Below are 71,559 nucleotides of genomic sequence, written 5' to 3'. Positions count from 1 at the left end.
TTCAAGAAGAACAGCAAGCAAGTTGCTGCTCAAGAGAAGAAACCCAAGTCTGGACCTAAGCCTGAAACAGAGTGCTTCTACTGCAAGCAGACTGGTCACTGGAAGCGGAATTGCCCCAAGTATTTGGCGGATAAGAAGGATGGCAAGGTGAACAAAGGTATATGTGATATACATGTTATTGATGTGTACCTTACTAGAGCTCGCAGTAGCACCTGGGTATTTGATACTGGTTCTGTTGCTAATATTTGCAACTCAAAACAGGGACTACGGATTAAGCGAACACTGGCAAAGGACGAGGTGACGATGCGCGTGGGAAATGGTTCCAAAGTCGATGTGATCGCAATCGGCACGCTACCTCTAAATCTACCTTCGGGATTAGTATTAGACCTAAATAATTGTTATTTGGTGCCAGTGTTGAGCATGAACATTATATCTGGATCTTGTTTGATGCGAGACGGTTATTCATTTAAATCAGAGAATAATGGTTGTTCTATTTATATGAGTAATATCTTTTTTGGTCATGCACCTTTGAAGAGTGGTCTATTTTTGATGAATCTCGATAGTAGTGATACACATATTCATAATGTTGAAGCCAAAAGATGCAGAGTTGATAATGATAGTGCAACTTATTTGTGGCACTGCCGTTTAGGTCATATCGGTGTAAAGCGCATGAAGAAACTCCATACTGATGGGCTTTTGGAACCACTTGATTATGAATCACTTGGTACTTGCGAACCGTGCCTCATGGGCAAGATGACTAAAACACCGTTCTCCGGTACTATGGAGAGAGCAACAGATTTGTTGGAAATCATACATACAGATGTATGTGGTCCGATGAATATTGAGGCTCGTGGCAGATATCGTTATTTTCTCACCTTCACAGATGATTTAAGCAGATACGGGTATATCTACTTAATGAAACATAAGTCTGAAACATTTGAAAAATTCAAAGAATTTCAGAGTGAAGTGGAAAATCATCGTAACAAGAAAATAAAGTTTCTATGATCTGATCGTGGAGGAGAATATTTGAGTTACGAGTTTGGTGTACATTTGAAAAATTGTGGAATAGTTTCGCAACTCACGCCACCCGGAACACCACCAGCGTAATGGTGTGTCCGAACGTCGTAATTGTACTTTATTAGATATGGTGCGATCTATGATGTCTCTTACAGATTTACCGCTATCGTTTTGGGGTTATGCTCTAGAGACGGCCACATTCACGTTAAATAGGGCACCATCAAAATCCGTTGAGACGACGCCTTATGAACTGTGGTTTGGCAAGAAACCAAAGTTGTCGTTTCTTAAAGTTTGGGGCTGCGATGCTTATGTGAAAAGGCTTCAACCTGATAAGCTCGAACCCAAATCGGAGAAATGTGTCTTCATAGGATACCCAAAGGAGACTGTTGGGTACACCTTCTATCACAGATCCGAAGGCAAGACATTCGTTGCTAAGAATGGATCCTTTCTAGAGAAGGAGTTTCTCTCGAAAGAAGTGAGTGGGAGGAAAGTAGAACTTGACGAGGTAACTGTACCTGCTCCCTTATTGGAAAGTACTACATCACAGAAAACTGTTTCAGTGACACCTACACCAGTTAGTGAGGAAGCTAATGATGATGATCATGAAACTTTAGATCAAGATACTACTGAGCCTCGTAGATCAACCAGAGTGAGATCCGCACCAGAGTGGTACGGTAATCCTGTTCTGGAAGTCATGCTACTAGATCATGATGAACCTACGAACTATGAAGAAGTGATGGTGAGCCCAGATTCCGCAAAATGGCTTGAGGCCATGAAATCTGAGATGGGATCCATGTATGAGAACAAATTATGGACTTTGGTTGACTTGCCCGCTGATCGGCAAGCAATTGAGAATAAATGGATCTTCAAGAAGAAGACTGACGCTGATGGTAATATTACTGTCTACAAAGCTCGACTTGTCGTAAAAGGTTTTCGACAAGTTCAAGGGGTTGACTACGATGAGACCTTCTCACCCGTAGCGATGCTTAAGTCTGTCCGAATCATGTTAGCAATTGCCGCATTTTATGATTATGAAATTTGGCAGATGGATGTCAAAACTGCATTCCTGAATGGATTTCTGGAAGAAGAGTTGTATATGATGCAACCAGAAGGTTTTGTCGATCCAAAGGGAGCTAGCAAAGTGTGCAAGCTCCAGCGATCCATTTATGGACTGGTGCAAGCCTCTCGGAGTTGGAATAAACGCTTTGATAGTGTGATCAAAGCATTTGGTTTTATACAGACTTTTGGAGAAGCCTGTATTTACAAGAAAGTGAGTGGGAGCTCTGTAGCATTTCTGATATTATATGTGGATGACATATTACTGATTGGAAATGATATAGAATTTCTGGATAGCATAAAGGGATACTTGAATAAGAGTTTTTCAATGAAAGACCTCGGTGAAGCTGCTTAGATATTAGGCATTAAGATCTATAGAGATAGATCAAGACGCCTAATTGGACTTTCACAAAGCACATACCTTGAGAAAGTTTTGAAAAAGTTCAAAATGGATCAAGCAAAGAAAGGGTTCTTGCTTGTGTTACAAGGTGTGAAATTGAGTAAGACTCAAAGCCCGACCACTGCGGAAGATAGAGAGAAAATGAAAGATGTTCCCTATGCTTCAGCCATAGGCTCTATCATGTATGCAATGCTGTGTACCAGACCTGATGTGTGCCTTGCTATAAGTTTAGCAGGGAGGTACCAAAGTAATCCAGGAGTGGATCACTGGACAGCGGTCAAGAACATCCTGAAATACCTGAAAAGGACTAAGGATATGTTTCTCGTATATGGAGGTGACAAAGAGCTCATCGTAAACGGTTACGTTGATGCAAGCTTTGACACTGATCCGGACGATTCTAAATCGCAAACCGGATACGTGTTTACATTAAACGGTGGAGCTGTCAGTTGGTGCAGTTCTAAACAAAGCGTCGTAGCAGGATCTAGATGTGAAGCGGAGTACATAGCTGCTTCGGAAGCAGCAAATGAAGGAGTCTAGATGAAGGAGTTCATATCCGATCTAGGTGTCATACCTAGTGCATCGGGTCCAATGAAAATCTTTTGTGACAATACTGGTGCAATTGCCTTGGCAAAGGAATCCAGATTTCACAAGAGAACCAAGCACATCAAGAGACGCTTCAATTCCATCCGGGATCTAGTCCAGGTGGGAGACATAGAGATTTGCAAGATACATACGGATCTGAATGTTGCAGACCCGTTGACTAAGCCTCTTCCACGAGCAAAACATGATCAGCACCAAGACTCCATGGGTGTAAGAATCATTACTGTGTAATCTAGATTATTGACTCTAGTGCAAGTGGGAGATTGAAGGAAATATGCCCTAGAGGCAATAATAAAGTTATTATTTATTTCCTTATTTCATGATAAATGTTTATTATTCATGCTAGAATTGTATTAACCGGAAACATAATACATGTGTGAATACATGGACAAACAGAGTGTCACTAGTATGCCTCTACTTGACTAGCTCGTTAATCAAAGATGGTTATGTTTCCTAACCATAGACAAAGGAGTTGTTATTTGATTAACGGGATCACATCATTAGTTGAATGATCTGATTGACATGACCCATTCCATTAGCTTAGCACCCGATAGTTTAGTATGTTGCTATTGCTTTCTTCATGACTTATACATGTTCCTATGACTATGAGATTATGCAACTCCCGTTTGCCGGAGGAACACTTTGGGTGCTACCAAACGTCACAACATAACTGGGTGATTATAAAGGAGCATTATAGGTGTCTCCAAAGGTAGATGTTGGGTTGGCGTATTTCGAGATTAGGATTTTTCACTCCGATTGTTGGAGAGGTATCTCTGGGCCCTTTCGGTAATGCACATCACATAAGACTTGCAAGCATTGTAACTAATATGTTAGTTGCGAGATGATGTATTATGGAACGAGTAAAGAGACTTGCCGGTAACGAGATTGAACTAGGTATTGGATACCGACGATCGAATCTCGGGCAAGTAACATACCGATGATAAAGGGAACAACGTATGTTGTTATGCGGTCTGACCGATAAAGATCTTCATAGAATATGTAGGAGCCAATATGGGCATCCAGGTCCCGCTATTGGTTATTGACTGGAGACGTGTCTCGGTCATGTCTACATAGTTCTCGAACCCGTAGGGTCCGCACGCTTAACGGTCGTTGACGATATAGTACTATGTGAGTTATGTATGTTGGTGACTGAATGTTGTTTGGAGTCCGGGATGAGATCACGGACATGACGAGGAACTCCGGAATGGTCCGGAGATAAAGTTTGATATATGTGATAATAGTGTTTGGTCACCGGAAGGGTTCCGGAAATCACCGGAAGGGGTTCCGGATGTTTCCCGAAATGTTTGGGTACGAGAACACGTTATTTGGGCCAAAGGGGAAAGCCCACGTGCGGACCCTACGGGTTCGAGAACAATGTAGACATGACCGAGACATGTCTCCGGTCAATAACCAATAGCGGAACCTGGATGCTCATATTGGCTCCCACATATTCTACGAAGATCTTTATCGGTCAGACCGCATAACAACATACGTTGTTCCCTTTGTCATCGGTATGTTACTTGCCCGAGATTCGATCGTCGGTATCTCAATACCTAGTTCAATCTCGTTACCGGCAAGTCTCTTTACTCGTGACGTAATACATCATCTCGCAACTAACTCATTAGTTGCAATGCTTGCAAGGCTTGTGTGATGTGCATTACCGAGAGGGCCCAGAGATACCTCTCCGACAATCAGAGTGACAAATCCTAATCTCGAAATACGCCAACCCAACATTTACCTTTGGAGACACCTGTAGAGCTCCTTTATAATCACCCAGTTACGTTGTGACGTTTGGTAGCACACAAAGTGTTCCTCCGGCAAACGGGAGTTGCATAATCTCATAGTCATAGGAACATGTATAAGTCATGAAGAAAGCAATAGCAACATACTAAATGATTGGGTGCTAAGCTAATGGAATACGTCATGTCAATCACATCATTCTCCTAATAATGTGATCCCGTTAATCAAATGACAACACATGTCTATGGTTAGGAAACATAACCATCTTTGATTAACGAGCTAGTCAAGTAGAGGCATACTAGCGACGTTTAGTTTGTCTATGTATTCACACAAGTATTATGTTTCCGGATAATACAATTCTAGCATGAATAATAAACATTTATCATGATATAAGGAAATAAAATAATAACATTATTATTGCCTCTAGGGAGGCGTAGTGTGGTATTGCGTTGAAGTGAGCGAAAGCTTCGCGTTCGAGCAGTGCTTGATAGCCACTTTGGAACGGAGCGATGTGGAAGGTTAAATGCTCGCGACGAAAGTTATCGGGGGAGCCGAATATAACTTGTAGTAGGAGGGAGCTCGTACAACGAGCCCCTGGGCCTGGCGTTACTCCTTTAAAGGTAGTATTGCTATGGCGAATTTTTGTTGGGTCTAACCCCATCCCGCGGATTGTATCCTGATATATTAGGTTTAGATTGCTGCCACTGCCCATCAAGACTCGTGTGAAGTGATATCCGCCAATTACTGGGTCTAATACCAGGGCAGCCCATCCTGCTTGTTGGATACTTGCTGAGTAATCGCGATGGTTGAAAGTGATCGGTTGAGATGACCAGTGGCAGGACTTTGCGGTGACAGGCACTTGGGTATATTTTCCTGGGAGTGTCGCGTTGTTTTTTCCCTTGATCACGTGTAACACGTTTACTGTTTTGACTTCTGGTGGAAATTTCTTTTGTTCCCCAGTGTCTTGTTTGGGAGGCTCATCCTCGTCTTCACTTGGTGTATCATCCCCCTTGTGTACGGCGTTGAGCTTGCCGGACTGCTTGAAGACCCAACATTCTCTGTGGGTATGATTAGCAGGTTTACCAGGGGTACTATGGATCTGACATACTTGGTCCAGAATTTAGTTGAGGCTGGATAGTTCATCCCTGGTGCCTTTAGAGGGCGGCTTTTGCTGACCTGGCCGAGAGCTTTTGAATCCGGCGTTTACTGCCGTGCCCTTCGTGCTGTCTTCTTTATTCCGGTGTTTGTTATTGCTGTTGCGCCGTAATATACCATTTCCATCTCTAACTTCAGATGTACTGGGGTCGCTAGTGCTGCATCTGGCTAGCCAGCTGTCCTCACCCGCGCAAAAGCGGGTCATGAGGTTTGTTAATGCGGCCATCGTTCTCGGCTTATTTTGGCTGAGGTGTCTGGCGAGCCATTCGTCACGGACGCTATGCTTAAAAGCTGCCAAGGCTTCGCTGTCCGGACAGTCGACAATCTGGTTCTTTTTAGTAAGAAACCTGTTCCAAAGCTTTCGGGCTGACTCTCCAGGCTGTTGAGTTATATGACTCAAACCGTCCGCATCTGGAGGTCGGACATAAGTCCCTTGAAAATTTGTCCGAAAGGCGTCTTCGAGCTCTTCCCAACTTCCAATGGAGCTTTCGGGGAGGCCTTTAAGCCAGTGACGAGCTGGCCCTTTGAGCTTGAGGGGTAAGTACTTGATGGCGTGGAGATCATCTCCTCGAGCCATATGGATATGAAGGATGTAGTCCTCAATCCAGACCCCAGGGTCTGTTGTTCCGTCGTATGCCTCTATGTTTACGGGTTTGAATCCCTCTGGAAATTCATGGTCCAGCACCTCATCGGTGAAACATAGGGGGTGTGCGGCACCCCTGTAGCTGGGTGTACCGCGTTGCTCGGATGTTTGTTGTGTTGCATTTTATGCTGGGGCGCGCTTGCGTGGTCCATAAATGGATCTTGTTGCACCGTCCTTTGGGTGCGAGCCCTCGCATGGGTAGCGTGTTGTTTTGTGAGTGGCGTTGTATGCCGCTCTGTGTTGGTAGAGGGGTCGTCTATCCGGCCAGGTGGATGATTTGATATTTGGTTGTGGGGGGTCTGAAGCCTCCTCATCGAACTCAGGTAGCAGCTTCCGCTTTGGGTAGCTCTTAGAGGGGCGATTGTCGCCGTACCTTGCTGCTGTGTTGAGTATTTTACTCCATCTGACTTGGAGTGTGTCTTGCGCAGCCTTGAGCCTTTGCTTCTGCTTTTTAAGACCCCCCGCGGTGGCAACAAGCCTTTTACGGGCATTCTGCTGCTCCGGGTGCCTGTCCGGCGTTATGTCGTCCGGACTATTATCCTTGATAGAATTTGTTTGTTCGGTTTGATTATCCGGATTGCCGTTGTCCGGCAGCGGTTCGCCCTGCTCCAGCGCTGGATCTGTGTGATCGTTATTTCTGTCAACGCGGGATTTGGGGCGGTGCTTACGTCGCCGCTTTGACTGCTTCTCGAGGGAACAAGCCTTCGGTGCGTCCTTCCGCTCCTCGTCATCATCTTTTGGTGCGTCCACCATGTATACGTCATATGATGAGGTGGGCGATGGTTCTTCTTCGCCTCCCGCATCGTCGTCCATACCGTCGATGTTTTCAGAGTCGAAGTCAAGCATGTCGGTTAAATCGTCGACAGTGGCTACAAAGTGGGTGGTGGGTGGGCTTTGAATTTCTTCATCGTCCGTATCCCGACCTTGCTGACCGTAGTCCGGCCAGGCTCTCCTGATAAAGAGAGAGACTTTAGTGTCTTCAGAATATCGCCGAAAGGCGAGCGCTGAAAGATGTCCGCGGCAGTAAACTCCATGATCCCAGTCGGATTCGATCGGCAGGGGCGCGGAGGGTTCGGAGTCCGGAGAGGAGTCCGGCTCCTTGGGGTCACGAGTCTCGCGGAGTGCGGGGCTGGTGTTCGGCTCGATCGCCATTGGGATCGCAGCCCTCAAGGCGGCGTCCAACCACCCATCCTCAATCGGCGCAGTTGGCTCCGAATTAAGGGTCGAAACCGATGCGGGTGCGGCCTCCAGGGCACTGTTCGGCGGCAGAGCTAGATCATGCTCGTCGTGACAGTGCGACACGCTTGGCAGTGGCTCGAATCCGTCAAAGATCAAGTCCCCGCGGTTGTCAGCCGTGTAGTTTAAACTTCCAAATCTGACCTGACGGCCAGGGGCATAGCTTTCGATCTACTCCAGATGGCCAAGTGAATTGGCCCGCAGTGCGAAGCCGCCGAAGACGAAGATCTGTCCGGGGAGGAAGGTCTCACCCTGGACTGCATCGCTATTGATGATTGTAGGAGCCATCAAGCCTCACGGCGATGACACATAGGAACTCTCAATGAAAGCACCAAAGTCGGTGTCAAAACCGGCGGATCTCGGGTAGGGGGTCCCGAACTGTGCGTCTAGGCCGGATGGTAACAGGAGGCAAGGGACACGAAGTTTTACCCAGGTTCAGGCCCTCTTGATGGAGGTAAAACCCTGCGTCCTGCTTGATTAATATTGATGATATGGGTAGTACAAGAGTAGATCTACCACGAGATCGGAGAGGCTAAACCCTAGAAGCTAGCCTATGGTATGATTATTGTTCTGTATGTTGTCCTATGGACTAAAACCCTCCGGTTTATATAGACACCGGAGAGGGTTAGGGCTACACAAAGTCGGTTACAATGGTAGGAGATCTACATATCCGTATCGCCAAGCTTGCCTTCCACGTCAAGGAAAGTCCCTTCCAGACACGGGACGAAGTCTTCAATCTTGTATCTTCATAGTCCAGGAGTCCGGCTGAAGGTATAGTCCGGCCATCCGGACACCCCCTAATCCAGGACCCCCTCAACCACTATCAGATTTCATCCTTCCAATTGACGAGAACAGGGGGATTGACAACCCTCCTACTGTTGTTGGGTGCAAGCATTTGCTTTGTGTGTGTGTGTTTAGGTACCTCTTATCTTGTATGTGCGGTGCCTCATATTGGTTCGATAAACCCTGGTTCTTAACTGAGGAAAATAATTTTTGCTACTACACTATTTCGCCCTTCTTCTTTGGGGAATCCCAACGCCTATCACGTGTAGTAGGCTTCAAGCACCTCCATTGATGTTTTGTACACATATATGGTCTTTCTACTTTAATTCCCGCTTCTTCTTCTCTTTCAACAAATACTCAACTCAACTTGAGATAGTAGACCCCAGATGCTCTTTCTGACCACTAATTTAATTTGTACTATAATATGTATAAAGTCCTAATAAAATAAGTAATGTGAAGAACTGAGAATACTTTTTGAAACAAACATGTAAATGATTTTTTCTTATACAATATGAATATATAAAACAATACCAAAAGATCAAGTTCAGAAAAGAACATAAAACAGTCAAAGTTTGTTTTCAATGCTAAAAAAGTTCTAAGGTTAATTAGGGGTTTGTTGTATCCCATATTTACTCCGCATGTTAATAAATCTACCATATGATATCGCTATGTCTAAAACAGGGTCAATCAACTATCAATCTATCATTTGATCACCAATTTATTAGATTTGGCAGGAAAGTACAAAATGGTGCATGGTGTTGAAAAAGTATTATGCAGATCTCAAAAAAGGCCCCACATTACGTAAATAATAAAAGATGTATATCCCATCAGCAAATGTAACCATATAGATCCCAGGATTGCTAGGGTGAGTCCATGACAAAGCAACAACCGAAGGAGGCAAGGACATATGTACTATGACCTCTATTGTTAGAGGTGTTCAGATACCACAACGTTAGCCTCAAAACGCAAAAACTAGCTTACGAGCAACTTGTTTACTTATGTTCTTCGGTGTTATGTGAGCTATCATGCTAGTTCATGAGATAGGAAAAGATCAATAGACTCAATTTAACTTGGGGTACAAGCAGAGCTATGGATTTAATATTTTCAGAAAGCTAGTAAACCAATTAATTGAAGATCCTTGGCCAATTTAAAATTTGATACATGTCCAAAGCCTATGCACTTTCTAATGTGTGGGAGCATTTGCATTTGAGTACATGTTGATGCTCCATCGTAGATCGTACCTCATGTGTTTCAGTTATATTAGCTTTGTTTGAGTATATGTTAGGTTGGTTACGTTGTAAACAAAATTAGAATATTTTCTGTTAGTACTATTGGTAGTGCAACCTCAGTGAAATTTCCTTCCACTGTTTGTATGTGAAATTAATGTTGACCCACTACAGATCATGAGCTTCCAATGGAAACAAATTGAGCTTTGAGCTTCAATGTATTTTTTGATAACTTGCTCACTCTAATCTATGTCTAGTATTTGCAGGGATTGGTAGAAACCTCAGTAACACTGGGTTGCACCACTAGAATTGGAAGGTCAATTTTTAGGTTCTTGACCTGCTGTGTTTATCAACTTCAATGGAAGGTTGTAGTTGAGGCTAGTAGTTGTGACACGAAGGTCAATGTTTGAGTTAGTTGTTTGCTACCGGTATGACATTGATGCATTAATCTCTAGTTACTATTGGTTTTGCTTTGGAACTGGCCCTAATTATGTTTGCATAATGATTTGGAATTAGTTCATGAGATACTCAGAATGATTCACTATATATATTCATAACGAAAGGATCCGTTCTTCCCTTTATATATGAGAAGAATTCAACTTCTTTGGATTAAAACTTAACTGGTTAAGGAGAAGCTCAAGTTCACCCCTGAAAACAAACATGTACGAGTGTGCAGTTAATACTCCAGGTTGCACCCAAGCACTTTGTGCTGCTTGCAAAGGGTAGCGCCCGCGGCGTCAGTCACTGAATTATACTCATGGCAATAAGAGAGTAGAGTCAAATCAAATTGTAAAAAGTGCAATAATTCCATAAAATAAATTATCCATAGTTTGCAACATAGTGCATGAATGGTACAATGAATCTTGAGGCAAAACATCCAATTAACATAAAAAAACTCGGACCAACTAAGAATGACAAATATCACTAGCTCCTCTGGTTCAAAAGCACTTATACTCTGAGGCTCATCAAACTAGAACCTCGTGATAATGCAAAGAAGAAATGCAATTTATGACCATATGTAATAACACTTCTCATCATCTCCTTCTTCTAGCAGCCACCAGGCACCATAATCTTCTTTCATTCCAAAGAAAGGAAGTTGACAAATGTTTTCCTGGAAGCGAAACGGAGTAATACACATGCGGTTATCTTCATCCTCATTGCACTCCATCTTTCCAAGAAACTTACCGCCAATGTCACAATGTAGAACACACCCTGGAAACTCAATCAACATCTCATGCTCATTGAGTGTAGCAATCCTACGTAGAGTTCTCGCCCTTAAACTGAGCGACGGCGACGCCTCCAATGTCATTAGGTCAATACAGTACATTAAAGTCCACACCTCGGTTTTGTAGTCATGCATGCCATAAATATCTAAAACGATACCATCATAACTATTGCAGATAGAAAACACTCCATCCAATTCCAACAACGATATCCAAGGGTACTGCCTAGGAGGATGACACATCCATCGAAATGTCTCAACCGTGGTGTCGAACACCATTATGTTGCTGGAGCTATAGCTAATATAATGACGTCTTAATACCCAATGAAGGTTTCCATGGAAGGGGACTGGTGCATTGGAAGAAACTATCAGTTTATCCATCATCCCTTTGTTGGGAATTCACCACAGGATCGATCACATCAAATAACACGAGCGCACGTGCACAAAAAAACTGATAGCAAAGAGTGTGTCTCGCACCCTCTAATTCCTCTCTTTATTGCTTTTCTCCTTTTCTCTTTGGTACAAAACTCAAGCGCTGCTGCTTCTTATATAAGTGCACGACACGTGCCTCGGCCAACTAGAGGAATTAGAGGGTGCGAGACGCACTCTTGGCTATCAGTTTTTTGTGCACGTGCGTTCGTGTTATTTGATGTGATCGATCCTGTGGTGAATTTCCAACAATTGGTATCTAGAGCAAGGTTCGAGTGAAGCTACGCTTGCCCCGGGGTGGCGACCCTGCTAGCGCCTCGAGACGGGGAATACAGTCGCCGGTGTAGCGACGAGGAGGAGCGGGCAATATAGTTGCTAGGTGGTGAAGTGACGTGGATGATCGAGCAATTGTCGTTCGAGCGGTGACAAGGAGGATCAGGCAGTTGTCGTTCGATGGAGCGGTGACAAGAAGGTGGCGAGGACGCGGTCGCAAGCGAGGCGACGAGTGATTCTCGTTCGACAAAACGACCTGGAAGAGGTTGACGGGAGTGGTAGTGCCGAGGTGCGGTGCTAGGAGATCTCGTCAAGATCGTCGCTCGAGGGGAGCGAGGAAGAGGCTACAAAGTTGCGAGCTGTCGTCAAGGTGTGCACATGAGTTCTTGTAAGGTGCGTCCAAGAGCTTAGGTGTGTGAAGCTTCTGCTGCAGTTGAGATGCATCACTGACAGAGGAGAATTGTGAACAAGAGCAGGCGGAAAAAGGAATTTGTGCCTTGCGTTTCCGTTCGTGGTGGTAGAGTTCCGGTGAGTTCATATACGGTGAAGATGAGTTGCGCGTATATGGTGAGTTGTGTTGCCGCTGGACATGAGGTGTCGTTTGATAAGATGTGGCATCGGCGACACTGAGAATATGTGAAAATGTGACGGGTGAAGAGATGCATCTCCCCGTGTGCAAGCAACCCACAAGAAGATGAAGATCATCGTGAAGATGGACGCGGACCAGTTAAGTTGAGTTCCTGCATGAGACTATGCGTTTAGTCTACATGTAGCACGCTAAGATGTGGCAGCGTGGCTGGTAGTCTGGGTAATCGTTGTTCCTTGGTGTCCGGGTGATATCCTTGATGTCCATTGGAAGTTGGTAGACCAATTTTTTTTATTGGGCAAAGATTACTCCATATGGAGGAATATCGACAACGGGAACACATGCTTGGAATCTTATCATCTACACCATCAATGACTTGGTCATATATCTTGGAACTGGATCAAGAGGCTTATTGATTCTGGAATTTTAAACTTTAGTGGGAGGACTAATGATACATGTGAAGCATATATGTGTTTTTTTAATACACCTTGTTTATTAAGGTGGAAGGAGATGAAAGGGCTTCACATCGTTTCCTTTTTATATACTTACGGTATTTCCACTAGAGGTCACATTGTTTATTTCATCTCACTCTTCCATGATTACACTTTTACATGGTTATGCTTATATTTTATTATACAAGTCGGAAGGTTTTATTGTGCTGGTCACATGTTATACTGAAGTGGAAAATCAGTTGATTAAATAATATCATAGTTTTAACAACCGATTGGTGGGGGAAGTACACTTCAGGAATATATCGTTTGTATGTAAAGAGCATGGAATTATTCACCATTGTCATATACCGTACACTCCACAATTGAACAGAGGAATTGACTGTCTTGTATACCCCCTTGTTTGTTTGGAAAGAAGCATTGTGTACTGTCATTTGTTGTATCTTTCTCCATCTAGTACAGTCACTTGGCTGGAAGGAAATATTCTATTTTGGCATGAAATTCACAGTTATTACAAAGCGCACACCAGGAATTTTTTCATGGTTCTTCTAGTGGATCAAAGGGTGTTTCCTTAGTTATCTGGAAAATGAATACTGGTGGAAAGTAGGAACACAATAATTTTTATCATCAAGGGTGGAATTATTGACAATCATACTAGAATATAATCGTGACCCCAAGGAAACTACAAGTGACACTCCCAACATGACATGCTTAGGATAAGTGGGAGGAATTAACTTGGAATGTAATCTCTGGATAATTGTTATGTGATTTTGGGGGGGAAGTCACTCTAAATACTAGAGGAAAACTCCTAAGAAGGATTAAATTTTTCATCAATGTCAACTATGAGTGGAAGAAATGCGGGAAGGAATAAACTCAATAAGGAAATATATAGTTTGGGAAGTTATTATCATACCAAACAACCGCAAGCCCATTGTTTGTAAGCTTTTTTTTGTAAGGAAATTTGGCTCATTGGAATATTATAATATCACTCTTGCTATTCAGTTCTTTACACAAAAGGAACATATACTTTATGGAAACTCTCTCTCCTGGAATATAGGGAAGAGGAACTAAAGACATGGTTTGCTAATTGAGTATATTAATGTATGGTCTTATAACAAGCTTCACATCAATGGAATAGCAGGTCATATGGTTTTTTAAATGAAGCAAGGCGGCCATCTACAAATGTAAGTGTAAAATAGTTTACATTATATTGTATACATTAACATTCTTTGGCTGTTTGTGCATTGATAACTCACATAGATGGAAGTGTAAGCTTGGTCATTTTCTAACTTTCATATGAAAGGAATTTCTGGAGCTTCCAATGTTTCGGGAGTGGAAATACATAGAAAATATTTTGAAGTGTTTCTCTATGGAAAATTGCAAATATGTTAAAAATACCTTTGATAAAGGAAATCATACTTAGTGAGGAATTATATTTGAACTCCTGAGGAAAAATGGAACAATAAATGGTACTGGAATTGATATGTATCTTCATTATATTATCATACCTTAGCTACCGGAATTTATGTTGCATTCAAGCAATGGAAGGAAAGACGAGCAGCTAAGGGAATCTCACACATCATATAAGATTGTGGAAAGTGCATCACAACCTGTCACTTGTTCTGAAATTTATATTAAAGGTAAACACATTGAGGAAGTTATCCTTCTATCTACGAGATGAGAAATAAGTCCAGGTACGCATATTCAATTATTGTTTTAAGTACTAATATGGTGCAGGTTCACTGACCGAAGTCAGGAATTTCTTACAAAGCATGGTTACTGATGGAACTTCATTTAGTGATTGGATTTGATATGTATGTGGTTTTAAAATTTTATTCAACATGGTTATCTTATACTTGACTCGATGTGGAATTATTCATATTATTGATATATGTGGTTGGAAATAATTGATGTGGAAATTCACTTGAGGAAACAAAATACTCAAGGTGCCTATAAAGGTGGAATTACACTCGAGGAAATAATACTCGAGACGCCGAGGACAACTATGCTGGAATAATTAGGCGGAAATTTAAAGTCTCTCGTGTCACAGCAAGGAAACATATTGAAGGGAAGTATCACTATATTTATATATTTGTGGGTTTTCAACATTGTGTTAATATGATTGTTGATCACTTGACTAAGCCTTTTAGTCAGGAGGTATTTGGCAAGCATGTTAAGGCTATGGTTTTACGAATATTTGAATGGTCGTTTGGGACAAGTGGGAGATGTTGGAATTATGTGTCCTGCAACTATATTCAAATTACTAGGAATTACTAATATTCGGAATACCTCATTATGGAATTGTACATGTATTTATACATGGAATTGATTTACATGTTTAGCATGGAATTGTTACTTGGTGGAATGTACTTAAGTGATATATGCTTAAGGAAGCTGGTCGATTATCAGTGGAATACAATATACTATTTATATTGGAAAGACTACCCGGGTACACTGATGATTAGAAGGAGCTAGATCGTATAGTTAGATTACAGCCCTAACGTTGATCTACGTAATTAGAGAAATTTACACTCTATTATGGCGCGTTGCTCACAAGCGCGTGCTCCGGGGACATAACGGGTAGAATCCGTTAACAGACAAATATGATCGTGGTTGGTAATTTGATCTGGACTCTATCCCGGAAACTAGTGGAAGAAAAACTAGGAATCTTATATCTGTATAAGAGGTGGACTCTTTGGAAAGACAGTATAAGAAGGTCCCTACCCCCTAGACTCAGAGATGCGAATTGTGAGCGGCACCACAGATCAGCACAGAGGAATTAGGGGTAGACCGCAAACCCTACAATTCCCAACATTGGCATCTGAGCTAGGTTCACCGCCGCCGATGCTGATCGGCCATGCTCTCATGGTCTCTGTGCGGTGCGTGATTAAATCCGCTGCGTACTCTGCGCCGATCGTCTTCCGCGGTTGTCCGTTTCAATCTCCTCCCCGTCACATCGATCTAACACAGGTCGAGAAAGAATATAATATCCGCTCCTAGTAGCTCGGTGATACGTGTTTATCAAACTCCCGTCGTCGTGCACACGATCGTGCAAGTACTGGCAGCGCCCTGACTACGCACTGAATTTTCTTCACGTGATGCTCTTTATGGTCACGGTCCATCAATCCAATAGCACAGGTCTCGTGGAAGATTGCTTTATTGCTTTCTGAAGTCGCACACTGATCGAGGTCATCTAGTCCTAATGCTTCTGCCTTTGCACTTGGAACGAGGAAATCAAGGGGCAAGCCTAGCTCACGTGGAAGATCAAGAAAGATTGGAAAGAAAAGGACATGCAATTTTTAATTCACATGGATCAAGGAAAGAATTAAGTCAAGCCTAGCTTTGCTACGTACGGGCTGTCTAGGAATCAATCAGGTTAGCTTTGTATGTGCATTGCTGCCGATGCCTTGCTTTGGAATCTAGCTGACGACGGAACCCGTCGAGGAATCCTAATCGGCGTGTCTTCTACCCTGATGAGGCTGCCGCTGCTACAAATTTTTCACTCGACGATTGGCAATCCGCACGAGCAACTGCTCAGAAAGTGCATTAGTTGAAGGAAGGAGAAGGATTTTGTTGTTGTTGTTTATTGGGCCTACCATCTGGCCAACTGCACGGCCAACCGGACGGCTGGAAGATCCACTTGCACCTGTACAGGCGTGCTACAAGGGAAGGGACGCTAATTACAAATCCAACTAGTATCTATTAATTAATTTATTATATTATATTATATGTTGATTAACGGACTAACTTGTTTGATTCCTAATCTACTGCATGTACGTCATACAAGGAAAATAAGTCCACTCCTTGGAAGAACTTAAGGAGGACTCTGGGTTAAATGTGTGGATGCACTGCATGGAGCAAATGATTACATTGAAAATTTCTATGGTGGAAATATTGTCCGGAAAATTACACATAACCTGGAAAGGGATTTCGGAGAAGTGTCATTATTGAGCATCACTTATTCAAAGAGGAAGCTGGGGGTCACTCCAGGAAATTTGCTCTTCATTTATCGGTATGTCTGATGTTAATGTTTGCACTATATTTTTATTTGTGGCTATTTCTTTTAAAAATAGATGGAGTATGGTGTTTGTTTATATACATCATGTATATTGGAGTACAATAGCAATTTTATTGGCATGCAACAATTCCGAAGGGAAAACTAATGTACTTAGGAATTAATTGTGAATTTGATATACTTTGGATTGGAAATTATGCCATCAAACTCCTTTTGTGGAGGAAAACTATTATTGTTATAGGACAGGCTATTCAACTTCAGTGAGAAGGGATTTAATCTATTGCTCCATCTTGGAACCTATTGATTATGACATACTATTTGGAAAAGGGAGAGTGGAAATATTGCTCAATGGTTAAATTAGTGCATTATGATTTTCACACAATGGTCCATCTTTCTTGATGTCCATTGGAAGTTGGTAGACCAATTTTTTTTATTGGGCAAAGATTACTCCATATGGAGGAATATCGACAACGGGAACACATGCTTGGAATCTTATCATCTACACCATCAATGACTTGGTCACATATCTTGGAACTGGATCAAGAGGCTTATTGATTCTGGAATTTTAAACTTTAGTGGGAGGACTAATGATACATGTGAAGCATATATGTGTTTTTTTAATACACCTTGTTTATTAAGGTGGAAGGAGATGAAAGGGCTTCACATCATTTCCTTTTTATATACTTACGGTATTTCTTTGGACATCCCCACTAGAGGTCACATTGTTTATTTCATCTCACTCTTCCATGATTACACTTTTACATGGTTATGCTTATATTTTATTATACAAGTCGGAAGGTTTTATTGTGCTGGTCACATGTTATACTGAAGTGGAAAATCAGTTGATTAAATAATATCATAGTTTTAACAACCGATTGGTGGGGGAAGTACACTTCAGGAATATATCGTTTGTATGTAAAGAGCATGGAATTATTCACCATTGTTATATACCGTACACTCCACAATTGAACAGAGGAATTGACTGTCTTGTATACCCCCTTGTTTGTTTGGAAAGAAGCATTGTGTACTGTCATTTGTTGTATCTTTCTCCATCTAGTACAGTCACTTGGCTGGAAGGAAATATTCTATTTTGGCATGAAATTCACAGTTATTACAAAGCGCACACCAGGAATTTTTTCATGGTTCTTCTAGTGGATCAAAGGGTGTTTCCTTAGTTATCTGGAAAATGAATACTGGTGGAAAGTAGGAACACAATCATTTTTATCATCAAGGGTGGAATTATTGACAATCATACTGGAATATAATCTTGACCCCAAGGAAACTACAAGTGACACTCCCAACATGACATGCTTAGGATAAGTGGGAGGAATTAACTTGGAATGTAATCTTTGGATAATTGTTATGTGATTTTGGGGGGGAAGTCACTCTAAATACTAGAGGAAAACTCCTAAGAAGGATTAAATTTTTCATCAATGTCAACTATGAGTGGAAGAAATGCGGGAAGGAATAAACTCAATAAGGAAATATATAGTTTGGGAAGTTATTATCATACCAAACAACCGCAAGCCCATTGTTTGTAAGCTTTTTTTTGTAAGGAAATTTGGCTCATTGGAATATTATAATATCACTCTTGCTATTCAGTTCTTTACACAAAAGGAACATATACTTTATGGAAACTCTCTCTCCTGGAATATAGGGAAGAGGAACTAAAGACATGGTTTGCTAATTGAGTATATTAATGTATGGTCTTATAACAAGCTTCACATCAATGGAATAGCAGGTCATATGGTTTTTTAAATGAAGCAAGGCGGCCATCTACAAATGTAAGTGTAAAATAGTTTACATTATATTGTATACATTAACATTCTTTGGCTGTTTGTGCATTGATAACTCACATTGATGGAAGTGTAAGCTTGGTCATTTTCTAACTTTCATATGAAAGGAATTTCTGGAGCTTCCAATGTTTCGGGAGTGGAAATACATAGAAAATATTTTGAAGTGTTTCTCTATGGAAAATTGCAAATATGTTAAAAATACCTTTGATAAAGGAAATCATACTTAGTGAGGAATTATATTTGAACTCCTGAGGAAAAATGGAACAATAAATGGTACTGGAATTGATATGTATCTTCATTATATTATCATACCTTAGCTACCGGAATTTATGTTGCATTCAAGCAATGGAAGGAAAGACGAACAGCTAAGGGAATCTCACACATCATATAAGATTGTGGAAAGTGCATCACAACCTGTCACTTGTTCTGAAATTTATATTAAAGGTAAACACATTGAGGAAGTTATCATTCTATCTACGAGATGAGAAATAAGTCCAGGTACGCATATTCAATTATTGTTTTAAGTACTAATATGGTGCAGGTTCACTGACCGAAGTCAGGAATTTCTTACAAAGCATGGTTACTGATGGAACTTCATTTAGTGATTGGATTTGATATGTATGTGGTTTTAAAATTTTATTCAACATGGTTATCTTATACTTGACTCGATGTGGAATTATTCATATTATTGATATATGTGGTTGGAAATAATTGATGTGGAAATTCACTTGAGGAAACAAAATACTCAAGGTGCCTATAAAGGTGGAATTACACTCGAGGAAACAATACTCGAGACGCCGAGGACAACTATGCTGGAATAATTAGGCGGAAATTTAAAGTCTCTCGTGTGACAGCAAGGAAACATATTGAAGGGAAGTATCACTATATTTATATATTTGTGGGTTTTCAACATTGTGTTAATATGATTGTTGATCCCTTGACTAAGCCTCTTAGTCAGGAGGTATTTGGCAAGCATATTAAGGCTATGGTTTTACGAATATTTGAATGGTCGTTTGGGACAAGTGGGAGATGTTGGAATTATGTGTCCTGCAACTATATTCAAATTACTAGGAATTACTAATATTCGGAATACCTCATTATGGAATTGTACATGTATTTATACATGGAATTGATTTACATGTTTAGCATGGAATTGTTACTTGGTGGAATGTACTTAAGTGATATATGCTTAAGGAAGCTGGTCGATTATCAGTGGAATACAATATACTATTTATATTGGAAAGACTACCCGGGTACACTGATGATTAGAAGGAGCTAGATCGTATAGTTAGATTACAGCCCTAACGTTGATCTACGTAATTAGAGAAATTTACACTCTATTATGGCGCGTTGCTCACAAGCGCGTGCTCCGGGGACATAACGGGTAGAATCCGTTAACAGACAAATATGATCGTGGTTGGTAATTTGATCTGGACTCTATCCCGAAAACTAGTGGAAGAAAAACTAGGAATCTTATATCTGTATAAGAGGTGGACTCTTTGGAAAGACAGTATAAGAAGGTCCCTACCCCCTAGCCTCAGAGATGCGAATTGTGAGCGGCACCACGGATAAGCGCAGAGGAATTAGGGGGTAGACCGCAAACCCTACAGTTCCCAACAATCAGTACGACAAGATGAACGTGTGGTCATCTGCGTGTCTCGTCGAGTAAAGAATTGGATGTTTGGATTAGGGGGTGATTGTTGGAATAATCCAAACAATGCCTAAGTTAGTTTAAGACTGATCAACGTTGCCGGTTAATTAGTTTGGAAAGTGCACGTGTTAGTAGTAGAATAGGAAAGCTATCATGAGTTGTGGTTTGTAGTTTCCTAGCACTAGTACGTGTATGTGTGTCAGATCTCTAGTTGAATTAGGAATCTGTAGCAGAGTCCGTGTCCGTGTTGGTTTAATAGTAAACGTACGAGTAGGTCCTGTGCTGGGGTGGTGGCTGCACTTATATAAGCAGCAGCAGCGCTTGAGTTTTGTAGAGAAAAGGAGAAAAGCAATAAAGAGAGAAATTAGAGGGTGCGAGACGCACTTTTGGCTATCAGTTTTTTGTGTACGTGCGTTCGTGTTATTTGATATGATCGATCCTGTGGTGAATTTCCAACACTCTTGTCGCAATGGTGGTTGTTCAATTGGCCTCGATTCATTGGCTCCCACTGCAATGATGTAGAAATCAACTGCGAATGTGAAAAGATCTTCATTCAATTTCCATATCGAGTAAAGCACATGATATCCTCCGGATGGCTAATGTTGGTAGAAGCTGGTAATGTTAGTCCTTCTAATCCGCCAATCATGTTCACGAAGCAGCGGGAGAGGTGCCCGTTGTCGGGTAATTGGATTGCAGACTTCGAAAAGTCCCAGGTCATAGTATGAGATGAGGAGGAGGCCACCACAGGATGCACGGATCACCAGGTTGTCTTTATAGGGGTCGGGGCGGGAGTACCAGAGAATGGTCTTGCGGTACAACTCGCAGTTGGCACCACTAGGACTAGCATCACAAAATACAAAGAGATGGCTGTCATACCATTCCCCTTCACGCTTGATAAGCTCCATGACTGGGAGCGATGGCCACTGTTGGTGGTGAGTTAGAAGGAAGTCGTTGGTCGACATGTCATGACACCATTACTTGCGGACAACGCGGCATCGGAGGACGTCCTTTGTCGGTAGCCGCACGAGTATCTCTTTAGTGATGACTGACTCGGGCAAGTCATCGAGGACGGTTTTGACGCTGTTGTTTTGCATGATGGCTGATTACTAGTGTTCTGTCTGAAAAGAGTTGAAGGTTAGTACTAATGTGGTAGCCAAGCACATGTTCACCTTTTGAATAGAATGTTGTAATTTAAGTATAATACATATCAAAATATTTATATTTTATTCGGTTAATGTTTTTAAAATTGGTGAAAATATTGCAGGGCACATTAGTTCAATCCAAATTTAGACACAATTGAAACAACTTGCATATTTCAACCTTTGGTTGGATTGTGCCAACGATAATGCATAAATCTATGCCAAGCTAAACTGAAAACAAAAACATTGAAAGCTAGGTAATGTACCCCGGAGCGGCAGATTCAAACAACCTATGGTGGACTACCATGGTAAACGAACTTTTTAGGCAAAGAAACATGGTGGGAAAAGGACAGATAGAGACGAGATAATTTACCATGGGACATATGGAGGAGGAAGATGTTGTAGATAGACGATTATGTCGTCATCCCGATGGGGACATGCCTGTTATCTGGAAATGAACGGGGGTAAGGGAAGAGGATGGGTGGGGGATATTAGGCAAAGAAAAGCTATATGGAGGAGAAAACTTCAAAGAAAACATACCGACAACATGGTCATAAAGCTGCTCACCTCTGTGAAGAAGGCAGTCCAGCGAGCAATTTGGTTTGGCTTGGTTTGGTTCCCCGATTGATAGAGAAGGAAAGGAGCAACACGACGTTATAAGAACGAGATCCATTGCATGGAGGCTGGTGCTAGCTATAGTAGTGAAATTTATATAGGAAACTATTAACACTACAGGTCAACTTATGACCTTCTGTCAGTGACCCTCGAAGAATTGGTCGTAAATTTATGACCATTTTAGACCAATTGGTCAAAAGCTGTTCAGGGGGCTCCAAACCCTAAACCATTGCGACCATTTTGGTCAGAAAGGTCGTAATTTCCTTACACGAAATGGTCACAAAGCAAACAGTGCTAGTCCGCTGCCTTATTTCTTGTTGTTAATGACCAATATAGATGGTCATAGCCTTGTAGATTGTGGTGGGTTGTGATGACTAGGCGCCATCTCATCAGTTTTGCCTATGTGTCATGTCAATGTGGCAGTTTTTGCCCTAGGTTGTGAAGCAACCTATATTTCTATCATTCCCAAAATTCCCAAAAAAATCTCATAAATTCTTTGGGGCATATCTTCATCAAATATGTAAAAATCCTTCCTTGCCTAGTTCAAAACTAATTCAACAATATTCATTTTCCTATTCTGTTCACAACAACACTTTATGAAGGATGTGCTATTTATATATTCTTGATTGCCCTTGGAATTTTTGGGCACTTTTTCCTATCCAAATCATTACCGCACGACAAAATTCAGCTCCATTTGCCTAGCAAATCTTCCTCGGCAAATTTCCAAAGTTTTTGTCCACCTAGAAGCATTGTGAAGGAAGTACCTTTTTTATATCTCTAAATGACATGAAATTTATACGGTTCCTTCATATGCCCAAATTATCACCCTCCTGCAGCAGCTCAGTCAAATCATCTATGTGAGCCCAGATTCAATTTATATTTTATGGCCAAATTGGCACGTTGCAAAGCAAGTGTCATATAGACCCCTCCTATTATCCTCAAACTTTTCGGGCACTCTTCCATACCCAAATCATTGCCACATGATAATATTCAGCTCAATTTTCCTAGTAAATCTTTCTCGGGAAATTTCCAAAGTTTCTACCTCGAGAGAAGCTTTGTGAAGTAAGTACTAGCTAGGCTTACCCAAATGATCTGAAAATTTACCAGCGCATGACCATACCTAAATAACTTACCTACACCAATTTTGAGCTCATTTCATTTATCCAATCTCTCTCACTAGTTTTCCCAAGTTTTTGTCCATAGAAAAGCATTGTGAAGGAAGTACCACTTTGGCATGTCCAAATAGTATCCATTTTCTACAGTGCTTTCCTATGCCCAAATAACCATCCTCCACCAAATGCCAGCTCAATCCATTTATTATTTTGAGCCGAGCTTCAACATTCGTAGTCATGTCCAGTGTGGTAGTTCGCAAAGCAAGTACCACCTAGGCTCCTCCTTTTGAGCTGAAAATTTGTGAAGACGGTCTCCTTAGTAACTGATCATCCTCAGCCAAAACTCACGCCCATTAGCCATGTACATTTCTCGTACCGCTAATCAAACACTTGGCTGCTAATTCATGTTTGAACATCGATCGGTCTCCTCGTGAGAATCTTATGTTGTAATTTTCTTCCTAGCACCTACCTGGGGAGTTCCCAACCCATTAGACATGCCTAGGCCGCCCAGAACACATGGCAACACCACGGTCACGCGGTGACCACGCGGCGGGCATGCGAGTTTACGCGCTCTAGAGTTGGGGCCCTCGGCCACCACCCAAACCTCGACGTATCGCCACCAAACCATGTATTTATGATTAAATAGGTACTTATGTAACTAGAAATGATTTTTGAAAAAAATAAATAGCAAACTATGAGGCAGCTGCAGTTCAAATTTGACCCGCTTCCAACTAAATCGGCGAAAATTTGTCTTTTTCACGAGAGGTGGGTAAAAATATTTTACACCCAATCAACTTGTCAATTGTACATTAAATATGTCGTAGTATTTTAGAAAAATGATTTGGTCAAATTTTGCAATAATTATTTGGTAGGTCCTTCACACAAAAAAACCTCCTTTTGGGCACTCAAAAATGGAAAATGGTTTTTTCGTCCAAAGAAAATGAAAACTTACTTAGGCAACATTGTTTGCCATTCCAATATGCACCCTTGTGCACAATATGAGATCATTTGAACAAACTATGCCATGGATGTGGCCATAAGATTGATCATTTGGCTTGAAACCATTGATCTCCACACGTGATAGCTCGTTTCTGAGAACACTTTTTTAAAATAATTGCCGTATTACAAGTTTGTTATTTTTCTAGGAACTTGGCCACATATAATGACACAATGCGAAGGTTTCCCAATTTTTTGATTTTTTTTTAATTTTTTATGCCCGTTTCAAAATGCGGTCAAAACGGCGGGAATGACCGTTCCTAGCTAGTGGTTGAATCTTGGAACTTTTTTGGTGTTTCTATGATTAAATAGATACTTATGTACCTAGAAATGATTTTTGAAAAAAATAAAGAGCAAACTACAACATAGCTACAGTTCAAATTTGACCCGCTTCCAGCTGAATCGGTGGAAATTTGTCTTTTTCATGAGAGGTGGATCAAAACTTTTTACACCCAACCATTTGGTCAATTGTGCATTAAATATGGACTAGTATTTTAGAAAAATGATTTGGTCCAATTTTGCAACAATTATTTGGTAGGTCCTTCACAAAAAAACCTCCTTTTGGGCACTCAAAAAAGGAAAAATGGTTTTTTCGTCCAAAGAAAGTGACAACTTCCTTAGGCAACATTGTTTGCCATTCCAATATGCACCCTTGTGCACAATATGAGATCATTTAAACAAACTATGCCATGGATGTGGCCATAAGATTGATCATTTGGCTTGAAAGCCATTGATCTCCACACATGATAGCTCGTTTCTAAGAACACTTTTTTATAATAATTACCGTCTTACAAGTTTGTTATTTTTCCTAGGAACTTGGCCACATATGATGACACAATGCGAAGGTTTCCCAATTTTTTGATTTTTTTTGAATTTTTTATGCCCATTTCAAAATACGGTCAAAACGGCGGGAATGACCGTTCCTAGCTAGTGGTTGAATCTTGAATTTTTTTTGGTGTCTCTCTAATTAAATAGATACTTATGTACCTAGAAATGATTTTTGGAAAAAATAAATAGCAAACTATGAGGCACCTGCAGTTCAAATTTGACCCGCTTCCAACTGAATCGAGGGAAATTTGTCTTTTTCACGAGAGGTGGATCAAAACTTTTTACACCCAACCATTTTGTCAATTGTGCATTAAATATGTCCTAGTATTTTAGAAAAATGATTTGGTCCAATTTTGCAACAATTATTTTGGAGGTCCTTCACAAAAAACCTCCTTTTGGGCACTTGGAAAATGGAAAATTAATTTTCCGTGCAAAGAAAGTGAAAACTCCCTTAGGTAACATTGTTTGGAATTCCAATATGCACCCTTGTGCATAATATGAGATTATTTGAACAAACTATGCCATGAATGTGGCCATAAGATTGATCATTTGGCTTGAAAGCCATTAATCTTCACTCATGACAGCTCATTTCTGAGAACACTTTTCTAAAATAATTTCCGTATTACAAGTTTATTATTTTTCCTGAAAACTTGGTCACATATAATGACACAATGCGAAGGTTTTCCAATTTTTTGATTTTTTTTTGAATTTTTTATGCCTGTTTCAAAATGCGGTCAAAACGGCGGGCTTGACCGTTCCTAGCTAGTGGTTGAATCTTGGAATTTTTTTGGTGTTTCTCTTATTAAATAGATACTTATGTACCTAGAAATGATTTTTGGAAAAAATAAAGAGCAAACTATGAGGCAACTGCAGTTCAAATTTGACCCGCTTCCAGCTGAACCGGCGGGAATTTGTCTTTTTCAAGAGAGGTGGATCAAAACTTTTTACACCCAACCATTTGGTCAATTGTGCATTTAATATGGACTAATATTTTATAAAATTGATTAGGTCCAATTTTGCAACAATTATTTGGTTGGTTCTTCACAAAAAAAACATTTTTGCCACTCAAAAAATGATTAAAAATAGCTAGAAATATGAAAAATGCATACAAATTGGTCCTAATCCATAAAATGTGGTCTAACTCTAGTGAAAGTTTGTGTGGTACCCTTTTGCAAAATATTTTTGATAGCTACTTCATAAAATCCCTCTATTTTTAGTATTTTAAAACTATTTTACATCACTGATTTTCTGAACCAATCGTAACTCTGTCCACGGATTGATGACATGGCGTCCATCCATCCATATCTCCATCCCACATCCATCCATCAATCTATCTACAGAAAAAAGAAAAAAGAGAAGAAAAGAAAAGGAGATACCCCCACCCGCAGGCCAAACCCTAGCTCAGATCCCCACGTCGCCCCCTTCCTCCCTCGTCCCCATCTCCTCGCCGCCGCCCCCTCCCCGATCTCGATCTGCCGCCGCCCCCACCGCCACCATCGATGACCCGCCGCCCCCACCGCCCCCCCTGCCCTCTACTCCACAGCCGGCGCCCCTACCCTCTCCTTCTCCCCTCTCCCTACATCCCAGATCCATTCGACCGTGGTGACCACCTCCTCCACGGCCACCTCCTCCCGCTGGCGACCGCATCCACTCCGCCGCTGGGGCCACCTCCCCTCCCCTCCCCTCCCCTGCCTGGCTAGAGGTCCCCTCCCCTCCAAGGGCCCGCCGTCGATGAAGGCCGGCAAGGCCGGCTTCAAGGGCCCGCAGGAGGCGCAGCACCGCATCCGCGTCACCCGCAGGAGGCGCAGCACCGCATCCGCATCACCCAAGCGTCAAGAACCTCGAGAAGGGTGATGATGATGGGTGGATCTCGTCGATCCGCACCTCCTCACCCACCACATCGCCGGATCCGCGACATGGGAAGGTGTCCACGAGCTCCGCAGCTCCCCTCTGCATCGACTACGGCCACCAGTTCAAGCTGGGCGCCCCCACATCGCTGGATCCGAGCTTCTTCCCCGTCGTCCGCCGCGGGCCTTCCCCCGTCGATCCACGTCGCCCTCACTGCTCCGACGTCTCCGGCCTCCCTGAGCTCGTCATCCGCACCGCGGTGAGCCCCTCGGCCGATCCCCCTGTTTGGCATATCAATCGATCAACATGTGGAATTTTGGGCTCTGATTATTCCGAGAGAGGGATGGTACCATATCCAAAATACATTTGCTTTCCATTGATTTGAACACCTGTTATGTGTCGTGATCTCAGTGCGTATCCACCATTTTTCTCTTCAAATTTCTATTCTTCTACTTACAAACTACTAAATCTGTGAAGTGACCTAAAATGTCTTGCATTTGATGACATAGGGAGTAGCAGACAAGTGGATATGCCAGTTTGATAATTAGTACTTGACCATAATATTTAGGTGGTTATATGCAGCTTTGTTTTCTGACTTGTTTCTCTTAGCAAGTAATCATTTGTAATGATGTACCAAGTTGGCTCATTCAATTTTTTTACATTTCATATTAACCCAGATGGACATGGATCAACAGAGATAATATTATTACAGCATGTTGAGGCAGAGAACTACATCTGTTATAGTTCTTCTCTTGGATCTCTGGTTTAGAAACAGAGATGTAGTGTTTTATTTTGATGAATTTATGTAACTTATTTTATCCTTGTAAGATTCTTCGACTTATCTCAGGTTCATAATTGTTTTAGTAGTTACGCTTCAAGTGTTGCCGAAGATGGATGTTTGTATGCTGATCTAGATTGCTTCCAGTGCACTTGTTTAATCATTTCAAATGGTTTATGTTGGTGACCTATCTGCAGGTCATGGGGAAGCAAAAGCTCAGTGTCAAGACTGAGGAGGACTCCAATCCTCGTGACTAGATGGTGGCAATGGTGGATCTGCAACTGCTCACTGACTTTCCACATGATTAGATGGATCTGCAACTGCTCAACTGTTCAGTACTATGATATATCTTTTATTTCTAGTTCTTATAATCATTATAGGGCAGTAAATTGGCTGTATGGGCACTTCTTTGTTGTTAGCTATTAGCCAAGAGATCAACTGTCCTGGTTGAAGTCATAGCCCAGAGGATTTTAGCTGTTAGCTGTTAGCCAAGAGATCAACTGTCCCTCTTCCATGCTTCTGCTCTGCTATTCCAATTTTTGCCTTTTGTGTTCCCTCTTTTACTAGTACAGTAGTTTATTAGTACATGTATATATGGTAGCCGAAGTCCACTCTTTGATACTGATGTACTGAGCAGTAGCAGTAGTAGTTCAATTTACATGTATATATGTTGGTCTGCTAGTCTGAAACAAACAGAAATTGAGTTGCATGTCCAACACAACCAACAGAAAGAAACACTAGCAGTACTACTGCCTATGCTTGATTTCTGCAGTAAACAGAGCTTAAAATTTGCGTGCTCTCTATTTTTTGTTCATTTTCTCATATGATCTGATGCGTGCTCTCTTGCTTGGTGTGTGTGCAGTTTGGTACCATCCTGTGGGGAGGGCCAGGGACAAGCTGCTCCGGTCCGGCAAGGATGCGCACCATCTGTTGTTGCCAAGGCAATCTCTCTCTCTCTACATATCCTGTTATGCATTCAGAAGATACATTCTATAGTAAAGTATGGTTTTGTTGATTAAACTACTGCTGTGTTCACTTGAGAAAAAGTGTAGTTAATTCAGGTTGTGAACATTTCTTGGGAGTTATGTTAAGACACATACATCACAGCACTTTGTTGAAACCAATTGGAAAACAATGGAATAGCCTAACAGGTCATGTTGGCAGTTTTTTAACATATAACAATACTTAGGGATATATGTAACTGTTTTGATTCTGCTTGCAGCACCCACCCAAGTCCTTTATTTTTGGGGTACGGTCCATCACATATGGTTCTGGACTATCCTGTTTTGTGTACTATTCGTTGTCTTGATCATTGTTTCAGTTAAATTCAGTCCAAATTCAGTCCAGGAGTACTCCAAATTTAGTCCAAACACAGTCCAGATATTGTTTTGGTTTCCTTGTACTCCAAATTTGTTCCAAACACAGTCCAGGAGTATAAACAAGTTTACAGATTCAGTCCAATTTCACTTGTGCAGGAAATTCACCTGTGCGGCGGCGGCGGGGAAGGAGCAGCACCGGCGGCCCTGACAGAGGAAGCCATGTTGCCGTTTTGTTTGTTCCCAGCCTTCACTATGGTTGTCCAGCGAGTCCGGCATGTCGTCATTTTCTTGTAAAGCAGTATTGTATCACACTTGTAGAGCTCGTTACACATGTAGATCTTGTAAAGTACTGTATTACACATGGTCATATGTATTGGCAACGTGATCTGGTTGCTCTTATTTGAAGTATAATGTGTGCTTTTTTCTGCCAAGTTAAATACTAGTTGAAATATGAAGAATATGAGCCTGATAGATGGGACTCACTTACCAGACCCAAACCTGACAACTGGGACCCATCTGACTGATGGACCCATTTAATAAAAAAAGGAAATTAAAATTATTTAGATGAAAAGGCCAAGGCCCAATAATAAAAAAGGCTGCAATGTTGGGCCAGGCCCATGAAGTCGACCAAAAATTGACAGAAAAAATATAGAAATGCTGAATTAATGGGCTAGGCCCATGTAGAAAACTGAATTGGACCGGGCTGAATCTTGTGCCACATCAGCTTGCCACGCTGGATGCCTACGTGGACTGGGGAGGTTGCTAGTGACCAAAACAGAACAATAGGCTTATTTTTGTCATAAACGTTTGCGACCATTCCAGAAGAAAGGTCGCTATAGTCAGTTTACGACGGCCAGATTTTGACCTTATGTTTTTGGTCACAAAAAGGTCATAAATGGAAATTTGTGACCATTCAGTGACCAATAGTGGTGGTCACAAGTTGACATATTTCTTGTAGTGTAATTAGGTCCTTAACTTAGATAGTCATTACATACATATCCTATGCTGGCACTATTTCATATTATTATTTGTTTCTAGAAAGTGGCTAATCTTGTTACGAGATATGTTTCCTTTTTGATGGGTGGCAGATAAGCAAGCGCAAACAACATTTTTCTTAATGCCAACTATACCTGACCATGGGATACCCGGCCCGACCAGCCCGACCAGGTCTTGCCCACGGCCAGGCCGGGGCCTAGATTTTGAGCCCGAAGATCAGGCCGGGTCGAGCCCGGTCCTGCCATAGTTACAATTTAGTGAAGAGGCCCGGCCTAAGGTCCGACGGGCTTTTTTGCTGATGGGTCGGGCTTGGGCATGGATTCTAGGCCCGATGGCCTGCCCAGGCCAGGCCTGGGCCTAGATTTTTTGCTTTGGGCTTGGTTAGGCCCACCCGAAGCCCGGCCCGGCCCGACGGATGGCTAGGTATAATGCAAACAGCAGACACTAGGTTTTTTTAGTAGGAACAGAAGACGCTATTACACTGGGTCAAATAAGACCCTTCAAAGTACACGACTGACCGAAAAATGATTCCCACTAAAAGTGGCATGTTTGGGTCTTATTTGAGTTATGCAGGTATCACTTGGAATCAAACACCAACATAAAGAAACAAAGGCCGACGGCCCGGTTCGGTAAAAGAAAAAATTTATTCGCCTTTCTTCCTCTCCTGGGTACATAGACGAGCAGGCTGTGGTGCTCTATTTTTTTATTTTTTTTTGCGAGGGCTGTGGTGCTCTAATGACGACTGGGAAATGGGTGCTACCTGCTCCGTGTTCGTACATACACAGAGAGGGGTATAACTGCATTTCGTCAAACAATTCGTTGTACACTGACGGGTCCAACCTACCCACTGCACGTGCCTACTTTGAAGGGTCCCCTCAAAAAATAAACACGTGGAGGTTATTTTTTTAGGTTAACCACACATAAATCTATCATTCTTAAGAAGTTGCTCTCCACTTCTTCATATCCTCTCATCATTCACACTGTGCACGTAAGCAATGTGCCATATCAGTATTCAGTTTATAAAATCACTCCATCAGTCTTATTCCCCTACGATCAAGGGAATGAAAAAAAAATGCTTTTTCCCTCACCCGCGGCCGCTCATCCTGTATCCCCCACGGCCGCTGGCCCTCCCACAAGATCGAATCCCGCCCACCCTCAGCCCAATGGCGGTGCTCACTACGACATGGCCGCCCCGCGCCTCCACCGCTTCCTCCTCCGCCGGACCGCCTCCACCACCTCCTCCTCCACCGCATCCCGATCGCCGGCCCTCCTGCAGGATCGGATCCCACCCACCTCCAGCACAACTCCGACGCTCACCACGCCATGCCCGCCCCGCGCCTCCACCGCTTTCTCCTCCACCGTGTCGAATCCTGCTGTCACCTCCAAGCCAGCACCGGTGCTCACTGCGCCCTGGCCACCCCCCTCGCTTGCTCGCGCCACCCGTCCACCATCGTGCGCTGCCCCACTGTCCGCCATCTGTTTCAGCCGACCGGCAGCCGCCGGTACGACGTCTCCTGGGCGCTGGGACGCAGACTGGGCGCGGTTCAGTTACTACTGCCCCAGGTCGTCGAGGAACAACACTATCGGGTTGGGCGCACGCCCTTCCGCTGCTCCAAGCCTCCAAGTGCAGTTCGGACGCAGGCCATCCGCCCTTTGGCCACCGACGCCGTTGCTCTGCTCTGCCCTTTGGCCACCGGCGATGTTGCTCTGCTCCACTGCCATCATAGTTGGCCAGGAACCCGGTTTTATCCACGTCTTCCCCAGGTTAACAGAGCCGCATTTACTTCACTGTCTGACTAAGCTTCTCGATATGTAGGTGATTTAATCCCGTTATTCTTCAGTAGTTTTTAGCTTGCTGACACTAACCAAATGGCCCACGCGCTTATCTTATCAGTTAAACTGTTCAACTAAAAAGCACAAAACCCTTCTGCTGCAAGTCATTGATGGACTCTTCACTTCCTCTCCCCACGATCTCCACAAGCGACCGATGTATTCCCATTTAAATTGGGTGCTCCACAAGGTTATTCTCACTCCCATCATCTGCTACATCCCAGTGAACTCCTGCGCCATTTTAGCCACTACTATCTGCTGGGACGAATAATCTTTCTACTCTCTCCGTTTTTAAATATAAGTCTTTTTAGACATTTCAAATGGACCACAACATACGGATATATGTAGATATATTTGAGAGTGGAGATTCACTCATTTTGCTCCGTATGTAGTTACTTGTTGGAATCTCTAGAAAAGGCTTATATCTGGGAATGGAGGGAGTACTTGTGTATTGGTCTACACGGTTTTCTTTCTTGATAAGCAGTTCGTCTCTCTCTCTCTCTCTCTCTCTCTCTCTCTCTCTCTCTCTCTGCAATCTGTAGTTTTGAAATCTCCTCACAATGATGAATATCAACCTTCAAATTGTCAATGGTCTGTAGGCTCCAGTGTATTAAAACATCTCCAACTTCTGTTCTATTAGCAATTTAGTTTAGTACTGAAAATGCAGACTTGGAGCAAGACAAGAAGATTATGAAAATGTTGATGTATATTTGTCATACATATTCAGGGTGCTTCTTGATTAAAATTTTATTTGAACATCCTTGTTGAATATCTATTAAAACTTCTCCTACTGATATTCTGTTAAAAAATTACAGTTTGTTGCAGAGTTACAAGCTAGAGCTTTGTCTCAATTTTTATTAGGGTGCTTGCATCTGAGATTGCAATGATAGACAATATATAATCTTAATTTCTAGGCTATTGGTTAGCATCGGGAGCCGAGGCATGGAGCATGACTCAATGATACCTTTTGAGCTTCCTTCCCGCCATTAATTGGCCGTCTCATCGTCTCCCCCGAAAACCCTCACGGCTCCCCATCCGTAGTAGTATTTGAAGTCGATTAGCATTGAAGCAGAGCACCACCACATCAAAGCGACCCATCTATTATTGGAATCTGCTTTCAACGTACTATGAATTTGGCGGCATGCTTTGTGTAACTTGCATGTCATATATTATTGCTCTAACATGTGGTTAAAGTTCGAAAAACATATTAGGCCCTATATAGTGGATAGCGTGAGTAAAAAAAAGTTCCGTTCGTTTTTGTCCCTAGGTGCAACACGTGAATTTGATGCTTATGTTTTTCTCAAAAAGGAAAATGATTGAGTATGCTCCCTGAAATAAAATGAACACGGTTGAAGTCCATGCAACGGCAATAACATAGCTTGGGGATTGCATGATCAGCATCGGGAGGAAGCCGAGGCGCTGAACATGAAACGATGCGTCCTTTTGAGCTTCCGGCGATTAATTGGCCGTCTGATCATCTCTCCCGGCCTCCCAACTCCCTCTTCCACACTAGTAGTATTTGAAGTCGATCAAGCATTCAAGCAGAGCACCACCTCAGCAGAGCAACCACCGCGGCGCCACCATGCCCGACCGCCGCGGCGCCACCGTCTTCGAAGATCTGCGTGAGGCGATCGTAGTTGAAGAGATACTCGTGCGCCTGCCATCAAAGGATGTCCTCCGCTGTCGCGCCGTCTGCAAGTCGTGGTGCCACGCCACCTCCACCCGCGACTTCATGCTCGCGCACCACCGCCGCCAGCCCTTGCTCCCCATCATCGACCACATCGGGTGTAGACACTTCTGTTGCGGTCACAGATGAAAATTATCTCTTCATCTTTTATTTCTACAAAATGAAATGAAATTGATATTAACAGTAACAACAACAACATTCACATTCGAATACAATTCAAGTGAAATTGAATGTTTGACAGCAGCAGTGAACCATAAGCAGTACTATAGTACAGTAGTAGCAAATCCAAACATTACAGCAGTCTAGCAGATAAAAAATGTTCAGAAAACAGCAAGTTATAGTCTTGGTGTGCCTAGCCACTTACCAATCCTAGGCAGAAGAGAGCAGTCATGCGTGTGGCGGAGAGCAGGAGCCAGCAGATCAGGCGATACGGCGAGTGGCGGAGCAGGGCAGCAGGGGACGGCCGGACGGCGGGATGGGCGACGGCACGAGCAGCGGAGCAGGCCAGGAGGATGAGCGGCGGAGGGCGCGGCCGAGCTGCAGAGTCACCGGCGGCCGTCACGAGCAGGGGAGGCCGGAGGGCGCATGCGAGCAGGGGACGAGGAGTCAGGACGTGACTAGGTCTGCGCGTCGGGGGCGAGCTGGGCTGCGTCGTGCGCCCTGCGCACAAGTGTGAAGATTGAGAGCCTGGGCCCTGGCTGTGTTTTGAGCTAAGCCCCGGGCCCATTTAGAAAACATGGCTAGGTAATAACTAAAAGAAAAAGGCACGTCCCGGGCCTGGGCCCTGGTGGCCTGGGGCCCAGATCCGCCATACAGGTACCTGAAGAAAATTTGGTTCAAAATGAACAAAATCATGAAAATCGAGCGTTATTTCATGTGAATGGGGAAGAAGAGGCTGGCGCAGACAACGAGGATGATCTGGCGGCGCCTACTACACTCGTGAGCCTGACTGCCTCGGATCGCTCACGCGGATCCGCCTCGGATCGCTCGCCCAATAGAAGCAGCGGTCGGCCGAACAGGTGACAACAGCGACCTACTTCGTGGGCGGGAGTACGCTGGCCACGCGCGTGCATCCCAGGACAGCGACAGGCTTGGCAGTGACCGAGGGCATGCAGCCAATGGGCGCCTCTACGCGCATGCATCCGACAGCAGTAGTAGGATCTTCTGCGGACAGAAATCTTGCAGCCCAGGATAGCTTCATCTCATGATCCACCACACCAATGACCACATGATCTTCTGCGTCTACCTAGTCTGCACAAGTGGAAGGATCGTCTGGATCTTCTGTGGTTAGTCAGATTGTGCCATTTTCTGTGCAACCACAACAACAACTTGCCACTACTTCAAGGGTTATGACCCTTTACAAAAAGGTATTAGAAATCCAGAAATAAGGAAGGATGGCACTATACCATATGGCATGTTGTGTATTTCAGGTGAACCAGCAAAATTGAGTGATGCACTTGGAGATCCTAAGTGAAAAAAGGTTATGGATGAAGAATATGGTGCTCTCATGAAGAATAAAACATGGCATTTGGTGCCAAGCCAAAGAGGTAAAAATATCATTGATTGCAAGTGGGTTTATAGAATTAAGAGAAAAGCAGATGGCTCTATTGATAGATACAAGGCACGTCTAGTTGCAAAATGATTTAAGCAACGTTATGGTATTGATTATGAGGATACTTTTTAGTCCTATTGTGAAAGCTTCTACCATAAGACTTGTGCTAGCCATTGTTGTTTCCAGGGGATGGAGTCTTAGACAGCTAGATGTTTAGAACGCGTTTTTGCATGGTGTTCTGGAAGAGGAGGTCTATATGAGGCAACCATCAGGGCATGAAAATCAACAAGCACCACACTATGTTTGCAAACTTGACAAAGCTCTTTATGGTCTGAAACAGTCTCCTAGAGCATGGTTCTCAAGGCTGAGCTTACATTGAAGTATCTTGGTTTTTTTTGCATCTAAGGCTGACACGTCTCTCTTCATTTATAGAAAAGCAAATACTGTCATGTTTGTGCTAATTTATGTTGATGATATCATAGTTGCAAGCTCCTCACAAAATGCCACTAATGCTCTCTTGCATGATTTAAGTTCAGAATTTGCCTTGAAGGATCTTGGTGATTTACATTTCTTCCTAGGCATTGAAGTTAAGAAAGTTTAAGATGGCATAATGTTGAGTCAAGAAAAATATGCTACTGAACTTCTAACTCGTATGGGAATGAAGGATTGCAAGCCTTCACCCACACCATTGTCTTCTTCAGAACAACTTTCAGCACATGAAGGAGAACCACTTAAGGAAGAGGAAAGCACAAAATATAGAAGCACTGTTGGAGCTCTACAATACTTGACTTTGACAAGACCAGAAATATCATTTGCTGTAAACAAGGTTTGTCAATACCTGCATGCTCCTACTTCTACTCATTGGTCAGCTGTCAACAGGATTGTACGATATATTAAGCACACTGCGAGTTTGGGACTTCAGTTCAGACGTTCTAGTTCTTCACTTGTTAGTGCTTTCTCTGATGCTGACTGGGCAGGATGTATCGATGACAGAAAGTCAACTGGAGGATCTCTGGTATTCTTTGGTTCAAACCTTGTTTCCTGGAGTGCTATAAAACAAGCTACAATGTCAAGGTCAAGTACAGAGGCTGAGTACAAATCATTAGCAAATGCTACTGCTGAAACCATTTGGGTGGAATCGTTGCTTGATGAATTGGGAATTAAGCAACGTCGTGTTCCATGTTTATGGTGTGATAATTTGGGCCACCTATCTCTCTGCTAATCCAATTTTTCATGGAAGGACTAAACATATTGAATTTGATTTTCATTTTGTGCGGGAAAGAGTGGCAGAGAAGAAGTTGGACATAAGGTTCATTCCATCCAAGGATCAAGTAGCAGATGGGTTCACTAAAGCCTTGCCGGTTAAGCTCTTTGAAGAGTTCAAGAGAAATCTTAACATGGGATAGTTTAGATTAAGGAAGGGTGTTAGAGTTTGAGTAGTACTTGTAATCTCAACTGTCTCTTTCTTCCTCTCCCGATTCTATTCCTACTTGTAATCAAATAGGATTCCTAATCTTTCTCTTGTACCTCACGGCAAGGTGTTTTGCCAACATATAAATAAACATCCGCAGCTCTCCTCCAAGAGAGTAGGAACGCTTTCGCTAATCTAATACTGTTTTGTTTCAAAATCTTAAGAGATCAAGAGAATATGTATATACATGTGCTGCTTACTGATTCTATCATATCCAGTTCAAGTATCAGGAATTAAATATCCACAAAGTAAATAAGAACTTACTTACATTTTACATGGCATAATGAGATCTCAAAGTGCCGATAGGAATCAGTCCTCCTCAATGTTTTGGAAAAATGTATGCTGAACAAGACTCTCTTTGAGCCTATGAGGAAGAACCACTGGCAGGTCATCATCATACTTGAAGTTAGCCACCAAATTGCCTCTTCTGTCACAATGCAACAGCTGGCCATAGCAGCTGACAAGCACATCTCCCTCTTCGGACATGTTCAATGGAATTTTTTTCTGACAAAGGGAATATATTAATATCACAAAGATACCAATTATACCTGGCTTTTGTACCAACAAGATGTCCAAAGACATCAGGGATACACACAGCCAAAAAAGAAAATAAAGAGAACTGAAGAAAAAAGACCCTGCCATAGTGATCAATCACTAGCAACAACAACACTCTAACCACCACCGAAAACAACACTCGGATTACAAAAGAAGTTCTTCAAAAGCAACGCCTTCAAGAAGGAAACAATGCACATGCGTTGCCGTTACCCGATCGAAGATCTTGAGTTTTCACCCTGTTGAAAGTCTGAATTCACACAAAAACAATGCCTTCAACAAAGTCATTGCCAGGACAACCAGTAAAGGCTAGACCTTGGGATTTCACCCTGGGAATCGAAACTCGGTACTCGAGGAGCACTACCAAATTTGCAATCCTTCAGTGTTGCCGCCCCCGCTTGCCGAGGTCGCTGTTGCAAGTCACCAAGCACCTAGCACACAATCTTCAACGCATCCAATAAACCTTCCGCCAATGCTTTAACACCTCCAATCACAGCCGCCATGACTTTCTTTGCCTTTATCATTGCCTTGGAAATCTTGACTTAGACATGTCCCATGACTAAATAATAAAGCGAAGTTTCGCGCCGCACCCCTTGAAGCCATGATGGCTGATAATGCGAGCTCGCGCGACCGGAATCTTCCGATGTAGACATCCAGGGACGCCAATCCATATAGATCTCCAATGAGGAAGACCGGAGAAATCGTGTCGCTTTGGCCTGCAGCCATCCTGTGGCGGCACCACGCCCGAGACCAATTTGTACGTCGATCGGGAGGCACCGAACCACGGGAGATGTTCAATGGAATATGTGTTACTTTATGAGCACGTACCATGTTTCTCCCGTAACCGTGATCCACCACCAGTTATGCAGCGTGGCAGCCTGCACTGGGTATACTGTCACGGCCGGATGAAGAACCTGACGGCAACGTCACGGAGATTGAAGACATAATAGCTTTCGAAACGAGTACACGATGAATGAGACATTCCGCTGGATGCGCCGTCCTGCCCAGCCAGGCCCATGGCTGTTTCTGTTCGAGGTCGACGGCGCCCTTGCCTTGTGCGGCACGTGTGATGGCACCAGCCGCACTGATAGAGAAGTTTGGGTGATGCAGGACTACGAGGCGGGGGTCTGGGCCTTGATGTACCGGATTCACTTATCACGGCGAGTGCACACCTCACCTCGCAGCATGACTCAAGCGAGAGCCGTTATGCCTGCAGGATGGTTGTACTCAACCAACGTGAGCTGCTCATCAGGTTTCCTCGCCACCGGCTGCTGCACTGCCACATTGACGGCCAATTGTTGAGAGACGTGGCAGTGATATGCGATCAGGAGGGCCGAATATATAGATCACTTGTTGTGTACACTTGTAGATTGGCTACATAAGAGGCTTACGAAACAGCAAGTGTACACAACAATAAACCAATCTACAAGAACACACTCTTGTATATTTTGTGCCTTACCATTTTTAGGACAAGTACGGGAGACCCTTCTATCTCCTCTACTCCTAAAGAGGGAGTCCACGGTTGTGATGGTGCGTCGTGTGAAATCGCTTTGTACATCGTCGTTCGTCTGCAGCCCCGCACGTAAGTTTCGCTCGACAGAGAATGTGTGAGCCATACGATCCTAATCAACCACTTGTGAAAGGAAGTTCCGAAATCATGGCCCCACAAGGCCTCAATGGAAGGACTTACCAGTTACCACCTCGCCCATGTTAATATCTCCAGCCTTGCCGTTGTAGCCCTCGCGGTACTCGAAACCTAATCCATGCTTCATCTTGGTGCCGTTTCTTTTCTTTTTTGTTTGCGAGGGTAAAATCTTGGTCTCGTTTCTTTCTCATGATCTATGGCGGCCGTTGCTCCCCTGGTCTGACTGTCCATGGTTTTCTGTGCCGCCAACGGCTCAGTCTGAGCAATGCCGCCATCACCGGCCCCATTCTCCCCCCGTCGTGGTACAGTCAACTCCTCCCCCACCTCCATCTCGTCAATGAAAAATGTGGTTACGCGCAACGATTTGTCAAGGTCGGCAAGGAGGAGATTTTTTTTTGAAAAGGAGGAAGGCCCCCGGCCTCTGCATCTAGGCGATGCTTGCAACCACTTTATTAATTATTCACAAAAGACCTTACAAAGAAATACAACAGTAAGTCTGAAGCCACCGTCTAGGCAACATCTGTGGCTACTCATATCCAATTAATGACGGGATGCTGATAGTCCGGGGGAGGCGAAAGGGAGAGGGACCACCCCAAAGCCTCCAAGAAGGGGTTCGGCGCCAACGGCATCGACTTTACGGGGGGGGGGGGGGGGGGGGGGAGGGGGCACCGTGCTGGCCAGGGGTTTCCCCCAGAACCTCAACCAAATGCCAGATTCGGCAAGCAATCACCAAGATATGGCGTGTGCAGCCGCCGGGGACCGACGCCGGCACAGAACATGGCAGTTCGGGTGCCACCGAAGCTTCTCCAAGGTGGTCCGATGGCCAGCGAGGCGCCGCCGCACCACCGGCGTCCGCAACCACCATGTTGCCCGTGCAGCCTTGAAGGCCGCCCACCAATACCCGTCGGTGCCGCCCGCCGCCCAGGCCAACGGCGCGCGCCACCGGTCGGGGCCGCCGCCCCGGGAGCCGTGGCCCTCCACCCAAGGAGGCGCCAGATCCCCCGCTGCCACCTTCACCAGGGTCGCGCGCGAGCGTCGGGAGCCCTTCTGGCACCGGCAGAGGTGAGGGAGAGAGGGGAGAGAGCGCGATGGTGGCGCTAGGGTTGCCCCCGAATCGCCTTAGAGGAGACGACGCGGTGGGGGGGGGGGGGGAGGGGGATTGGCTATCTCACCTTCGGATAGTAGCTTACTTACCAACGCTAATAGATGGCACGGTCCTATTACGGTTTAAATGTGCACTCTACAATGCTTCATTACTGGAGTTAAATGCAGTGGCGGACCTAGCCTACTGGGCCAGGGTGGGCCAATAGTGCAGTTATACATATAATTTTATTGTTTTCTTTTATTTTTTAGCTTTTTTCCTATGGTAAAAAGGCCATTTTCCAATCTTAGGGTGGGCCGTGGCCCACCCTGTCTACCCTCTACCTCCGCTACTGGTTAAATGTAATGGTGGGTCGTTAGCTTACGATTAATGTGTACACAGAGCCAATTTTAGTAAAATATCGTAGTTCCTACATGGTCCTCTGTTGTTCATGAAATCGTGGTGTATTCGTGGTACAAAATTGAATCGACCATGATGCGATAGGGCAGAATTTGGTGGCCCCAATCCTATGATTCAAAGGGCTTCCATAGGGGAAATTCTTACGGATTAGGTGGATCATCAAACAGGGCTGCTGTTAAAGAATCTCATCGTCTGTGTGGTGTCATGAGATGAATGGTGCAGATACGGACATTTTTTCTAGTTTTCCCATTGCGGACCTGATCGCTTTGGGGCTTTTTCATCGCCTACACATAGTTTTGGTCCTATATGACTTTGTTAATTGCCGGCATGTTTTTTGTGCGTGAGTTTGTGTTGGCTGTGTGCATCCTAGCTATGCAGAGGCCGAGTGTGTGCTTATCGTGTTTGTATCCTCTTGATGCTACATTTTGAGTTAATCCACCCTTTGTCGGAAAAAAAAGATCAAACAGGGCAGACTTCATTGTGTGACTTTGTGCTTGAATTTCAACTCCAATAAAAAACATGCTTGAGGGAACTTAAGGTTCCATTGACTTTAGTTTGATCAAAATTTATAATTTGTAGGCAGGTACTTGAGTTGCCGAGAAATGTTTGTCGTTTTACCATTAAGTTGACCATCAAGCTTTAATTTTTACTAGCAAAAGTGCCCGTGCGTTGCAACGGCGAGAAAGTAACACACACTCTTAACCCAATAACCATGACTCAAGACCCTAATAGGTCCACGTCCTTTATTTTCACATGGCAGGACGTTGTGTTGGCGACGGTGGCCTCAGTACTCACACACGAAAGCACGTTTGAATATGGTCAGTACTAAAGCGTCTCTCTTCCCCCCTCGAGCGCGCGCGCACTCGCTTGGAATAAAATGAGAAATATGTTATTTTTTCCGTGAGGTGTTTTGGACGTGTGCGTGCGTGGTTATCGATGTTTTCTTCTCTCAAATTGGTTTTAGTGGGTGTTCATTTACAATCCGGATCGCCACCGGTACCAAAAAACGGACTACGCACTACAGATTAATTTTGCATGAAAAATATTTTTTTAGAAATATTAAATAGCTAAAAATAACATCATATTTAGATTCTACACATTTTTCTAAGCAAATTTCATATATAACATGTTAAAATCAAAGTTACTGTTTAAAAGATATGGATAATTTTATTTTAAATAAACTCCGGATTGATTAACCAAAAGCACAGGGTTTGTTTTGTTAAAATGAAAAAACGGTTCGGCTGACTTAAATATGGACGGCGGGTTTATTACCTAAAACATCAGGGAGTTTTCTGCGAAAATGCCAAAAAAGGGTTCAGCCCGACTTAAATATGGACGGCGGGTTTATTACCTAAAACATTAGGGGGTTTTCTGCAAAAATGCCAAAAAAGGTTCAGCCCGACTAAAAGATGGACGGCGGGTTGATTTTAACAAACTGCAGGTACTTTTCTGCAAAAGTGCCGACGACGTACGGGCAGAAGCACTATTTGCTTTATTATTAGGGGAGATTGCAATTCACATCTTCATAAGGTAATTCTCTCTTTTATATGAACTCACTAAGGACAAACTAACGCCGGCGGCTTCTGAGGGCCACCTTGTTGATGTGAATAAATTGCGAGACATCACTCGAAAGACCTGCCTGAAATAGCTCGTCGTTTTAATTGTAGCTCACCTCTACAGGGATACAAACTAGAACATGTCAAGGATTGCTCAGGTTTCCTATCCCTTTCTATTTTACCAATTGCGCAGCCGTTAACTTTGTCATCTTTAAAGTTTATGGTGTTTGCCAGCGAAAAAAAGGCTTATGGTGTTCCCCTATGTAGACTTTTTGTTGAGGAAAAATGTTGCGCAGGCTTGTAAGTGTATGAACAAATTCTTGTGGATTAAAATGTTATGCTTGCTCTTTTTTGAACGATTTTTAAAATAAAGTGTGATCAATGTGCATAGACAACTTAGCACAACATAGGAACCCCCAATATGCCTAGACAACTTAGCACAACAGAACGCTCATGAGGCCGCAATCATGGGCCCCAACCACTAGTGTACAATAATTCAATAGGATCATAATTCAGAAGTACAGCACACGTACGATAATAAACACCAAAGTATGGCACACGATAATCACAATGCATCGGAAGGTACTAACTACATCACGAGGAAGAATGGACGGGGCTCATCACTCGCACCATGTCCTTTCTGCTCCTCAAACAAAGCAAGCGGCACAATGCTCTCTTTGAGCGAATACGTAGTGATATGTATGCGGTGGCCGTCTTCGTCCACGACTCCTAGAACCTTACCACCAATGTCACAGTGCAGCAGACGCCCGGGAAGCTTCGATGAGAAACTCACGCTCGTTGACCACACCCATTGTCAAGTCGAATTGCGGCAATGCTGTCATGGCAGCCGACAAGTTAATCCGGTGTCGTAAAACCCAGACCTCCTCCTTGTAGTCCTGCATCACAAAGACATCTATGATGACACCGTCACTGGCACTAAACAAAGCAAGTGCGCCCTTCATCTCCGACAACGATGTCCAGAGTCCCAGTGGGGCCTCGGCGGGGCGGCGCATCCACCGAAACGTCTCGACCGTGGTGTCAAACACCATTATATCGTGCTTGTCGGTGTACTTCCGGTGGTACCGCCCGAGGTCCCAATGCAGGCTGCCATGGTGGAAGGTTGGTGCGCTCAAGTTGGAACAAGGCAGCCCCTTGAGCAACGCGTGTCCTATCGAAGGTGGAGACGATGGAGGCGGCTGTCCTATGAATCTTCTTGGCTCGTCTGACCCTACTGTCATGATGTAGAAATCAGCCGCCACGGAATCAATCCAGTTTGCTGGGAGGACACGGCAGAAGTATAGGACCCGGTACTCGTGGGATGGCTGGTGCAGGTAGAGGCCAGATATGCTAGTGGTGAAACCTTGCCGTCCAGGTTCGAATAGTTGCGGAAGAGGAGCAAACTGGCGAGTGGTAGGGTTGCAGACGTAGAAGATCCTGTCGCTGGCGTGGCCAATCGTGTTGGAGAAGACGAGAAGGCCATCTCGCGAAGCATGGACCTGGAGCCCTGTGAACTCCCTACAAGGCGTAGCATAACGGAGGACGGGCCAAAGCTTCCGATTGCCGGCGCCTTCATCGCGGAAGACGACGTGGTGAGGGTCATCAAATAATGCAGGGACGTTCAAGCGATGGGTGTCACCCATTGCGGCGAACTCCAAGAGACGAGGGTCATCAAGTAATGCAGCAACGTCTCGCGAGTGTTTGATGACGGGGAGCGACGGCTGGTGGAGGTGGTGGGCGAGAAGGAAGTCGCGTGTAGAGGTTGCACGGCGCCACGACTTGCGGACAGCGCGGCAGCGGAGCGTGTCCTTGGGGGGCAGCCGGACAAGGATCTCCCAGATGATGATGGACTCCGGCAGGTCGTCGAGGACGGTCGCGCCACTGCTGTCCAGCATATGGTCTGAGGGAGTGATGGATTGCCAGATGCTCGATCGGTAAGGCAGCTGAAAAGACGACAAAGCAAACCATTGAAGAAGAACACTAGTATGTAAGTAGTACTATTGGGCTATCTATATATCGGGCATAAGATATAGAAGAAGAAAAGAAAACTCACCTTCTACAGGAAGGCAGAATACGGAGGTGCTGTGCAATGTTGAGCTAGGAGAAAGTGAGCAAGAGTTTATATGCTACTAGATCGGCAGGGTGTCAGTTTTTTGGGGAGATAAAACGGATGGGTGGAAGCCTAAGAGTTTACAGGCGTTAATACGGCTTTAATTTGCATGCTTAGTTCAAGGAGGACACTTATACCGGAGCAGCTCTACCATTTGACTGAAAGCCGGTGTGACCCTTGGCCGGAGCTGTTTGAGGTGGACTGCGTGATGGCCCTGTGCGGTACCCGCGATGGCACCTGCTCCACCGACATAGAAGTTTTGGTGATGCGGGAGCGGGACTACGAGTACGGGGCCTGGGCCACGATGTATCAGATTCCTGCCTGGACGATGTTCCACACATCGCCTTCTCGGTTCAACTCGATGTGGAGCTATTTTGCCTGTAGGCTGGTTGTACTCAACGAGCGTGAGTTGCTCATCGGGTTTCCTCGCTATGGGCTGTTGCACCGTAACATGGACGGGGAGTCATTGAGAGATGCGATAGTGATGAGGAGGCCGAAGATCGAGTCTGCACTCTGCAGCATGGAGATCACTCTGTGTTCTCTCCAAGAGAGCATTTTTCCATTTCCGTTCTTCCAGATGCAAGAAGAAGATGGTGTCAACAAGGAACATCCGTTCATCCTAGGGATGTAGGAGTAGGACTATTTGGTTTCCTGCACATGTTCTTTGCTTCTTGGCGGTTCTGAACATTTTCTGATTTTTGCAGTGGCATTTCTCCTATATCAACATATAATTCTTAGTGGTAACTAGTTTTATGTCGTCAACTATTGAGTGTGAACAATCTTTATCAATTTGCTCTCTTTCTATCACAAGAAATGCAACAAACTGGTAATGCTGCATGTCTTGCCTTATCACCAAGCACGAAAGCAAGGATTGAACCGAGCTCTTATGGTTTCATTGGAGTGCATAAATCCACCAAATTAGCACGGACACGATGCAGGCATGTGTCGACATAGCTTGATCAAAGATATTGTGTTTCCATCGGACAGCATAAAGTCGTCTTTGAAACCGCATGTACAACCATCCTTATCCGGGTACTGACGCCTCGATAATCAGATACCTCAGACAGACGTCCCAAACCACATGCCTCCACTAGTAGAAAAAGGGCCATTTGTCCTAGGCCTTTAGTCTCGGTTCTTACACGAACCAGGAAAGATGGGCCTTCACGTGGCCGGTGAGGCGAGCCCAGGCAGGAGGCCCTTTGGTCCCGGTTGGTGGCACCAACCGGGACCAATAGGCATCCACGCGTCAGCAGCTCGCGGGAGCTGAGGTTTTTATTTTTTTAAAGGGGTGGGTTTTGGGGGGTTAATTTAGGTGTTTCATATATTATGTTAGTTAGCTAATTAATAGAGAGAAGTGTCCTCTCTTATTTCCGTGCTTGGTCGACGCTACGTACTATACGTATAGAGAGGACTCGACACGCTAGCTAGTAAGCAAAAATGAAGGAAACAGAAGATCGTCATGAACATATGTATAGAGAGAGAAGTGATATCGACCTCTCCTTCTCCGAGAGATTGGTCAAACAACAAGTTTTCGTATATCTATCTGACGCTACTGGCTACATATATACAATATAAGATCTCTTACAATATAATCCCCTAATTATATATGAACTCAGGGTCCACATGGTATTCTCCGTCTTTATCGATCACGTGGTCAAGAAAGAATGACGCCAATTCCTCTTGAATTGCTCGCATGCGATCTGGTGCTAGGAGTTCATCCCGCATCTGAAACATCTAATTTGAGGAAGGGGGTCAATACATATATATGAATGAATGAAACTCAACACAAATGATGGTAATAAAATAAAATTCTAAATATTATTGCTTACGCACTCATATTGTTTTTTAGTGTAGCCCCGCTCATAGGTCGTGTGGCGGATGGACTCGCAAACGTAGTATCCATAGTAATTATTCCCGGCTTCCTGCCACGACCACTTTACAAGAAATAGAGGTCAATCAAACTGATAAGCAAGCATGCTAAATGGTATTGATGAAACTAGCGCTTGAATGACTAGGAGATGCCTGGAACATGCTAGTAGTACTTACTTTCGGGTGTTTAAATTGCAGCTTCTTCGGCAGTCCCGGAGCTTTTGAGGTGATTTTTTTCCAAACCCTGCTAGACAAAGAAAACAATTACTCCCTCCGTCCCCAAATGTAAGACGTTTTTGACACTATTTTAGTGTCAAGAAACATCTTATATTTTGGGACGGAGGGAGTACTTGATATCAGGAAGTGAACAAAGTTGCCGATATGGTGCGATAATGATCGATTTAACTTACTTCTCAAGCATTTGAGTCATGTCTGCATACTCCTGGGCATCTTTTCGTCTCGGATCTAAGACGGTTACTAATCCCTGCTCAAGCTTAATCTCTAGGAGAACTAGAAGAACGCCCGTGCGATGCAACGGGGCCACATTAACTTTAAGAGTTTAATATTAATATTCTCATACATATCAAATGAAATTGGTGACCTTTTTTACCATCAAATCCTCACACACACACTCTCTCCCTCCCTCTTCCTCAATCTCTCTCCCCCTTTCCCTCTCTCTCTCTAACGCACACACATATCCATCTTATTGTTGGGTTTCGTAGTAATTTCAAAAAATTTCCTACGCACACGCAAGATCATGTGATGCATAGCAACGAGAGGGGAGAGTGTTGTCTACGTACCCACGCAGACCGACTGCGGAAGCGTTGACACAACGTAGAGGAAGTAGTCGTACGTCTTCACGATCCAACCGATCAAGCACCGAAACTACGGCACCTCCGAGTTCAAGCACACGTTCAGCTCGATGACGATCCCCGGACTCCGATCCAGCAAAGTGTCGGGGAAGAGTTCCGTCAGCACGACGGCGTGGTGACGATCTTGATGTACTACAACAGCAGGGCTTCGCCTAAACTCCGCTACAGTATTATCGAGGAATATGGTGGCTGGGGGCACCGCACATGGCTAAGGAATAGATCATGTGGATTAACTTGTGTGTTCTTTGGGGTGCCCTGCCTCTGTATATAAAGGACTAGAGGGGGGAGGCTGGCCGGCCAAGGGAGGGCGCGCCAGGAGAGTCCTACTCCCTCTGGGAGTAGGATTCCCCCCCCCCCCCAATCCTAGTTGGAATAGGATTCGCGGAGGGGGAAAAGAGAGAGAGGGGGCCGGCCACCTCTCCTAGTCCTAATAGGACTAGGGGAAGGGGGAGGCGCGCAGCCCATGTAGGGCTGCCTCTTCTCTTTTCCACTAAGGCCCATCATGGCCCATTTAGCTCCCGGGGGGTTCCGGTAACCTTTCCGGTACTCCGGTAAAATCCCGATTTCACCCGGAACACTTCCGATATCCAAACATAGGCTTCCAATATATCAATCTTTACGTCTGGACCATTTCGAGACTCCTCGTCATGTCCGTGATCACATCCAGGCCTCCGAACAACCTTCGGTACATCAGAATGTATAAACTCATAATATAACTGTCATCGTAACCTTAAGCGTGCGGACCCTACGGGTTCGAGAACAATGTAGACATGACCGAGACACGTCTCCGGTCAATAACCAATAGCGGGACCTGGATGCCCATATTGGCTCCTACATATTCTACGAAGATCTTTATCGGTCAGACCGCATAACAACATACGTTGTTCCCTTTGTCATCGGTATGTTACTTGCCCGATATTCGATCGTCGGTATCCAATACCTAGTTCAATCTCGTTACCGGCATGTCTCTTTACTCGTTCTGTAATACATCATCTCGCAACTAACTCATTAGTTGCAATGCTTGCAAGGCTTATGTGATGTGCATTACCGAGAGGGCCCAGAGATACCTCTCCGACAATCGGAGTGACAAAACCTAATCTCGAAATACGCCAACCCAACATGTACCTTTGGAGACACCTGTAGTACTCCTTTATAATCACCCAGTTACGTTGTGACGTTTGGTAGTACCCAAAGTGTTCCTCCGGTAAACGGGAGTTGCATAATCTCATAGTTATAGGAACATGTATAAGTCATGAAGAAAGCAATAGCAACATACTAAACGATCGGGTGCTAAGCTAATGGAATGGGTCATGTCAATCAGATCATTCTCTTAATGATGTGATCCCGTTAATCAAATAACAACTCATTGTTCATGGTTAGGAAACATAACCATCTTTGATTAACGAGCTAGTCAAGTAGAGGCATACTAGTGACACTTTGTTTGTCTATGTACTCACACATGTATTATGTTTCCGGTTAATACAATTCTAGCATGAATAATAAACATTTATCATGATTATAAGGAAATAAATAATAACTTTATTATTGCCTCTAGGGCATATTTCCTTCACTTATTGGGTAAGGGATCATAATCCATCTATTTCACACACACACGCTAGTGCATAACAATATGGAGTATGTGTATTATATTTGCCATCATAACTGAGGGAATTAATTTCATGTAAATCGGCCAGCCACAACTCCAAGAATACGCGGAGGAGGTGGCCCGGGTCGGCGTTGGCGCCATCCGGCGCGGCCGCAGGCCCGCTTCCAAGTGTGTCTTAGCGCCGGCCACCCACGCCGGTTCCTTCAAGTGCCGCTTCCAATACACCAACTCCCAGGGCCACGACCATGACCACGGCCAGGGAAGCCGCCCTTCTTCGCCCCCTTCACCGGCCGCGACCAACGCAGTGCCGCGGCACCTGGCCTCGCTGTCCTCGTCCTCCAGCACCGTCGCGACTCAGTGACGCAGCCCGAGCATCGGCCTCAAGAATCAAGAACGCTCAACAATGGAGAGGGAAGGGAAGATCATATACATGTCATAAGAAAGGGAGTTTATTTACTGCTCCCTCGATGTATTGTTTCCTTTGTTTGGAGATTGATTTACCATCCGTGAGTTAAGGTAAGGTTAATGTGATTGAGCAATTTTTCTAAAAATCAAATATTTGTTTTCTAATTAATGTGATTGAGTGATTTAAGGTAAGGTTAATTAATTTAGATTTGATCTTTAGAGATTGTTCATGATTGATTCTACATTACTAAATAACTTGCGCAAGTATGGAAAGTTCTGATCTGTTCAGATTTCTTTCGTTGTGTGAGTGGGTGACATGAAAATAAACTGATGAAGTAGGGGAAGGGAACGAAAAAAACCAGCGAAGGTGGGAGGAGGTACCAAAAAAACCATGGAAGATGGGCGAAAAAAAACCTGGAAGCGAGACTACCAACTGCTCCATTAGAAGTAGAGATATAGTGGAACCTGCGCACACATGCATAACTCATCAATTACATTAATATAACCTCGACTAATAAGGGAAACCGAATATGCACAAGAAAGTAACACTCACTTGAAGTTGTAAGGAAAGAGTATTATAACTTTGATTTGATTTAATACCAACGATTGTAGCAAGTTGGCCTCGGTATCTTTTTCCTGAAATTCAACCGAATATGCATCTATGATATTTGTGTTAATGAACCCAATATCACCGATTTGTCTTTTCTTCAATTCGGCGATCTTCAATCTGCATAATATAGCGAGGATAATTATAAATACATGCAATGAAAGAGCTGACCTATATATAGAGACTTAATGACAGAAGTAATACTTATAGACAGTAGCAAGTGACCATTAATTTATCGAGGGCCTTCTGATAGAAAAACTAGAAGAACTCCTCAAATGGAACATTCAACAGATCAGTTCCAACGAGGTCATGCTCCTCTTTAACTCTCAGCGTCAAAATATCCCCCCCCCCCAGACTCTCTGCAGGTTTTCATGTACCAATCATGGAATCTTCGCATCATCGTTGTTAGAGATCTTTCATCTTTGACGAGAGGCTTCCTGTACTCGTATTTGTGTTTGTCCACCTCCAACTATTCATAATGTACATCGCCGGGCAGGTAATCTCCAAGATTGGTATAACCGGGCACCATCCTCGAATCATTAGCGACGATATCGCTAGACACCTTGAGAGGGTGCTACCTCTTGAGCACTGCGTTGATTTTCCCTTGAAGAGGAAAGGGTGATGCAGCAAAGTAGCTTAAGTATTTTCCTCAATTTTTGAGAACCAACGTATCAATCCAGTAGGAGGCCACGCACAAGTCCCTCGCACCTACACAAACAAATAAACTCCTCGCAACCAACGCAATAAAGGGGTTGTCAATCCCTTCACGGTCACTTACGAGAGTGAGATTTGATAGATATGATAAGATAATATTTTTGGTATTTTTATGATAAAGATGCAAAGTAAAGAAAGCAAAATAAACGGAAAAGGAAATAGCTTGTTCACGGAAGATTAATATGATGGAAAATAGACCCGGGGCCATAGGTTTCAGTAGTGGCTTCTCTCGAGAGCATAAGTTTTACGGTGGGTAAACAAATTACTGTCGAGCAATTGACAGAATTGAGCATAGTTATGAGAATATCTAGGTATGATCATGTATATAGGCATCACGTCCGAGACAAGTAGACCGACTCCTTCCTGCATCTACTACTATTACTCCACACATCGACCGCTATCCAACATGCATCTAGAGTATTATGTTCAAGAGAACAGAGTAAAGCTTTAAGCAAGATGCCATGATGTAGAGGGATAAACTCATGCAATATGAAATAAACCCCAGCTTGTTATCCTCGATGGCGACAATACAATATGTGCCTTGCTGCCCCTACTGTCACTGGGAAAGGACACCGCAAGATTGAACCCAAAGCTAAGCACTTCTCCCATTGCAAGAAAGATCAATCTAGTAGGCCAAACCAAACTGATAATTCAAAGAGACTTGCAAAGATAACCAATCATACATAAAAGAATTCAGAGAAGATTCAAATATAGTTCATAGATAAACTTGATCATAAACCCACAATTCATCGATCTCAACAAACACACCGCAAAAGAATATTACATCGAATAGATCTCCACAAGAGAGGGGGAGAACTTTGTATTGAAATCCAAAAAGAGAGAAGAAGCCATCTTGCTAATAACTATGGACCCGAAGGTCTGAAGTAAACTACTCACACTTCATCGGAGAGGCTATGGTGTTGATGTAGAAGCCCTCCGTGATCGATGCCCCCTCCGGTGGAGCTCCAGAAAAGGCCCCAAGATGGATCTCACGGATACAGAAAGTTACGGCAGTGGAATTAGGGTTTTGGCTCCCTATCTAGTAGCTTGGGGGTACGTAGGTATATATAGGAGGAAGGAGTACGTGGGTGGAGCAACATGGGCACCACGAGGGTGGAGGGCGCGCCTAGGGGGGGTAGGCGCCCCCTACCTCATGCCTTCCTGGTAGATTTCTTGACGTAGGGTCCAAGTCCTGTGGATCATGTTCGTTCCGAAAATCACGTTCCCGAAGGTTTCATTCCGTTTGGACTCCGTTTGATATTCTTTTTCTGCGAAACTCTGAAATAGGCAGAAACAACAATTCTGGGCTGGGCCTCTGGTTAATAGGCTAGTCCCCAAAATAATATAAAAGTGTATAATAAAGCCAAATAATGTCCAAAACAGAATATAATATAGCATGGAACAATAAAAAATTGTAGATACGTTGGAGACGTATCAAGCATCCCCAAGCTTAATTCCTGCTCGTCCTCGAGTAGGTAAATGATAAAAACAGAATTTTTGATGTGGAAAGCTACTTGGCATAATTTCAATGTAATTCTCTTAATTGTGGTATGAATATTCAGATCCAAAATATTCAAGAAAAAAGTTTAATATTGACATAAAAATAATAATACTTCATGTTGGAAATATTCCCTAGAGGCAATAATAAAATGGTTATTATTATATTTCCTTGTTCATGATAATTGTCTATTGTTCATGCTATAATTGTATTATCCGGAAATCGTGATACATGTGTGAATACATAGACCACAACATGTCCCTAGTGAGCCTCTAGTTGACTAGCTCGTTGATCAACAGATGGTCGTGGTTTCCTGACTATGGACATTGGATGTCATTGATAACGGGATCACATCATTAAGGGAAAGATGTGATGGACAAGACCCAATCATAAGCATAGCACAAGAGCGTGTAGTTCGTCTGCTAGAGCTTTTCTAATGTCAAGTATCTTTTCCTTGGACCATGAGATTGTGCAACTCCCGGATACTATAGGAATACTTTGGGTGTGCCAAGCGTCACAACGTAACTGGGTGGCTATAAAGGTGCACTACGGGTATCTCCGAAAGTGTCTGTTGGGTTGACACGAATCGAGACTGGGATTTGTCACTCCGTATGACGGAGAGGTATCTCTGGGCCCACTCGGTAAGACATCATCGTAATGAGCTCAATGTGACTAAAGGGTTGGTCACGGGATGATGTGTTATGGAACGAGTAAAGTGACTTGCCGGTAACGAGATTGAACGAGGTATTGGGATACCAACGATCGAATCTCGGGCAAGTAACGTACCGATTGACAAAGGGAATTGTATACAGGATTGCTTGAATCCTCGACATCGTGGTTCATCCGATGAGATCATCGTGGAACATGTGGGAGCCAACATGGCTATCCAGATCCCGCTGTTGGTTATTGGTCGGAGAGTTGTCTCGGTCATGTCTGCATGGTTCCCGAACCCGTAGGGTCTACACACTTAAGGTTCGATGACGCTACGGTTATTAGGAAGATTTGTATGTGATTACCGAATGTTGTTCGGAGTCTCGGATGAGATCCCGGATGTCACGAGGACTTCCGGAATAGTCCGGAGGTGAAGATTTATATATGGGAAGTCATCATACGGTCACCGGAAATATTCGGGGGTATGCCGGTGTTGTACCGGGACCACCGAGAGGTTCCACCTGCCCCGGAGGGCCTTATGGGCTGTAGGTGGAAGGGGACCAGCCCCTAGTGTGGGCTGGGCACCATCCCACCCTAGGGCCCATGCGCCTAGGGTTTGGGGGAACCCTAAAGGGGGGCGCCACCCTTGCTTGGGGGGCAAGCCCCCTCCCCCTTGGCCGCCGCCCCCCCTCTAGATCTCATCTAGAGGGGCCGGCACCCTTCCCCCTTGTCCCTATAAATAGAGGGGTGAGGGGAGCGCTGTAGCACGACATCCAAGGCGCAGCCCCTCCCCTCCCCAACACCTCTCCTCCTCCGCGTGAGCTTGGCGAAGCCCTGCCAGAGAACTGCCACTCCATCACCACCACGCCGTCGTGCTGCTGTTGGAGCCTTCTTCCTCAACCTCTCCTTCCTCCTTGCTGGATCAAGGCGTGGGAGACGTCACCGAGCTGCACGTGTGTTGAAAGCAGAGGCGCCGTTGTTCGGTGCTTAGATCGGATTCGACCACGATCTGAATTGCTACGTGCACGACTCCTCCAACCGCGTTCTTGCAACGCTTCCGACTCACGATCTTCAAGGGTATGAAGATGCACTCCCTTCTCTCTTGTTGCTACTTACTCCATAGATTGATCTTGGTGATGCGTAGAAAATTTTTAATTTCTGCAACAATCCCCAACAATGGTATCAGAGCTAGGTCTATGCGTAGTTTCTATGCACAAGTAGAACACAAGTTGTTGTGGGCGTCGATTTTGTCAAATTACTTGCCGTTACTAGTCTTATCTTGATTCGGTGGCATCGTGGGATGAAGCGGCCCGGACCGACCTTACACGTACGCTTACGTGAGACTGGTTCCACCAACTAACATGCACTAGTTGCATAAGGTGGCTAGCGGGTGTCAGTCTCTCCCACTTTAGTCGGATCGGATTCGATGAAAAGGGTCCTTATGAAGGGTAAATAGAAATTGGCATATCACGTTGTGGTTTTGGCGTATGTAAGATACGTTCTTGCTAGAAACCTATAGCAGCCACGTAAAAACTAGCAACAACAATTAGAGGACCTCTAACTTGTTCTTGCAGGATATGACGTGTGATGTGATATGGCCAAAAGGATGTGATGAATGATATATGTGATGTATGAGATTGATCATGTTCTTGTAATAGGAATCACGACTTGCATGTCGATGAGTATGACAACCGGCAGGAGCCATAGGAGTTGTCTTAATTTATTTATGACCTGCGTGTCAACATAAACGTCATGTAATTACTTTACTTTATCGCTAACCGTTAGCCATAGTAGTAGAAGTAATAGTTGACAAGACAACTTCATGAAGACACGATGATGGAGATCATGATGATGGAGGTCATGGTGTCATGCCGATTGGCCATATCATGTCACTATTTGATTGCATGTGATGTTTATCATGTTTTACATCTTATTTGCTTAGAACGACGGTAGCTTAAATAAGATGATCCCTCGCAATAATTTCAAGAAAATGTTCCCCCTAACTGTGCACCGTTGCTAAGGCCCGTTGTTCCGAAGCACCACATGATGATCGGGTGTGATAGGTTCTAATGTTCGCATACAACGGGTGTAAGCCAAATTTACACACACAATACACTTAGGTTGACTTGACGAGCCTAGCATGTACAGACATGGCCTCGGAACACGGAAGACCGAAAGGTCGAACATGAGTCGTATAGAAGGTACGATCAACATGAAGATGTTCACCGATCATGACTAGTCCGTCTCACGTGATGATCGGACACGGCCTAGTTGACTCGGATCATGTATCACTTAGATGACTAGAGGGATGTCTATCTGAGTGGGAGTTCATTAAATAATTTGATTAGATGAACTTAATTATCATGAACATAGTCTAAAATTCTTTGCAACATGTCTTGTAGATCAAATGGCCCACGCTAATGTTGCTCTCAACTTCAACGCGTTCCTAGAGAAAACCAAGCTGAAAGACGATGGCAGCAACTACACGGACTGGGTCCGTAACCTGAGGATTATCCTCATAGCTGCCAGGAAAGCATATGTCCTTGATGCACCGCTAGGTGAAGCACCTGTTTTCCCAGCAGAACAAGACGTTATGAACGCCTGACAGACGCGCAGTGATGATTACTCCCTAGTTCAGCGCGGCATGCTTTAAAGCTTAGAACTGGGCTCCAAAAGTGTTTTGAGCAACACGGAGCATATGAGATGTTCCAAGAGCCAAAAATGGTTTTCCAAGCTCATGCCCGGGTCAAGAGATATGAAGTCTCCGACAAGTTCTACAGTTGTAAGATGGAGGAGAATAGTTCCGTCAGCGAGCACATACTCAAAATGTCTGGGTTGCACAACCGCTTGTCTCGGCTGGGAGTTAACCTCCCGGATGATGCGGCCGTTGACAGAATCCTTCAGTCACTCCCACCTAGCTACAAGAGCTTTGTGATGAACTTCAATATGCAGGGGATGGAAAAGACCATTCCTGAGGTATATTCAATGCTGAAATCAGCGGAGGTGGAAATCAAAAAGGAACATCAAGTGTTGATGGTGAATAAAACCACTCAGTTCAAGAAAGGCAAGGGTAAAAAGAACTTCAAGAAGGACGGCAAGGGAGTTGCCGTGCCCGGTAAGCAAGCTGTCGGTAAGAAGACAAAGAATGGACCCAAGCCTGAGACTGAGTGATTTTATTGCAAGGGAAACAATCACTGGAAGCGGAACTGCCCCAAGTACTTAGCGGATAAGAAGGCCGACAATGTTAAAGGTATATGTGATATACATGTTATTAATGTGTACCTAACCAGCGCTCGTAGTACCTCCTGGGTATTTGATACCGGTGCGGTTGCTCATATTTGTAACTCAAAATAGTAGTTGCGAAATAAACGGAGACTGGCGAAGGACGAGGTGATGATGCGCGTCGGGAATGGTTCCAAGGTCGATGTGATCATCATCGGCACACTACCTCTACATTTACCTACGGCATTAGTTTTAAACCTCAATAATTGTTATTTAGTACGAGCTTTGAGCATGAACATTGTATCTGGATCTCGTTTAATGCGAGATGCCTACTCATTTAAATCTGAGAATAATGGTTGTTCTATTTATATGAGAGGCATGTTTTATGGTCATGCCCCGCTGGTCAATGGTTTATTCTTATTTAATCTCGAACGTGATGTTACACATATTCATAGTGTGAATGCCAAAAGATGTAAGGTTGATAATTATAGTCCCACATACTTGTGGCACTGCCGCCTTGGTCACATTGGTGCCAAACGCATGAAGAAACTCCATGCAGATGGACTTTTGGAGTCTCTTGATTATGAATCATTTGACACGTGCGAACGATGCCTCGTGGGCAAATGACCAAGACTCTGTTCTCCGGAACAATGGAGCGAGAAACCAACTTATTGGAAATCATACATACTGATGTGTGCGGTCCAATGAGTGTTGAGGCTCATGGAGGCTATCGTTATGTTCTCACCCTCACTGACGACTTGAGTAGATATGGGTATGTCTACTTAATGAAACACAAGTCTGAGACCTTTGAAAAGTTCAAGGAATTTCAGAGTGAGGTTGAGAATCAACGTGACAGGAAAATCAAGTTCTTACAACCAGATCGTGGGGGAGAATATTTGAGTCACAAATTTGGCACGCACTTAAGGAAATGCGGAATTGTTTCACAACTCACGCCGCCTGGAACACCTCAACGTAATGGTGTGTCCGAACGTCGTAATGGCACTCTATTGGATATGGTACGATCTATGATGTCTCTTACCGATCTACCGCTGTCATTTTGGGGTTATTCTATAGAGACTGCTGCATTCACTTTAAATAGGGCTCCGTCGAAATCCGTTGAGACGACACCATATGAATTGTGGTTTGGTAAGAAACCTAAGCTGTCATTTCTGAAAGTTCGGGGATGCGATGCTTATGTCAAGAAACTTCAACCTGAAAAGCTCAAAGCCAAATCGAAAAAATGTGTCTTCATAGGATACCCTAAGGAAAATATTGGGTATACCTTCTACCTTAGATCCGAAGGCAAGATCTTTGTTGCCAAGAATGGATCCTTTCTAGAGAAAGAGTTTCTCTCGAAAGAAGTAAGTGGGAGGAAACTAGAACTTGATGAAGTATTGCCTCTTAAACCGGAGAGTGGCGCAGCTCAAGTAAATGTTTCTAAGGTGCCTGCACCGACTAGAGAGGAAGTTAATGACGATGATCATGAAACTTCAGATCAAGTTCCTACTGAACTTCGTAGGTCCACAAGGACACGTTCTGCACCAGAGTGGTACGGCAACCCTGTCCTGGAAATTTTGTTGTTAGACAATGGTGAACCTTCAAACTATGAAGAAGCAATGGCGGGCCCAGATTCTGACAAATGGCTGGAAGCCATGAAATCCGAGATAGGATCCATGTATGGAAATGAAGTATGGACTTTGACTAACTTGCCCGATGATCGGCGAGCCATAGAAAATAAATGGGTCTTTAAGAAGAAGACAGACGCGGATGGTAATGTGACCATCTATAAGGCTCGGCTTGTCACTAAAGGTTATCGACAAGTTCAAGGGGTTGACTACGATGAGACTTTCTCACCCGTAGCGAAGCTGAAGTCCATCCGAATCATGTTAGCAATTGCCGCATTCTATGATTATGAGATATGGCAAATGGACGTCAAAACGGCATTCCTTAATGGTTTCCTTAAGGAAGAAATGTATATGATGCAGCCAGAAGGTTTTGTCGATCCTAAGAATGCTGACAAGGTGTGCAAGCTCCAAGCTCAATCTATGGGATGGTGCAAGCATCTTGGAGTTGGAACATTCGATTTGATGAGATGATCAAAGCGTTTGGGTTTATGCAGACTTATGGAGAAGCCTGTGTTTACAAGAAAGTGAGTGGGAGCTCTGTAGCATTTCTCATATTATATGTGGATGACATACTATCACTAGTAGAAAAAGGGTCAAACGTGAAGCACATTAGTGCCGGTTTGAATTAGAGCCAGCACTAATGTGTACATTAGTGCCGGTTCGTGGCGGCGATCAATAGTACCGGTTCGTGGCGAACCTTTAGTACCGGTTCATGCCACGAACCGGTACTAAAGAGGCTGTGTCAGCCTGCGGTCAGGCTGTGGCCCCACCATCACCATTTAGTGCCGGTTCGTACCACGAACCGGTACAAATGAGGTTATGGCAAGCTGTTTTTAGTCCCACCTCGCCAAGAGAGAGGCGGTATGAGTGGTTTATAAGCCGTGAGTGCACAGACAATGACGAAGTGTTGCAATGCTCACCTACATGTTGATTAGCTTCAAGCCTTGCGGAATAGCATAGATTGCACTGAGCTATGTGCAGTGCAGTCTACACTATTCCGAATGGCTTGAAGCAAATTAACCAGCATTGCACCTCTTTTTTATTTTTAATAACTTATTTAAACTTCGGACTTCTTTTGTGTTCAGTATGCAGCATTTAAAGCGACGTCATCAATTTCCAACATGTTCTGACATCATTTGTTGTTTTTCGGTCATTTACCTAATTGTTTAGAGAGCTAAATGACCTTGAAATTGAAAATCACTACAAAATGAATCCTGAAAATGTTGAAACTTGGCATGGTATGATCATATCACCCGCATAGCACGCGCGAAAGAGTAGAGAGGGTCACGGCAAAAACTGGACGCACTTCGTGTACAAACTGGACATACTCTTTCCGAGTATCAGGGTTTCGGACGAGAACTTATCTGTTACATGGCCACTTCAATGTTTTTTAAACTTATTTGAACTCCGGACTTCTTTTGTGTTCAGTATGCAGCATTTAAAGCGACGTTATCAATTTCCAACATGTTCTGACATCATTTGTTGTTTTTCGGTCATTTACCTAATTGTTTAGAGAGCTAAATGACCGTGAAATTGAAAATCACTACAAATTGAATCCTGAAAATGTTGAAACTTGGCATGGTATCATCATATCACCCGCATAGCATGCGCGAAAGAGTAGAGAGGGTCACGGCAAAAACTGGACGCACTTCGTGTACAAACTGGACATACTCTTTCCGAGTATCAGGGTTTCGGACGAGAACTCATCTGTTACATGGCCACTTCAATGTTTTTTAAACTTATTTGAACTCCGGACTTCTTTTGTGTTCAGTATGCAGCATTTAAAGCGACGTTATCAATTTCCAACATGTTCTGACATCATTTATTGTTTTTCGGTCATTTACCTAATTGTTTAGAGAGCTAAATGACCGTGAAATTGAAAATCACTACAAATTGAATACTGAAAATGTTGAAACTTGGCATGGTATCATCATATCACCCGCATAGTATGCGCGAAAGAGTAGAGAGGGTCACGGCAAAAACTGGACGCACTTCGTGTACAAACTGGACATACTCTTTCCGAGTATCAGGGTTTTGGACGAGAACTCATCTGTTACATGGCCACTTCAATGTTTTTTAAACTTATTTGAACTCCGGACTTCTTTTGTGTTCAGTATGCAGCATTTAAAGCGACGTCATCAATTTCCAACATGTTCTGACATCATTTGTTGTTTTTCGGTCATTTACCTAATTGTTCAGTATGCAGCATTCAATTTCCAGAAGAAAATAAATAGAAGAAAATAAATAATGCAGAAAATAAAAAAACTATACAAAAAAATTACTCAAAAATAAATAGAAGAAAATAAATAATGCAGAAAAGAAAAAACTATATAAAAAACTACTCAAAAATAAATAGAAGAAAATAAGTAATGCAGAAAAGAAAAAACTATATAAAAAATTTGTTGGCGCGCTGCCCAGTGGGCCTGCCAGACCTACGGTGTGCAAATGCAGGCCCAGAAGGGTCAGCAGACTCACAGGGCAGCGCGCCATAATTAATTAGGCCCAGAAGCCTGCTATATAGAGGAGTTCGAAGAGGTAGCCGCGGCTGGGTTTATAAACCAGTGCGGCTGCCCTTCGCCAGGCGAGGTGGGACTAAACTTTGGGGTGGCAGCGCAAGGCCTTTAGTACCGATTGGTGGCTCCAACCGGTACTAAAGACCACCCTTTAGTACCGGTTGGAACCACCAACCGGTACTAAAGGCCTGTTCTTCCCGCCTCTTTGCCTGGCCAAAGTAGGCCTTTAGTACCGGTTGGTGGCTCCAACCGGTACTAAAGGCTCACCCTATATATACAGCACTTACAAAATTTCAGTTACATCTCCCCACTTCTTTCGTCAACCTCTCGCGCGCCGCTCCCATCGTCGCTGCCCGTCGCCCGTCGTCGTCGTCCCCGCCGCCGCCCCGAACGCCGCGCGCCGCCGTTCGTCGTTGTCCCGCGCCGCGGTCCCGTCGTCGTCCCGCGCCGCCGTCCGTACGTATCTCGCTCTCTCCTCGCGCGTACCCGGCCGCCGCGCCGCGCGCCGTCCGCCCCGAATGCCGCGCGCCGCCGTCCGTCCCTGCCGCCGCCCCGAACGCCGGCGCCCCCACCCCGTACGCCGCCGCCCCCGCTCGTACGTACGGGGCGGCGGCGTACGAGGCCGCACACACACACACACATATACCACACACGCATACACACACACATACACACATACGTACACACATATACGTATACACACACATACACACACACACACATTTTTTTTACTTATTTTCTGTTTTTTAGAAAAGTTAATTAGATGATCAAATGTTAGATTAATGTCGAATGTTAGATGAATTAGCTAGCTAGATAGAAAAATTGTCGAACTAGAGACTAGAACTAGTTGAATAATTAATATAACTAGTTTATTTTTAGTAAGAAAATTTAGGTATATGAGATTTGAACTAGTTCAATAATTAATATAACTAGTTTATTTTTAGTAAGAAAATTTAGGTATATGAGATTTGAACTAGTTGAATAATTAATATAACTAGTTTATTTTTAGTAAGAAAATTTAGGTATATGAGATTTGAACTAGTTCAATAATTAATATAACTAGTTTATTTTTAGTAAGAAAAATTTAGGTATCTGAGATTTGAACTAGTTGAATAATTAATATAACTAGTTTATTTTTAGTAAGAAAATTTAGGTATATGAGATTTGAACTAGTTCAATAATTAATATAACTGGTTCAATAATTAATATAACTAGTTCAAAAATAGTTGACAACTAATTTGTATTGTCAGCTTATTTCGGTTCAAGCAAACATGTCCGGCGCTTGGTAGACAGGACCTACTACAGCCCCGGGGCTCAACTAAACTGCGAGGAGATAAGTCATTATGTTTCATGGCTTGAGGATCTTAATACTGTCAAGACAATTTTTTTTCCTAAACTTAGAAATGTTAGTACTCAAAATGTGCGACCAATGGTGATCGTATTGAACTACGGTCACATCTATAATCGAAAGATGGTAAGATTTTAAATATTTGTCCTTAATTAGTGCATCTTTTGCATACATTATTTTTGGAGCTAAACTTTCATTGCTTAGTATATTAATTACTATACGATGTTCTTCAACAGGGACTTCCGATGACAGTTGTGCCTCAGTGGATCGAGACAAAAGGTCGCATGTCAATGGTTAGCTTACGACCAAGATTTCCTACATTGCACATGAGTGCATTCAGGATTTCTGAAAGCGAAGAATGCTTGATAGTGAAAGATTGGAGCAAAATTGTTAATGATCGCAGAGAAGTACTAGGGGGCAGCAAAGAGAAGCGCAACCCAAGATTAGGAGACAGATTCATCTACATGCTCCAGTATGATGAATCAGGAGAGCTATACATGTTCTATGCTATTCTACCTGAGAGGGAGCAGCAGGATCAGTAGCTACTAGTTCATGCTCTTAATTAGTACTTGTCTCATGTCCGTGTCCTGAACTTCGATGTTGGTGATGATTATGTTGAACTTGATGATCTTTGCTTCTGTTACAAAGTGAATGTTTCCTCTTTAAGCTAGCCAGCGTTGATGATGATTAGATAGCTAGCGGTAATGACTATGATGATTAAATAGTGGTAATTAGACAACTATGATGATTTTTAGCTAGCTAGAGTTTATTTATTTACTAATATGCGATGATGATGATGATGATGACGTACAACTCATTATAACGTAAAACAATCCTAAATTAAATTGATAACACAAATTTAATTGAAAAATACAAAATAAAACAAAAACCCACAACCATTTAGTACCGGTTGGTAACACCAACCGGTACTAAAGGGCTCCCGGCCCCCGGAGCTGGCTCGTGCCACGTGGTTTCCCTTTAGCACCGGTTCGTGCTGAACCGGTACTAAAGGGGGGGGGGCCTTTAGTGCCGAAATGTTAGTGCCGGTTCCTAAACCGGCACTATAGGGCCTTACGAACTGGTGCTATTGCCCGGTTCTGCACTAGTGTATTGATGGGAAATGATATAGAATTCTTGGAAAGCATAAAGGCCTACTTGAACAAGTATTTTTCAATGAAGGATCTTGGAGAAGCTGCTTATATATTAGGCATCAAGATCTATAGAGATAGATCGAGATGCCTCATTGGTCTTTCACAAAGTACGTACTTTGACAAGATATTGAAGAAGTTCAATATGGATCAGTCCAAGAAGGGGTTCTTGCCTGTATTGCAAGGTATGAGATTGAGCACGGCTCAATGCCCGACCACGGCAGAAGATAGAGAAAAGATGAGTGTCATCCCCTATGCCTCGGGCATAGGGTCTATTATGTATGCCATGTTGTGTACCAGACCTGATGTAAACCTTGCCGTAAGTTTGGTAGGAAGGTACCAAAGTAATCCTAGCTGGAACACTGGACAACGGCCAAGAATATCCTAAAGTACCTAAAAAGGACTAAGGATATGTTTCTTGTTTATGGAGGTGACGAAGAGCTCGTCGTAAAGGGTTACGTCGATGCTAGCTTCGACACATATCTGGATGACTCCAAGTCACAAACCGGATAGGTGTATATTTTGAATGGTGGGGCAGTCAGCTGGTGTAGTTGCAAGCAAAGCGTCGTCGCGGGATCTACATGTGAAGTGGAGTACATGGCAGCCTCCGGAGGCAGCACAAGAAGAAATCTAGATGAATGAGTTCATTACTGACCTAGGAGTTATTCCCAATGCCTCGGGCCCGATGACTCTCTTCTATGACAACACTGGAGCTATTGCCCTTGCCAAGGAGCCCAGATTTCACAGGAAGACCAGGCATATCAAGCGTTGCTTCAACTCCATTCATGAAAATGTTCAAAATGGAGACATAGATATTTGTAAAGTGCATACGGACCTGAATGTCGCAGATCCGTTGACTAAACCTCTTCCTTGAGCAAAACATGATCAACACCAGAACTCTATGGGTGTTCGATTCATCACAATGTAACTAGATTATTGACTCTAGTGCAAGTGGGAGACTGTTGGAAATATGCCCCAGAGGCAATAATAAAATGGTTATTATTATATTACCTTGTTCATGATAATTGTTTATTGTTCATGCTATAATTATATTATCCGGAAATCGTGATACATGTGTGAATACATAGACCACAACATGTCCCTAGTGAGCCTCTAGTTGACTAGCTTGTTGATCAACAGATGGTCATGGTTTCCTGACTATGGACATTGGATGTCATTGATAACGGGATCACATCATTAAGGGAAAGATGTGATGGACAAGACCCAATCCTAAGCATAGCACAAGATCATGTAGTTCGTCTGCTAGAGCTTTTCTAATGTCAACTATCTTTTCCTTAGACCATGAGATTGTGCAACTCCCGGATACTGTAGGAATACTTTGGGTGTGCCAAACGTCACAACGTAACTGGGTGGCTATAAAGGTGCACTACGGGTATCTCCGAAAGTGGCTGTTGGGTTGGCACGAATCGGGACTGGGATTTGTCACTCCATATGATGGAGAGGTATCTCTGGGCCCACTCGGTAAGACATCATCGTAATGAGCTCAATGTGACTAAAGGGTTGGTCACGGGATGATGTGTTACGGAACAAGTAAAGTGACTTGCCGGTAACGAGATTGAATGAGGTATTGGGATACCGACGATCGAATCTCGGGCAAGTAACGTACCAATTGACAAAGGGAATTGTATACGGGATTGCTTGAATCCTCGACATCGTGGTTCATCCGATGAGATCATCGTGGAACATGTGGGAGCCAACATGGGTATCCACATCCTGTTGTTGGTTATTGGCCGGAGAGTTGTCTCGGTCATGTCTGCATGGTTCCTGAACCCGTAGGGTCTACACACTTAAGGTTCGATGACGCTAGGGTTATTAGGAAGTTTTGTATGTGATTACCAAATGTTGTTCGGAGTCTCGGATGAGATCCCGGAAGTCACAGGAGTTCCGGAATAGTCCGGAGGTGAAGATTTATATATGGGAAGTCATCATACGGTCACCGGAAATATTCGGGGGTATGCCGGTATTGTATTGGGACCACCAGAGGGGTTCCAGGGGTCCACCGGGAAGGTCCACCTGCCCCGGAGGGCCTTATGGGCTGTAGGTGGAAGGGAACCATCCCCTAGTGGGCTGGGCACCATCCCACCCTAGGGCCCATGCGCCTAGGGTTTGGGAGGAACCCTAAAGGGGGGCGCCACCCTTGCTTGGGGGGCAAGCCCCCTCCCCCTTAGCCGCCGCCCCCCTCTAGATCTCATCTAGAGGGGCCGGCCCCCTTCCCCCTTGTCCCTCTAAATAGAGGGGCGAGGAGAGGGCTGCAACACGACACTACTAGGAAAAGGCCTACTAATGGCGCAGCAGTTTTGCTTACTAATGGCGCATCACTGGTGCGCCATTAGTATCACGCCACTAGTATTTATTACTAATGGCGCACCACAGGTGCGCCATTAGTATCTGGTATACTAATGGCGCACCACCCAGTGCGCCATTAGTATATAACACCATGCGCCATTAGTATGCCTCCCAGGGCCATATTTAACCATGTGCTTTGGCACACTAATGGCGCACTGCGGATGGATGCGCCATTAGTATACTTGGCATACTAATGGCGGACTCTGTAGTGATGCGCCATTAGTATGAATATTAGGTTTTATTTCTTTTTACTTTTCTGATTTTTGCACAGGTTACAAAATATATTATTTGACTGAATATAGACAGTAGCACACAGCAACAGCAGATTCATCGAATACAATAGAATATTAGTCTCCGAATACAATTCATCATATTAGTCTCTGAATTCAAAAGACCCAACAAAGATAAAACATTACAAGTCTCGAGACCGCGAGTATCGAGTTTGTCGGAAGTAATACTAATCCTAAGAAGTCCTACTAATCATCATCATACAACTTCTACTCGTTATTCATAACAAGTCATACGATCATCATCTTGATAGTCATCGAACCAACCCTACTTAATTGTTCTTAGCACATGATCATCAGTATTAGGCAGGACCTAAATAGCCTATTTAAGCTAAAATAGCATAAAACAATATAGACCCTGACTCTCCATTATGGAGAATGGAGAACATCTTGTCTCCAATTCTTGTGCTTCGCTTCCTTTTGCTTCCAAGAAGCTCCTTACGACTGTCCATACATTTTTTCCATCCTTTGATTTTCATGTCTCCACTTCTTTTAGAAATCTTGTATGGACAGTTGAGATTCGTAGGACGACCTGGCTGTATGTTCAAAACATTAACACTACCTTTCTGATACATCATATGAGGCACACAATTCTCTGGGATTATCTGTTGAAAAACATAGTAATAACTTCATAGTTAGCAATGATGTACTAGTTTTAGAAGTATGCAAAAGATGCACGGATGTCGTAATAGTAAAAATCTTAACAGGGTATCTCCATGGTAGTTACCGTAGTTGAACACATGCACTAGTGGCACGTATTTACCATAATGTTGAGGAGTTTGATTGTGGATAGTGTAATTCTCAATGTCAGTACAAAATCCAACCAGATGATTTTTCTCCTTGTAAGTTTTTAATTCGGAGCCATCGGTGTAGTGGGTTTTGTCTACCATCTCCCGCACATTCTTTGAACAATAAAAATAAGCTGTCAATGGAAATAAGCTGTCAACTATTTTGAAATAAACAATATAAATTAGCTAATAACTATGTTTGAGAAACTCACATAGCGGTAGAACTGGAGGCGTATCAACAAGGACCCAAATGTCCATATTGTCTTGGTTGATGTCAGGATTACCAAGATCCATGGTGATAAGCATACCCTCATCAAAACCATACATCTTGCAAAATGCTTCCCAATTTTTGCTACCAAAATGGGTTACACTCTCAGAATTATATAGATTTACTTCAAAGTCCACATCGTGATGAGTCCTTAGGTGAATTTTCTTTGTTTCAGAAATTTCATGGTCTTCAAAATCCATCCTCTCCAAGACATAGCGTCTTGCATGGCATGGGATAAGCTATACTCAAATTGTAAAAGATGAAAATTACACGTTGAAATAGTTGAAGTCATGCTTAATTATGAAAATAACACTTGTCGTTGTTGTGTACCGTTTCAACTTCGAAGGTCTCCTCGAGCTTAATGCTGAAGCGCCGATCATCATCCAGGTGAGGCATGTCGCATAGACCTTGATTGTCGTGGCACCAGTCGCACTCCGCCGGGAGACTTTCATCGTCCGATGATGATGACGACATATCCTACGTTCATAATTCAAAACTACATCACTTAGGGTTTGTCGACACCGAGGCATCCTAAAAGCTAAGCTTTTATCATTTAGGGTTTGTCGACGCTAAGGCACCTAAAAGCCTAAGCTTTCATCATTTAGGTTCTTATCGACACCGAGGCAACCTAAAAGCCAAGGTTTTATCATTTAGGGTTTGTCGACATCGAGGCACCCTAAAAGCCTAAGCTTTCATCATTTAGGTTTTGTCGACGCCGATGCATGCATTAGTCGCAAGTACCCCATATGTCCTATTTTTAGCAAAGTCATGCTAAAATTCACGGAAAATTTCGGCATGGCCTTTGCTAAAAATAGGACATATGGAGTACCCGAATTTGCCGGAACAGAAGTTAATCGACATTCCGGCAAACTCAAGGGCCTCTCGGGGTACCTACAAATTCATCACGACACAATGGTCGGAGACAAAACCCAGCAAACTAGCAAGATGATCATCATCTTTAAAAGTCATTACTTGTCAAATACAGAAGAAGGAACAATTTATTTGTGACATAGTTGGCCCATACAGAAGAAGCAACACCCCGCACTAGCCTAAAAACAAGTGAAGTTTTACCCATATAAGAACAACTTTATAAAAATAGAGAAGTTGCCATGTTTTTTCTACTGCTAGGAAAAACATCACTCATTGGAAATGAAAATCTCAGTACCAGCATTTTGAACTTTGAAATGAAATACAGTAGTAGTATTAGTAGTATATGGAGTAGTATCTTGTCTAGTAGTAGTATTAGTTGTATATGGAGTAGCAAGTTTTGCCTCAGAGACCGCAAAAGCTATGTTTTTTCTCAATTCAGATAGCTAAGTGGAAAACCATGTCAAGTCCTGTTTTAATACTCTATTTCTCAATGCATGCAATTGGTTTCATCTGGACTACATCATAGAACCACCAATAAAGGACACTGAAAAAATATATAGAGATGCCTACGGTTCCTATCCTTGAGTAGCATGATTAGAGATGAGTAGATCTCCTAAAGGTGTCATAAGCACCTGCTGTTACTCTTGGAAGCAATGCAAACATGTGAAAGTTATTACTGTTGACAATACTACTCAAATATCCAACTATCAAGACACAAGGCATGATAATCCATCTAATCTAATGAAATCTGAACTCAACTTGATCATGGTTCATGCCCTCAGACACATCAGCACCTCAAGAATGCCATGACAAAAATGAAAAGGACCAAGACAATCACCACACAAGTGAAGAGAGAACTCGGGGCCTCTTTGACAAAAATGAAAAGGACCAATACAATGAAAAGGACAAGTGAGATGAAAAAACTAAGGTATGGGGGGACATCAAAACGCAGAAGTGCATAACACAAGCTCACCGACATAGACACACATAACAGCCGCACAACAGCATAGACATTAAACATGTGCAGAGATCACAATCAACAGAGGCATAACAGTAGAAATTACAGGTGTAGATTGCTCTGTTCAACAAACTTCCTATCAGTCCAACAATGTTTCTGAACTAAACTTTTTCAGTTAACAGAACCTAAACTTGACAATGTTCAGTTAACAGAAGGGGGGGAAGGGGAACCGGTGCAGCTCACCGAGAGGAAGACGATGGCGAGCTCGTGCGGGGATCGACGGTGAGGCCGCGGTGGCTGGAGGTGGAAGAAGGCGCAGACGCCCTAGATGGTGGAGGCGTCGGTGTCGTAGAGGTGCCGGAGAACTTGCCCTGCGAGACAGAGATGGGGCCGTTAGCCCCGGCGCAGGCGGGGGGCAAGGGGAGGAGGAGGAGGGGAAGGGGAGGAGGAGGGTCGGGGGGGCGTACGGTGCTGCGTCGCTGCTCGACGCCGACGGCGAGGAGGAAGGCGAAGACGTTGAGGGTCGGGGCGGTGGGGGTGGGGGCGCGGGGGCGCGGGGACGGTGGGGGCGGCGGGGTTGGGGCGCGTGGGCGGCGGGGGTGGAGTCCGGCGGGGGTCGGGGCGGCGGCGTCGGCGTCGTGGGTCTGGGAGGGAGAGAGGGACGAAAGGGGATCTCTAGCGAGGGAGAGGGAGGACTTAGCTATAGGGGGAAGCTTACTAATGGCGCACCACCCGTCGGTGCGCCATTAGATATCTTTTTTTAGATAGCAATGGCGCACCCACCGCCGGTGCACCATTAGAAATCTTTTTTTAGATAGCAATGGCGCACCACTAGGCCGGTGCGCCATTAGTATATTTATTATTATTATTTTTTAATAAATGAATATGAATATGAAACAGTAATATTTTTTATAAAAACAGTAATAATTGTTGTTTAACAACAATTGTAGTCTACAATTTTTTATAATTATTTTTTAGAAAATGAATATGAATATGAAACAGTAATAATTTTTTTATAAAAACAGTAATAATTTTTTTAAAAATATCATCAAATTTCTTATTTGAAAATATCATCGGCGGCGGCGGTGGAGCGGGGGAGGGTGCGGGGGAGGGTGTGGGGGGTCGTCGGCGGCGGTGGAGCGGGGGAGGGTGCGGTGGGTCGTCGGCGGCGGTGGAGCGAGGGAGGGTGCGGGGGGTCGGCGGCGGCGGCGGAACGGGGGGAGGGTGCGGGGGGGTGCTCGGCAGCGAGGGGGATCTGGCGAGGGGGATAGCTATCGAGAGGGAGGGGGATCGAGATCGACTGTCCTCATGAATATTCAATATTTTTTTCATATGGAATATGAAAAAATATCATCAAATTTGAAAAAATATTCATGAATTCAAAAAGTAAAAAAAAAGTGCCCATGACTAGTTTAAACTAGTAATGGCACACTATGCAACGGTGCGCTATTAGTAGTTTTGCAAAAAAGTAAAAAAAATACAGTAGTGGCGCACTCTACGGCTGGTGCGCCATTAGTAGTTCTAACTATTAATGCCGCACTCTGCCCGGATGCGCCATTAGTATGTTTGGAAAAATGAAAAAAAAACATTTTGTTACTAGTGGCGCACCGTGTGCCTGGTGCGCCATTAGTGTCTTCGACACTAATGGCGCACCAACAGTTGTGCGCCATTAGTATATAGTAATGGTGCACCACATGTCTGGTGCGCCATTAGTTTCATTTCCATCTATAGCCCTTTTCCTAGTAGTGCGGCATCCAAGGCGTAGCCCCTCCCCTCCCCAACACCTCTCCTCCTCCGCGTGAGCTTGGCGAAGCCCTGCCGGAGAACTGCCACTCCATCACCACCACGCCGTCGTGCTGCTATTGGAGCCTTCTTCCTCAACCTATCCTTCCTCCTTGCTGGATCAAGGCGTGGGAGACGTCACTGGGCTGCACGTGTGTTGAACGCGGAGGCGCCGTTGTTTGGTGCTTAGATCGGATTCGGCCGCGATCTGAATTGCTACGTGTACGACTCCTCCAACCGCGTTCTTGCAACGCTTCTGACTCACGATCTTCAAGGGTTTGAAGATGCACTCCCTTCTCTCTCGTTTCTAGTTACTCCAAAGATTGATCTTGGTGATGCGTAGAAATTTTTTAATTTCTACAACGATCCGCAACACTTTAGTCTGGCTATGCTCTATCTTCACCACACAAAGTATTTAAATCATGCACAACCCCGATGACAAGCCAAGCAATTGTTTCATACTTTTGGTGTTCTCAAACTTTTTCAATCTTCACACAATACATGAGCATGAGCCATGGACATAGCACTATATGTGGAATAGAATGGTGGTTGTGGAGAATACTCTATGTGCTTCACAACTACTCAACTATGCGTATCAATGGGCTATGGAGATGCCCATTAATAGATATCAATGTGAGTGAGTAGGGATTGCCATGCAACGGATGCACTAGAGCTATAAGTATATGAAAGCTCAACAAAAGGAACTAAGTGGGTGTGCATCCAACTCGCTTGCTCACGAAGACCTAGGGAATTTTGAGGAAGCCCATCATTGGAATATACAAGCCAAGTTCTACAATGAAAAATTCCCACTAGTATACGAAAGTGATATTATAGGAGACTCTCTATCATGAAGATCATGGTGCTACTTTGAAGCACAAGTGAGGTAAAAGGATAGTAGCATTGTCCCTTCTCTCTTTTTCTCTCATTTTTATTTTTTTATTTGGGTCTTTTCTCTTTTTTTTATGGCCTCTCTTTTTTTAGTCCGGAGTCTCATCCCGACTTGTGGGTGAATCATAGTCTCCATCATCCTTTCCTCACTTGGGACAATGCTCTAAAAATGATGATCATCACACTTTTATTTACTTACAACTCAACAATTACAACTCAATACTTAGAACAAAATAGGACTCTATGTGAATGCCTCTGGCGGTGTACCGGGATATGCAATGATGCATGAGTGACATGTATGAAAGAATTATGAGCGGCGGCTTTGCCACAAATAGGATGTCAACTACATGATCATGCAAGCAATATGACAATGATGGAGCGTGTCATAATAAACGGAACGGTGGAAAGTTGCATGGCAATATATCTCGGAATGGTTATGGAAATGCCATGATAGGTAGGTATGGTGGCTGTTTTGAGGAAAGTATATGGTGGGTGTATGATACCGGCAAAAGGTGCGCGGTATTAGAGAGGCTAGCAATGGTGGAAGGGTGAGAATGCGTATAATCCATGGACTCAACATTAGTCATAAAGAACTCACATATTTATTGAAAAAATCTATTAGTTATAGAAACAAAGTATTACGCGCATGCTCCTAGGGGGATATATTGGTAGGAAAAGATCATCGCTCGTCCCCGGCCGCCACTCATAAGGAAGACAATCAATAAATAAATCATGCTCCGACTTCATCACATAACGGTTCACCATACGTGCATGCTACGAGAATCACAAACTTCAACACAAGCATTTCTCAAGTTCGTAGTAATCTGTCAAAAAGAGAACAGTCTGTAGTAATCTGTAGCTAACGCAAGTTCTGGATCCCCAAAAATTCTAAAATAAAGTCCTGTACGTGGGGAATTTATCTATTAATCATCTTCTAAAACGATTAACTAGATAGCACTTTCCAAATAAAAATGGCAGCAATTCTCGTGAGCGGTAAAGTTTCTGTTTTTACAGCATGATTAAAAAGACTTCCCCTAAGTCTTCCCAATGGTTCTACTTGGCACAAACACTAATTAAACACAAAAAACACAACCAAAACAGAGGCTAGATAAATTATTTATTACTAAACAAGAGCAAAAAGCAAGGAATAAAAATAAAATTGGGTTGCCTCCCAACAAGCGCTATCGTTTAACGCCCCTAGCTAGGCATAAAAGCAAGGATAGATCTAGGTGTTGGCATCTTTGGTAGGAAATCCATAAGTGGCTGTCATAATAGATTAATATGGTAATTTAATTTTATTTCTAGGGAATTGTTCCATGCCTTTCCTTAACGATAATTGGAATCTAATATTCCCTTCCTTCATATCAATAATTGCACCAATCGTTCTAAGGAAAGGTCTACCAAGAATAATAGGACATGAAGGATTGCAATCTATGTCAAGAACAATAAAATCTACGGGCACAT

General features: G+C 43.7%; 2 protein-coding genes and 1 pseudogene across 2 annotated transcripts; 1 reads left to right on the top strand and 2 right to left on the bottom strand.

Annotated features, from left to right (window-relative positions):
• Window positions 1–10,862: 10,862 nt before the first annotated feature.
• Window positions 10,863–21,371, bottom strand: LOC147983226 (F-box protein At5g49610-like; annotated as a pseudogene).
• Window positions 21,372–30,980: 9,609 nt separating this feature from the next.
• On the top strand, window positions 30,981–32,454 carry LOC125540753 (uncharacterized). The gene has a single exon (XM_048704323.2). The coding sequence runs from the start codon at window positions 30,981–30,983 to the stop codon at window positions 31,722–31,724; it is 744 nt and encodes a 247-aa protein (XP_048560280.2). The 3' UTR covers window positions 31,725–32,454.
• Window positions 32,455–36,757: 4,303 nt separating this feature from the next.
• On the bottom strand, window positions 36,758–43,594 carry LOC147983225 (uncharacterized). Its single transcript, XM_087540670.1, has 2 exons — window positions 42,584–43,594; window positions 36,758–36,952 (listed from the first exon to the last, which is right to left on the bottom strand). Exons 1-2 carry the CDS (start codon window positions 43,592–43,594, stop codon window positions 36,758–36,760), a joined length of 1,206 nt encoding a protein of 401 aa, XP_087396796.1.
• Between the last annotated feature and the right edge of the window lie 27,965 nt (window positions 43,595–71,559).

This window comes from Triticum urartu, chromosome 2A (genome assembly GCF_056163025.1).
Source record: "Triticum urartu cultivar PI428250 chromosome 2A, HENAU_Tu73, whole genome shotgun sequence".
Taxonomy (NCBI): domain Eukaryota; kingdom Viridiplantae; phylum Streptophyta; class Magnoliopsida; order Poales; family Poaceae; genus Triticum; species Triticum urartu.
The sequence above is the reverse complement of the archived record's forward strand: the minus strand, read 5'-3'. Positions and strand labels throughout refer to the sequence as shown.

What these genes read in the sequence shown, in the direction of transcription:
- LOC125540753 (XM_048704323.2), top strand. Translation starts at nt 30,981, where the DNA reads ATGCTTTTTCCCTCACCCGCGGCCGCTCATCCTGTATCCCCCACGGCC.
- LOC147983225 (XM_087540670.1), bottom strand. Translation starts at nt 43,594, where the DNA reads ATGCTGGACAGCAGTGGCGCGACCGTCCTCGACGACCTGCCGGAGTCC. An exon ending in TGCAGGACTACAAGGAGGAG is followed by an intron (nt 36,953 to 42,583) that starts GTCTGGGTTTTA and finishes TCCCTTTGTCAG; the next exon opens with AAAAAAATTCCATTGAACAT.